Genomic DNA, 72,089 nt, shown 5'->3' on the forward strand with positions numbered 1-72,089 from the left:
ACGAGCAGCTGCGTAACGTACACGTGACTCAAGACTACGCGCAGAAGTTAGCAGTGGTCCTACCAACGGAAGAGCAGCTTAGCGCAGCTACACTTGAAGATGGCTGGAGGGACATCCGATCCGCCATAGGTAGTACCTCGGCTACAGCACTAGGCTTCGCGACTCCGAATCACAGAAACGACTTGTACGACGGCGAATGTGGACAGTTGAAAAACGAGAAGAATGCAGCATGGGCGAGAATGCTGCAACACCGTACGAGAGCGAATGAGGCACGTTACAAACAGGCGCGGAACAGGCAGAACTCAGTCTTCCGGATGAAGAAGCGCCAGCAGGAAGAACGAGATCGCGAAGCGATGGAAGAGCTGTACCGCGCTAAGGACACACGAAAGTTCTACGAGAAGCTGAACCGCTCGCGCAGAGGCTTTGTGTCGCAAGCCGACATGTGCCGAGATAATCACGGGAATATTCTCACGAGCGAGCGTGAGGTGGTCGAGAGGTGGCGGCAGCATTACGATGAGCACCTCAATGGCGACGTTGCAAGTACCGAAGGTGGCGTGGTAACAGATCTAGGAGTATGTGCACAGGACGAAAGACTTCCGGCCCCTGACCTTCAAGAGATTGAGGAGGAGGTTGGCCGATTGAAAAACAACAAAGCCGCTGGAGCAGATCAACTACCAAGCGAGCTTCTAAAATACGGTGGAGAAGCACTGGTGAGCAGGCTTGTCCGCACTGAGAGCATGAAAATTCTGCTCTTTGGATTTACACCATCAAGCACATCATAAATTAGAAATCTTTTCATCTTATCAGATAGAAGGATGTTGAAATATTGTAAATGTCATTTCTAACTGTCAAAAAACCGCACCGCAGTGCCGCACGGGCCGTTCAAAGCGAAATTCACTGGAGTGTTTTCACCAGGGTGAAAATCTCTTTGCGCGCTCCGTGTGGCTCTGCGGTGCGGTTTTTTGACAGTTCGAAATGACATTTACAATATTTCAACATCCTTCTATCTGATAAGATGAAAAGATTTCTAATTTATTATGTGCTTGATGGTGTAAATCCAAAGAGCAGAATTTTAATGCGCTCAGTGCGGACAAGCCTGCTGGTGAGAGCACTACACTGGGTCATTACCAAGATTTGGGAGGAGGAAGTATTACCGGAGGAATGGATGGAAGGTATCGTGTGTCCCATCTACAAAAAGGGCGACAAGTTGGATTGCGGAAACTACCGCGCGATCACACTACTGAGCGCTGCCTACAAGATACTCTCCCAAATTTTATGCCGCCGTCTATCACCGATTGCAAGAGAGTTCGTGGGGCAATATCAGACTGGATTCATGGGTGAACGCGCTACAACGGACCAGATGTTCGCCATCCACCAGGTGTTGCAGAAATGCCGCGAATACAACGTGCCCACACATCACTTGTTCATCGATTTCAAATCGGCGTATGATACAATCGATCGAGAACAGCTATGGCAGATTATGCACGAATACGGATTCCCGGATAAACTGATACGGTTGATCAAGGCGACGATGGATCGAGTGATGTGCGTAGTTCGAGTATCAGGGACACTCTCGAGTCCCTTCGAATCTCGCAGAGGGTTACGGCAAGGTGATGGTCTTTCGTGCTTGCTGTTCAACATTGCGTCAGAAGGTGTAATTAGGAGAGTGGGGATTAACACGAGTGGGACGATTTTCACGAAGTCCGTTCAGCTGCTTGGTTTCGCCGATGATATTGATATTATTGCTCGTAAATTTGAGACGATGGCGGAAACGTACATCCGACTAAAGAGTGAAGCCAGGCGAATCGGATTAGTCATCAATGTGTCGAAGACAAAGTACATGATGGCAAAGGGCTCCAGGGAGGAATCACCGCGCCCGCCACCCCGAATTCATATCGACGGTGATGAAATCGAGGCGGTTGAAGAATTCGCGTACTTGGGCTCACTGGTGACCGACGACAACGACACCAGCAGAGAAATTCAGAGGCGCATTGTGGCAGGAAATCGTGCCTACTTTGGACTCCGCAGAACTCTACGATCGAATAAAGTTCGCCGTAACACGAAGTTAACCATCTACAAAACGTTTATTAGTCCGGTCGTCCTCTATGGGCACGAAACATGGACCCTACGTGCAGAGGACCAACGCGCCCTTGGAGTTTTCGAACGGAAGGTGTTGCGTACCATCTACGGCGGAGTGCAGATGGAAGACGGGACTTGGAGAAGGCGAATGAATCACGAGCTGCATCAGCTGCTGGGAGAACCAACCATCGTCCATACCGCGAAAATCGGGAGGCTACGGTGGGCGGGTCACGTCATCAGGATGTCGGATAGCAACCCGACTAAAATGGTTCTCGAGAGTCATCCGACCGGTACAAGAAGACGTGGAGCGCAGCGAGCTAGGTGGGTCGACCAAGTGGAGGACGATCTGCGGACCCTACGCAGAGTGCGGAACTGGAGACAAACAGCCATGGACCGAATGGAATGGAGGCGGCTACTATGTACAGCAGAGGCCACCCCGGCCTTAGCCTGACCGGTAAGGTAAGTAATTATAAAAGGTCTTTATTACTTTATGAGGATCATCCCGTTCAGCTGATCTGCAGCCACAGCCACTCTTATAGCAGGAGACCCTTTCACGCCAACAACACATCCCTTACTTGTCCAGCTTGCTAGCTGGGGATGTAATGAATAGATCATCTCAAGGCAGCCATACAGTGTCAGTCTTTTGGAAGTTTGGCGAGTATGTGGGTGCTTCCGATGAAGTTGACGGTACACACGCTTGCTTTTCCGTCCCTGGGGTCGTCACCATTGGTGTCGATTTGTTGTCTCTAGTTGACATTCTAAGGCCCAAATAACCGAAGCGGTTCAGCGGTGGAGGGAAATGAACCAACTCCCACGCTGAGGGAAGTTAAGGATGTCATTCATCAGCTCACAACCAACAAAGAAGCTGGTAAGGATGGTATCGCAGCTGAACTCTTCAAGATGGACCCAGAAAAGTTGGCCACCTGTCTTCACCGGTTGATAGTCAGGATCTGGGAAACCAAGCAGTTACCATAGGAGTAGAGGGAAGAGGTAATCTGCAAGAAAGGTGACCATATGGAATGTGAGAACTTCAGAGCGATCACTATTTTGAATGCTGCCTTCAACGTGATATCCCAGATCATCTTCCGTCCTCTGTCACCTAAAACGAATGAGATCGTGGGAATTTATCATGTCGGCTTCATCGACAGCCGGTCGACAACGGACTAGATCATCGCCGTACGGCAAATCCTCCAGAAATGCCGTGAATACCAGGTCCCAACGCATCACCTGTTCATCGACTTCAAGGCGGCATGTGACAGTATCGACCGCACAGAGCTATGGAGAATCATGGACGAAAACGGCTTTCCTGGGAAGCTGACATGGTTTCCCAAACTGTGGGTCGCGACCCCACATGGAGGTCGCCCGCCTTCATTCGGGGGTCGCGAGGGACAGTCGAATATTTGACTGCAACAGACAACAAATGAGGGAATTTCTATGATAGGTCGCGAAAAGTACGTCTGCTGGCAAAAGGGGGTCGCGCACCTTTAAATTTGAGAACTTATGGACAAAAAAAAGGAATGATTTTCACAAAATCCGGTCAATTTGTGTTCTTTGTCGACGACATTGACATTTTCGCCAGAACATTTGGAACGGTGGCAGAGCTTTACACCCGACTGCAACGCGAAGCAGCAAAGGTCGGGCTGGTGGTGAATGCCTCAAAAACAAAGTACATGCTGGTAGGCGGAACCGAACACGACCACATGCATCTGTACAGTAATGGTACGATAGACCGGCATACCTTCGAGATGGCGGAGGAATTCGTCTGTACAAAAGGCTAATAAGCACGGTAGTCCTCTACGGACACGAGACATGGACCATGGTCGAGGAGGACCTGCAAGCACTCGGAGCATTCGAGCGACGTGCTAAGGACGATCTTCGGTTGTGTGCAGGAGAACAGTGTGTGGCGGAGAAGGATGAACCACTAACTCGCAGCATTTTACAGCAAACCCGCCGGAAGAATACGATGGGCAGGGCATGTTGCAAGAATGCCGGATAACAACCCTGCAAAGCTACTGTTTGCTTCTAATCCAGTTGGCACAAGAAGGCGTAGAGTGCAGAGAGTACGATGGGCGGACCAGGTGGAGTGCTCATAAAACTAAAATTGAGAAGCAGGCTTCGTCCTAGATGGGGCGTAATACTAATAATAAGAAGAAGTTGATTATCAATTGGTCGGTGATAAGTCAGAGAGGACCATGTGTCTTTTACTTAATTTCTAGAAAAACGACTTCAAAGTTTGCAACTCTATAAGTTTTGAGTTTTTCAACAAATGTTCTCAATTTTTTGCCATAAATCTTAATAACTATTCATCACAGCATCGCTCTGTATTGATCGCGAAAAAACGTAAAATAAAGTTTGAAACCGAGAAATTGCTAAGTAATTGATTGTACTTAGTCCACTCTGACTGAACGGTTTTTGGAAAATCTTCAACCAACTACAGTTCACACTCAAGTTTTTACATATTTGATGAAAAAATCATGCACAAATAGGGCAACAGTTAATAGGAGTAGTGTATACTGTAAGCAGGAGGTTTGGTTCTTACACTGTTCTTACACTGTTGATTACCATTTTAAATTTTTATGTTCAGTCAGAGTGGACCAAGTACAACAGTTCCATATCACACGAAGGGTAGCCAATTAATGAGCTATTTAAGAATTCTTAACTTAAACATTTAATGGCTTACAACATTTGTATGTATTTTCATAGTTCAGTACGTTTTTGAAATATTGTTACACAGTTTATTACACAGTTCATAATAGTTTATTCAGAGGACTGGCATTTTTCAAAAATTCGTTCAGTCAGAGTGAACCAAGTACACAATTCTTAAATAATTGGTAAAATCAATTTATTCATGAAACGGGTATTGGTACATTTCAATATGATGTCCAACAGCTACTAAACAAACAGATTTTGATTTGAAAAGAATTACGAAGAATAAGGTAATTTCAACTATTTTTCTTAGAGACACATAGTCCACTCTGTCTGCACGCAAAATGCCACAATATGCTTCAACACGATGATCTGTAAAATATGATATTGACCATAATAAAATGGAATTTCACGTGCTTTCTTGATCAATAATCTTCAGAAAATGTGCTAGGGAGTCAAACGATTTGGAAACGTATCACATTTTGATGATAAACTATTTTATTTATTGGATTTTAATCAAAACATATTTTTTCAACTCTCTTGAAATCAAGCATATGGTCCACTCTGACTGCATACTACTATCGATTTTTGCAGTTCAATCAAAAGAAAATTGTGTTAAAACTCTCGTTAATTGTAACATTAATAAAATTAGGTGAATGTTCCAAATAGCTTAAGTAATTCTTAATCAAATGCCCTAAAAATCTAATTTTCGTGAAATTTGTTTCTTAGTCCCCTCTGACTTAACGCCGACCAATTGCAACCTATAATAATGTAATAATTAATTAGCAGGGCCAGTAGCGATACAAATAATGCTTCATCAATCTATCGGAAATATGTTTTGTGAAATTTTATGGTATTCATTATTTTTATTTACCCACTGTCGTTTTTTTTACCGTACTGATGCAAAAATCACACTATGTCATTTTATTTACACTTACCGGTCCCATCCATTCCATCCCATTCAAGCTAAGAGAGAGAGAGAGAGTAACAATATCAATCTTTCTCGGCAAGGTATCGCTTATCTCTTACGGTGCACATTAACCGCATTTGCCAGTGCGCTTCTTTATGCCGGCCCTAGCTTGAGCAAATGCATCAACGGCGTATCACCACCAACAGACCGACCGACGGTAGAAACTGCCATCTCAACTACGAAAGCGAACACCGCACAGCTGACGACATCCAGCAACGACGACGACGACGACGACGACAGTTTTGGCAACCGATTCGACCACCACCACCACATCCTGACTAACCCCCAGAAAAACCGGAACCGGAAGGCTGCTCAAATTATCCAACCACCTCATCAGCATTTGCGGGACAAAAAGAGCGATGTACCAACCTACCTAACGACTGAACGCCGGAGCGGGAGCATAGCAACAGTGCGCGGAGTGGTCGGGCGACAGCGATGACGACGGCCAGGGAGAGGTATTAAAAATTTCATTAATTCCGTCCACATGAATAAACGGTTATGATAATGGCTTTTGTCCGGTGATAATTTTTCGTCCCGATCGGTGCGGACTTGGTTCACTGCCAGCCAGTGCCAGTGCTGAACGATGTGTGTTTGTGAATTGCATGTGGCCGGGAGAGGTGCATCTCGAAGTGCAGCAGTTCGCTGGAGATGACTTTTCGCCATTTGGGGTAATGAAGATTAGGTTGCTTTTTATTTTGTTTCGTTTTCAGTTTGCGTGTTTAATTTGTTGCATATCTGAGTAAATTTGTTGCAACAGTGAATCAATGTATTTTTTCTTGCGTTATCTTTCAATAAACAGTAGTCAATATGTCTGACTTCGATTGCTGAAAGTGCGATGACATCGAAGTTGCGCATATGTATATATTTTTTTCAATAGGGTAAATGTGCCAATAGTGGTTCTATTAGTAGCTCCTTGTAGTAAAATAATTGTATAAAATTGATAATAGGGTCTTGTACCATTTGGGCAGGTGTACCTATTTTGGGCACTTGCTGCTATAACTAAGTCATTTTCAAACAGATTGGTTTGAATTTTTGTATAGAGCTAGGCACGTACAGTATCTAACTCTGTACAAAAAATCAAATCAATCGGTTTGAAATTGACTTAGTTATAGCGGTAAGTGCCCAAAATAGGAACACCTGCCCAAATGGTACAAGACCCTACCACAAAATGAAAAGTCTGAAAACGTTAATCGGTAGTTTTTCACTTAAATTTGCTAGTAAAAACCCAGATTAATCCACCTAGTAGTGATAGTGCCTTTCTCGTTGAATATGTACTCATGATCTTTCCGTCGATATACATAAGCCGAAGTGTTCCTAAATCCTGAGAATACCTTAATTAGAACAGCAAGAATTTTATCAAACCTATCATCAAGCAGGGAAACTTCTTGATGGCTCATATTCTGATGTTATGTGCAACGTATAGGCAGAGCTGAAAAATATCAGACCTCTTAGTTGACTGCTTGATCACCTTCACTATCACTGGAGGCCGGATAATATTAAAACGGTAGTTACAAACTAAGATAATTTTCTCCACAATCACAGATCACTTTGCAATCTTCGACAAAGTTTTTTGCATGGGTTTGGTTCAATTTTACATTTAACCACTTCCGACGGGACACCCTGAACCGGTTCCGGGACAGTACCGATTGTTCCAAATATGGTATGAGACTAGTTTCTTGCTAACTGTGCATCAGGTTTCCTATAAAGCTGCGAATTGATGTGTCGCATGCATGGGTTTTGTTCATTTCAACTTGTGACCAATTCCGCCGGGACACTCGGAACCGGTTCTGGAACACAACTCTAACTAACATTAGTCTCTATTAATGTGATCTGAGGCTTTTTTTTCTTGCAAACCGTTCATCAGGTTATCGAAAAAATCACGATTTGATGTGTCACATGCATGGGTTTGGTTCAATTTTATATTTGACCACTTTCGGAGGGACTCCCGAAACCGATTCCCGAATACTACCGGTTGCCTCAAATATGGTCTGAGACTATTTTCTTGCTGACCGTTCTTCTGGTTATCGAAAAAAAACACTATTTAATGTGCCGCATGCATGAGTTTGGTTTGCTTTTATATTTGTCCACTTCCGACGGGACACACGGAACCGGTACGGGAACATTACCGGTTTAGATATGGTTCGAGACTATTTTGCTGCCAACCGTTCATAAGGTTTTCGAAAAAGCCGCTATTATGCATGAGTTTGGTTCACTTTTATATTTGGTCACTTCCGGCGGGACACCCGGAACCGGTTCCGAAACACTACCGGTTCAGATATGGTCCGAGAATATTTTCGCGCCAACCTCTCATCAGGTTTTTCGAAAAAGCCCCTATTTAATGTGTCACATGCATGGGTTTGGTTTGCTTTTATATTTGGCCACTTCCGAGGGGACACACGGAACCGGTTCGGAAACATTACCGGTTCAGATATGGTTTGAGACTATTTCCCTGCCAACCGTTCATCAGGTTTTCGAAAAAGCCGCTTTTTGATGTGTCGCATGCATGAGTTTGGTTCACTTTCATATTTGCCCTCTTCCGGCGGGACACTCGGAACCGGTTCTGGAATACCACCGGTTCAGATATAGCCTGAGACTATTTTTCTGATAACCGTTCATTAGGTTATCTAAAATGCCACGGTTTAATGTGTCGCATACATGGGTTTATCAAAAAGTGGATAGTATTTGGTAAATATAACTTGAGTTGACCTTCCGCTGTAAAAAAAAGTCACATTTTGTTGATTTTCCATTAAGAAAACGTGATGTGAATATCATGGTTAAGCGTACTGTACAAAATCGTCATTTAAAAAAAAATGCCCAGTAGAAAAAGCTGAACACCGGTCAGTAAGAGAACCCTACAAATGTGAATTACAACAACTGAGAGTATTCATATTATTTTATGGATAATATGGTGTTTGTTTTAGAAATAAATGTGAGATTCAAGCTAAATTAAAAATACACGCATATCAGTTTCTAGGTAGACGATAAGGAAATATTACTTTCGTGTTTTGAGAATGCTAGTTATATCTAAGGTTTAGCGGATGTATTGTAATGGATTGATCGTTTACAATGAATGTGGTCAAACTTTCACGTTTATTTGTCTGTGATGTTATTTTAAAGTGACTTGACACTAATAGATTGTGCGCAAGTATCTATATATTCAATAGTTTTGGTTTGCAAGCGATACGTCTCACATTGAACTATTTTGTTTGACTTTTCGTGTTTGGCTCAATGTTACCCACTAGAAGGGGTGAAATTGGGCCAATTTCAATTAAACTATATTATTGTCAAAATTAAAGTTGAAGCATTTATACTCCTGAAGCATTTATAATCCTAAACAACATAAAACTGAATGTGTTTCCTTAATTCAACATTGATTTAGAGCTAAAATATTGTTGTAACGACCTACAAAGGGATGGACTATGCAGTTTTGGCCCAATGACACCCCCACTGATGGTTAGATTTAAAGTGAAGAAATGGCCGGAGTATTCATATATGTATGAGAATAAAGCCGTGACCAAAGCAATCTCATCGAATCACACCATTTCAAATTCATGTGGTGCACAGTGGTCCAGATTTGAAATACCTGGCAGAAATTGCCAAATCATAGTAGTCTACTAGTTTTAGCCTAAATGAATAAGGTTTCAGTATTATTAAGATCTCAATTTCTTTTTTTTTCAATTTCTTCGAACGAAGTCCGAACAAAATAACTGTTTGCATACAATTTGACAATATAGATATCACAATGATGCGAAAGTTTTGGCAGTTTTTCGCACTCGTTGAAACTCGTTATCATCATTCATTATCAAAATACAATATTCTTCCATCAGCAGTATCGTAACAAGATACAAAATCAATATTTTCAAATTCTTTAAAAGTTATTCAACGATCATGACATTATAGACGAGTGCTCGATATACTGTAACCCATTTAATACATGTTCAAAAATTGAGTTTCAGCCAGCTTTTCCAAAAACTGGTCCTCTGTGCGGTGTTAATATAAAGTAGGATAAATTTTTCTCGCATCAACACAGAATCAAGTTTTCCAATCTCCTTTTGCGTCTAAAATTACTGTGCACAATTTGGGTGTGGCTGGTTGAGCCCTCGCTCTGCTCATTGCAATTTAATATTGAATGAAAAATTTACCTTTTCTGCATTTTTTTTTCATAAGGTCATATTTTACATAAATCGTATTAAGCGTATAAGCAGTGAATCAAAATTCAACCATCGCGCAACAATAATGTTTATCCTATCCTAGGCCGAATGATCTTCGCGAATTTTCCCAGCACTGGTCGCAAAGTTCCCACGCTGTTGTCGGTGGTGAATATAAAACTTATCTAGGTATGCGTACTCACCATTGACTGTGGCAATTTGCTGCATATGTGACGCTAGTGTTGTTGTTGGCGATACTCGCCTTACCGATCTTCGAAGGTCTTACTTCGCTAGTTAGTATTAGCATCGAAAATCACTTTCACTCGCGATAGTACACCCCAGGGACATAAATTTCACACAAGTCCCGTCCGGACCGTTTATCACTCGCGCGGGGTTGTTGAGCTGAGGTACGTGTCATCGACGGACCAACGAGACAGAGATCGAACAACGTAGTTCTGTCCAGTTCAATGTATATGTATAACGTTATGTAAGTGTACGGCAACCCTCTGATAAAATCGATCTATCTCTCTCTTCATGAAAAACAGTGTTCCTGAAAATTCGTCTGCATCTCTATAAAACTTAACAATGTCGAAATGCAATGAAGTCCGCCTAAACACAAGTATTGCTGCACAGTGGTAATTAATTCTGCCTCAGTTCTGGAATCTAACCAGAAATAGGCGGGAGGGGTGATCTTCAGAGATGCTTCGACCTTCTTGCAGAGCTGCGTTGCCAAAATTACGGCACAAAGTTCTAGTCTGGCGATAGTGTGGTGTGTAGACAGCGGAGAAACCTTTGATTTCGACGTCAGAAGGCGAACTTGAATGCCGTTCGCCGACTCCGTGCGAACAAAACAACACTCTCCATACGTAACGGAGGATGCATCGGCGAAAAAATGGAGCTGAATACTGTCACTGTCGGGAGAAATAACCAGACGAGGAACTCGAACTTCGGAGAGGATGGATAGCGTAGTGTGGAACAACTTTCACTCCTGCTGAAGTTTGTCGGGCAACGGAGAATCCCACTCGCAGGAGACACTGTCCTGTTCCAGCGCCCACAGACGCTGCATGAAGAGCTTCGCCTTCGCGATAACTGGACCTAGTAGGCCCAAGGGGTCGAAGATCTGAGCGATGTAGTTTGCCTGCTCATCCTGCACGTCGTGAAGCGGTTGAATGGCCAGATCTTTCGGCGGAACATCTTGCAGGCAGCACTTCCTGACCTTTCAACGCCCATTTTTTCAAGGTGAATCCAGCGGATCCAAGCATAGCGGTGACTTGCTGTCGGAGAACTACAGCAGATTCCACGTGCGGTGCGCCAGACAGAAAATTGTCGACGTAGAAATCATCGACGACGGGATACAGTTCCGCTTCATCCTTGGCAATCTGCTGAAGTGTTTTCGTTGCAAGATACGGTGCGTTTTTTTTTTCCTTCTAAACCATAGGGGGATAATCTGCACAACAGACACCCTAACAGAAGGTTAGGGTAGTGTAGGTCTGACAGGCCGTCTTCTACAACAAAAGTAAAATCCAGGACTACTCTCTCCTCGTGCCCACTAAACCATTCCTATGATCGCCAAACCCTACGTCTCTCCGGAACCACCAAGAAGGTATTGCTTCAGAGAGGGGCTAATGCACATCGCACCCACAAGGTTAGCTGCGTAGCCTGCAGCAACGAACGTCGATGACTCGCTTTGGAGAGTCACGGTAGCATGCTGGCGCTTAGCCAGTTTCCCGAGTGGTCCTCGCCACTGCCTTTGTCCTCGGAAGGCGGGCAGGGTCAACTCCGCCCGCGCCCTACTGCTGAGCGGACATCAAGAACTGATGCCCACGTGCAACCCGATCTGACCTGCCCGTAAGGAAGGGTATCACTACCCTTCAGGCCCTATCAGATGCACCCGTAGGTTGCAGACAGCAGGATCTCACCTACTCCGACCCTTGCCGGGGACCCCTTTCCAACCGCGGGCTCGGATCCAACCCAGTAGACCGACGCCACGACAGCACCGCTACCGGGACTTCCTCTCCGCGGCCACATAATCGTTGTAAGGGTCGATCTCGACCGCAGGGCACCGGTATGACCTACGAAGCCGACTCCGAACCCCTGGACCACCTCTTGTACTGCATCTGGACTAGCCATTCTCCGAGTCCACGCGCCACCTCCTCTGTAGCTCCCAGATGTGGGTAATAGCCGTTGAAACGGCGTTCCAGCCAAACTCATCCCTACACATCCTCTGGACCAAGTTGTCCAGTGTTGTGTCCTCCCCGCATGTGGCAAGCATGCGGTCACGCATTGTGCGAAAACGCGGGCACACGAACAAAACGTGTTTCGCCGATTCCTCTAAACCATTGCACACTGGGCATTCCGGAGAATCCGCATGCCCGAAACGGTGTAGATACTGTCGGAAGCAAACATGACCTGTAAGGACCTGTGTCAGGTGGAATGTGACTTCCCCATGGCGCCTATTAATCCAACTATCTACCCTCGGTATCAACCTAAAGGTCCACCTTCCTTTGGTGGAACTGTCCTACGCGCGCTGCCATTTGACCTTAGAGGCCATCCTGACAGTCCTGCGTATGCCTCTTGTGCCGCGCATTTCGAAGCACTCCATGTCCTCACTGATAAGAATGCTGATAGGCACCATACCAGTAATGACGCAGAGAGCGTCGTGTGACACGGTACGGTACGCGCTCGCAACCCTCAGGCACATAAGGGGCTGTCCATAAACCACGTGGTCATAAGCGGGGGGGGGGTTTGGTTAATGACCGTTTTGTATGGACTAATAAAAAAATTTGTATGGACAAATGACCACGCGGGGGGGGGGGGGGGTCGGGGTTTGAAAAGTCCCAAAAAAATGACCACGTGGTTTATGGACAGCCCCAAAGCCTGTAAGTACTTTCCAGCTTCCGTCGGTAGCATTTAGTACTTAGCGCGGTGCCCCACGCCGGGCCGCCATTGTAGTGGAATTTTCCACAACATCTTTTTCTGCATCGCAAATTTATTATTTCCCACGAGAAATAATGAATTATGCTTAGCTTAACGACAACGTGCCGACTTTTGGTTACCTGACCGGCCGATGTCATCTAACACCCCATGCGCGGCTCAAATTGACCACGCAGCATTAATTCGTGTGAACATGCTTTATTCTTTCCTCAGGTAATGTGTAACTTTTCTAACTAATAAAAATCATTCATTCAATGTCCAACAAGCAAAGTGTATACATCGTGTCCTGATGACAGACCCGTGCGCCTTCTCCATTAATGTTCGCGAAGTACAGTACATGGCTGACCGTTGACCCGCGCCTTCTCCGTGATTAGTGAATTAGTGAAGCATGGGTAACCAAAAATCTAGCCCTGCGATTAAACAGAGTGGAGATGGAGACCTGACCATCATTAATAATCAGGAGCTACATACGGAATTTCACATTGGACATGACGAAAAGTTGTTGATCATCATTATCCTTGTCTCAATACAGCTAGTGGTAATGCTGTATAAACTCATCTCCAAACGTGAAAGAAGACGTGCAGCTAATCGAATTGCTAAATCAATGGCAAACCTTACTGAGGTTACAGTTCAGAAAGACTAAAGTGCAAAAAGGAACTAATAAGCCCCAGCGAATTCGAAAAACGACTTTCGCGGTGAACCTAGGTGAAGATATTTAAGCAAGTGCATCGTTTTAGATTACGCCAAGTCAATTATCAACGTTAAATTCCAGTTGATAACGTGAGATGAACAGTGTGTATAAACACAACAGTTGGGTGTCGCAAATGTGTTACTGCAGCATGAACAAGTGAAACCTTGGATTCCAGATGATCAGTGATGTTTATATTTTGAGTCGCTGCTACATCGAGTACAGACACAACAATTGAGTGCAGTGGATATGTTACTACAATTTCGTGTGGATCCGATCTCAGCAGTAAAACCGAAGCAGTGTGCAGGGGGCACAAATGGCAACTTGGATGATAGTTGTTTGCAGCTCATGCACCACGGGATGCCGTTCCAGCTGACAGTAAAGCTAAGTACCATTATAAATGAAATAGTTCAAAAATTTAAAAATTGTGCGTTGTGATACCATTCAAGTTTACATTCAGGTAATGGATTTTCCTTTCTAATAATTTGAAAAGCAATCGTCAGTTTCTTATAATTTGAATAATATTATCAATGAATCAGTTCGAAAAGTTAAAAAAGCTTCATTCAAACTTGAAAAAATCCATACATAATAAAATTTCGGACAAAACCTTGCAAGCAAAACTTGACATAAGCACTGCGTTGTACAACGAAATAGAAGCATTTTTAAAAGAAAATTGTGCGATTTTGGAGGAAACAGTTTTTACTAATATATGTAAAAACTCGCGTCTCTTTAATTACGAAATACAACAAATTGTTAATCAAAAAATTGCTGAAAACAAAATACAAAATAATTTAAAATCCTCCAGTAGACACAGTTTGAAACGCGTTGCTAAGACTACGGTATTGTGTTCGCAGTTGCTGTTAGGCACAAGAAGAAAGAATCTACACAAATCCCCTCATCATCATTCTAAACATAAGAAACGTTCAAATTCTACACAGCCTTTGACCATCGCTCCAAACACAGCAATGGCCTTCAATATTGCTACTGCTGCGCAGCTAGCGCAGTTGATTCCAGAATTCGACGGTAAGCCGTCAGGATCAAAATCATTTATAGATGCGGTGGAATTAACTAAAACGATAGTGGCAGAGGCAAACCACGCGAGTGCAATACAATTGGTACTTACGAAATTGACAGGAAGAGCAAGAGATTTATTCTCTGTAGCTCCTGCAACTTTAGATGAAATTATCCAGAAAATTAAGGATAATTGTAGCGAAACCGGATCATGCGATTTAGCCGCAGCCAATTTGAAAAATTTGAAATTAAAGAAAACTGATGATATGGTAAATTTTTCAAAAGATGTCGAAAATCTTTGTGAAAACCTTGCTCAAGCGTACATTCGAGAGCAAGTTCCAGGAGATGTAGCTAAGAAATTGGCCCAAAAGCAAGCGATACAGACGCTAATTTCAAATTCACACAATTCTGAAACTAAAATAATGTTAAAAGTTGGCAAATTTACCACGGTACAAGAAGCCCTGAATGTTATGGTGGAAAATGAGCAAACAAGCCAAGGATCTACAGCATCAATTTTGCATGCTAATGTTAATGAAAGGAAAAATCACCGATACCCCAACAATGGTCGTGGTTATCAACAAAATTATGGATATAGGACACCAAACAACCGGCCAACAAATTTCTATGGAAATCGCGGAAGATTCACTTCCCGCGGTAGAGGATTTCATCGCAGAGGTGGTTTTCGTAATGGCCAAAATCAGTTTTACAGAAATTATGGTCCAAACAACTCAAATAATCAGTTAAATGGTAGCTCAAGAGTGTTTTATGCTACTGAGTTTCCTCCACAGCAACATGAACAGGTCAGGGTCATTTCAACTGGGCACGTACATCAACAGGCAGACCCTTTAGTCGCTCCACAGATTCAAGGTCACAATAATGTACAACATTTTTTAGGACAACCGTTCGGGGAGCGTACGCAATAAGTGTATCAGCTTCTAACTTTGTATGCTTGATGATTGAAGCATCTAGTAAACAGTGCTCGTTAATGGTAGATTGTGGATCTGAAATTTCAGTCATCAAAGCACATAAAATTAAACCATCCCAAATTTATTTCCCAAATAATAAATGTGAAATGATAAGACGTGATGTGAGGTGATAAGACGAATCAATGTACACAATATTGTAGACAACGTTACCATTGCAGAAGAAATACAGCCAGGTGTGTTTTGTGCAAATGGTATTATAAGTAATAAAAATGCTTATATGAAAATTATTAATACTACTAATGAAACGAAAAAAATGTGTTCTAAGTTTGTACCAAAAATGGTTCCTTTAAATGAATATAAAATAAATTCATTAGAAAAACCATGGAATAAAGTTAAAGAACGTAGTAAGCTAGTATTGAAGGAATTAAATATGGATCCGAAGATTGATCCAAAAATTAAAGAAAAACTTGAACGACTGTGTGAGGAGTTCAACGATATTTTCGCACTTAAAAATGATGTTTTATCCGTGAACAATTTCTATAAACAAGAATTATGCCTCAACGATTCACGACCAGTATATATAAAAAATTATCGGACCCCTGAGTCTCAAAAAGAAGAAATAGATAACCAAATAAACAAAATGCTAAACGATGGTATAATTCAACCTTCTACTTCGCCCTACAACAACCCTATATTATTAGTGCCCAAAAAATCAGAAACTGATAAAAAATGGCGGTTGGTTATAGATTTTCGCCAACTAAATAAAAACATTTCCCCAGATAAATTCCCATTACCTAGAATCGATGAGATTCTCGACCAGTTGGGACGAGCAAAATATTTTTCAACGCTCGACCTAATGTCAGGATTTCATCAGATTCCGCTGACAGATGCAAGCAAAAAATTTACTGCTTTTTCTTCAAGTAAAGGACACTTTGAGTTTAATAGATTACCGTTTGGATTGAATATCAGTCCAAACAGTTTTCAGAGGATGATGTCGATCGCTCTATGCGGACTTCCTCCTCAATGTGCGTTTTTATATATCGATGATATCATCGTCATCGGTTGTTCGATAAATCATCATTTATCTAATCTCCGTGAAGTATTTTTATGCTTGAGAAAATATAATCTCAAACTGAATCTGCCAAAATGTCATTTCTTCAAAAGTGATGTAACCTATTTAGGACATCATATATCTAACAAGGGGATACAACCAGATAAAGCAAAATATTCAATTATAGAAAAATATCCTGTGCCAAAAACCCCTGATGAAACACGTCGATTTGTTGCCTTCTGCAACTACTATCGTCGGTTCATTCCAAACTTTGCTAATATTTGCAATCCATTAAACAAACTTCTAAGAAAAAATGAAACATTTATTTGGAGCGCAGAGTGCCAAAACGCTTTTGAAATGTTAAAAAAAAAGTTTATTATCACCAAACGTTCTACAATTTCCAGACTTCCAAAAGCAGTTCATATTAACAACTGATGCATCAAAAGTTGCATGTGGTGCTGTTCTTGCTCAATTACACGATGGTGTAGAGAAGCCAATTGCGTTTGCCAGCAAAGCATTCACAAAAGGCGAATCACATAAATCAACGATTGAACAAGAATTAACAGCAATTCACTGGGCTGTTTCATATTTTCGCCCGTACTTATATGGACGAAAATTTGTAATTAAAACGGATCACCGTCCGTTAATTTACCTTTTTTCAATGAAGAACCCATCATCAAAGCTCATTAGGATGAGATGGGATTTAGAAGAATATGATTTTTCCATTGAATATATAGAGGGTAAATCAAACATCGTAGCAGACGCATTTTCTCGCGTCCCGCTTGACATGGATGAGTTAAAACAGATGTATGTCATTACACGATCAATGACAAGAAATATATCAAGCCAACCAATTAATGAGTCTCAGATGCAGAAGCCTGATCAACTTCATGTATATGAAGCGCTCAATAATTCAGATGCTTTCAAACTATCTAAACTATCATTCATTAAATATCCACAGTCATCAAAACTATCGATGGTGCTGTCAAAGAAGAATTATAATCCGAGACTAACTCTAGCGTTAGATCTCAAATTAACAACAGAACATGAAAAGGAAGAAGCTTTGAAGCAAATTTTTAAAATATTGGAGAATAAAATCCAGAAATCCACAAATACAAGGCTGGCCAGCCATAAAACAAATGAGAATCAAAAAGGATTTTTGAGTAAAATGATAGCAATCGCAAAGAACGATACAATATTCCAACATATTGATATAAACTCATTTAAAGACATTGGTAATAACATCCTTAGGGATGCCACCATATTGATATACGAAAGACCAAAACTAGTGACACATGAAGATGATATATTGAGAATTCTTAATCTACATCATGAAACTCCTATCGGAGGACATTTAGGTACAAATCGATTGTACAGAAAGCTTAGACCGTTATATTCATGGCCCCACATGAAAAAACGCATAGCTGAGTATGTAAAAGCATGCACACTATGTAAAACAAACAAACATTATTCTCAAGTTCAAACAAAATTTGTTCAAACTACTACCCCTACAAAATCATTTGATATACTTTCAATTGATACAGTTGGACCATTTACCTACACAAATAAAGGCAATCGCTATGCAGTAACCATGCAATGTGATCTTTCAAAATTTATTATAATAGTTCCCATTCCGGATAAATCTGCAACAACTATAGCAAAAGCAGTTATTGAAAAATGTATTTTGATATTTGGCCCAGTATCTTCGATAAAAACTGACCAAGGTACTGAATATAAAGGAGTATTCGATAAAGTTTGTGAACTTCTTAAGATAACACATACTTGTGCCAGTGCATATCACCCCCAAACCATTGGATCATTAGAAAGAAGCCACAAAACATTGAATGAGTATTTGAGGATTTTTACTAATGATACCAAAAATGATTGGGATGAATGGTTACCATTTTTTAGTTTCTGCTTCAACACAACACCATGTGTAGATCATGGATATACGCCATTTCAGTTAGTATTTGGAAAAACATGCAATTTATTTGATATAGCTTATTGTATTAAACCAGATCCTTTGTATTACTACGAAGCTTATGAGAAAGAATTGAAATTCAAACTTCAAACCACACATTTAAGAGTACGTGAAGCAATTGTACGAGCAAAAACAAAAAGAACTACACAACTCAACGCTAAAATTGAAAATACAGATTTACAAATTGGCGATACAGTTTATCTAAGAAATGAAAATAGACAAAAACTAGATGCAGTAAACTCCGGACCATTCACAATAAAAGAACTAATGGACTGTAATGCAGTAATCTTTAACCAGAATAATCAACAAAGACTTAAAGTTCATAAAACGCGCCTTACGAAATTTAAACCTTTAGAACAAAAAAGATAATGACAACAAATACATTGTTTATTACACTCAAAATATTCGTTCCTTTTAAGAAAAGGGGAAGAGAGCCCTCAAAACAAAAATGATTTGTATACTGAAAATTATTTGTAAAGGTAAGAACAAAGCATAAACGGAAAATTTATTATTGTATACCATAATTTTCTTTTAGGGGGAAGGTGTAGTGGAATTTTCCACAACATCTTTTTCTGCATCGCAAATTTATTATTTCCCACGAGAAATAATGAATTATGCTTAGCTTAACGACAACGTGCCGACTTTTGGTTACCTGACCGGCCGATGTCATCTAACACCCCATGCGCGGCTCAAATTGACCACGCAGCATTAATTCGTGTGAACATGCTTTATTCTTTCCTCAGGTAATGTGTAACTTTTCTAACTAATAAAAATCATTCATTCAATGTCCAACAAGCAAAGTGTATACATCGTGTCCTGATGACAGACCCGTGCGCCTTCTCCATTAATGTTCGCGAAGTACAGTACACCATACCTAAGTATGGATGTAGCAACACTAGCCAGAAGCTTGCGCTTACTGGCGTACACCGCAGAGCTGTTGGACATCATCCGGGACAGTGCCGCAATAGCTGTGGAGGCTCTTTTACAGGCATAATCGACGTGGCTACCGAAGGTAAGCTTATCGTCGATCATCACGCCCAAGTGTTTGACGGAGCGCTTTGACAGGATAGTACAGTCTCCTACACTGATCTCCGTCTGCTGCTCCGACTTCAGGTTGTTAACAACCGTCACCTCTGTCTTGTGGTGAGCCAGCTCCAGTTTCCTGGACCGCATCCACGCCTCCACAACCTTGATCGAGTGGTTGGTAGTCAACTTTACCTCCTCGATCGTTTCACCGTAGACTTCGAGTTGACTTCGAGCGTAATGTCGTCGGCAAATCCGACAATCACCACTCCCACTGGATACTCTAACCTCAACACCTCGTCGTACATGACATTCCATAACACCGGACCCAGGATGGAACCTTGCGGGACTCCTGAGGTTATGTGAAAGCACTTCCGACCCACCTCCGTGTCGTAGACTAGTACACGATTCTGAAAGTAACTTCCGAGAATCTTGTACAGGTACTCCGGTATCCCCAGACGCAAGAGCGCATCGGCAATAGCAGACCAGCTGGCGCTATTAAACGCATTCCTTACATCCAGAGTCACTACCGCGCAAAAGCGAATTCCCCTCCTCTTAGACTCATGTGCTTTCTCGGCGGTTTTTGTAACCGACAAGATAGCGTCTACGGTGGACCTCCCCTTCCGGAAGCCGTACTGGTTACTCGAAAGACCATTTTCGCCCTCGGTGAACCGCAACATTCTATTGAGGATGATCTTTTCGAGCACCTTCCCCGCCGTGTCAATCAAGCATATTGGTCTATATGCCGACGGGTCTCCGGGTGGTTTCCCCGCCTTTGGCAATAGTACCAGGCTCTGCCTCTTCCAAGCTTCTGGGAAAACTCCCTCGTCCAGGCATTTCTGCATAGCAGACCTGAACATCTCGGGAGATACGGTGCGCTTGCGGTACCGTATGTGACGGTTTGTAGTTCGTACGTCTCGATGGGATCGGATGAACTGGTGCGATGGCGAATTCGGAGGAATGATAGATCCTCGGGATGGTGCAACACTTGCCGGTACATCTTCTCCACATCTGCTACGACAGCGATGTTTCGCGTCCGGAACCTCAAATAGATGGAGTAGAGGTCTTGCTGGACAACCGGTCCAACCAGGAGCGTGTCGTTCAAGGAGAAGCCGGACGAGGTCTTGCATGACGCGTCGAAGACTACCCTGATCTTCGTGGTCGTGCTCGATTCCTTGAATACGACGTGGTGGGGAATGTGGCAGTGTGGAATACGATCATCAGGTTCTGACACCTTCTTCATGTGGCCAAGGTGCAGATATTCGTCCATGAACCGATCGTATGAGTCCTTGGTTGCAGGATCTCTTCCAAGACGGCGTTAAAGGCTCAGAAAGCGTCGATCGGCAATTGATCTGGATTCTCCCAGAACCTTTTCAGGATCTTCGGTCCTCGGGAAGCGAACGATGTACCTTCCTGTCGCATCGCGCGTTGTCGTTGCAGCGTACAGCTCTTCACAGCGATTCTCTTCGGACGATCGAACTGGACCCGATGGAATTGTTTCCATGTCCCAGAACTTGCGTAGAGCGGCTTCCAATCGATCATCAGCGGTAGAGAGATAGCAGAAACGTGGAATGCAGGTAGCCGAGCGCGAGGCGGGACCAGTGACCGCCCAACCAAATGGAGTTTTGACTACCCACGGAAGACCTTCACCAAGAGAAATCTTCTGTCCCGTGTGGAGTTCCCAGTAGGTTTCACTACCCGAGCAGAAGGGCATACCTTATAAATACCATGCGAAGAGCTACATGTGCTCTAATACCTAAAATTATTATTGCTGCGTTATTGTACGAAATGTTATAAGAACATCACAATAACAGTTGGAGGTATTTGAGCAGAGTTTGGTATTGATGTAGTATTTGTTAGTTTAGCAGTGAAAATAACCGAAGAACAAGATTTGCTATTACATCATGAAGTCATCGAACATATGAAACATTTAATAACAAGAAATGTTATTAGTTTGTTATTCAATAACTTTGGAATATCAAATACAGCAATTGAAATTTTAGGTATGCATTCATTATTGAAATAACAAGACTTGTTATTTTTAAGGTGTTATTTATACAAAATTTTGGTATTCGTTTTTGTTATTTTGCCTCTTCTTACCACCTAATGAAGGGCATATCAAGGTATGGTAGTATTTAAGATAAATACCTTGATATGTTATTCGCTTGTTATTTTCTTCTGCTCGGGTAAAGATGACGAGGTCAACACTTCCAGGAACACTGAACTTTGGATCCGTACGTGTGGAAATTTCCATGCCGAGATGTCAATCGTTGGTAGATCCGACGACGGCTGCTTCAGTGCCAAAAACTGCAGTTTGATCGAGATCGTTCGATCTCCCGACTCGATGGTAGCAGTAATGGCACTACTAATCTTCTGCGTGGATGATCCGATGCCTGCGACGGACACATCCGCTGTAGACCGGCGACTGTATAGATTCTTCGCCAGCGGTTTCGAAATGAAATTCGACATCGATGCCGAATCGAGGAGAGCTCGAGCCTTGTGCGTGTTGCCGTGATCTTCGACGATGTTGAGAATAACCGTTTCCAGCAACGTCAAGGTGCACGCAGTTTGGACTGCCATGCTGACTTGACAGGAACCCGAAGTTCCAACACAGCCGCTTCTGGGAAACCAGCTCATGACGCTGGCTGACACCTTTTCCAAGGAACACCGGACACGTTCGCAACGAATGACTGTCCGAACAGGAAAGTGGACACTAATAGCTTGGAGGGGATGCTGTTGCGGCGTTGGCTGACACTTTCTGCTTCAAGCTCTTCTGCGAATTGCCGGCCACCTTCGACGAGGCAGAGTGATAACTTTCTGGTCCTACGGACTGGAGAATCCGTTCATCGTACTTCACATCGTCCTTCTGGGTGGTTTTCTCCTCCCAGGCCCGAAGTATCGCTTGATCCAGCTTGTAGGAGAGCAGTTGGATGAGTGCAAGTCCCATTGGTCCACGGGTTCGCCCAGCTTGGATAGGGTGCGAACATGACGTTGATAATCGTCGACCAAGCCATGGATGCGCGTTGCTCACTCCTGCTTGACTATTGGCAGATCGTAGAGAGCCCTGAAGAGCTGCTTCTTGAGGTACTTCCGGTAGTCGTACCTTTTCAACAGCGCGTCCCATGTCGTCGCGTAATTGTCGGCCTCGATGTCCACTGATTTGAAGGGTTTCTTGGCACTGCCTTCGAGGGATTGAAGGAGATACTGGAGCTTGGTTACCGCGGGAATGTCTCCGTTCACGCGAATCATCGATGTGAACGTGTCCCGAAATGATATCCAGCGCGAGAAATCGCCGTTGAACTTCGGCATCTCGATTTTGGGTAGGCGAAGGTGGAAATGCGGCTGATGATGTTGCGGAGCTTGCATCGAATCGTTGAGCGCTGACTGGTTTGCGTCAGCCACGCGCTTCGAGAGCAGGAATCCCTTTGCCCTGCAGAACCGTTGCTCGAATTCCACCCGTTATTCGATGTGTTCGTCCAATTCCTCAGGTTCATCCAGCCTTTCGATGACACTTTGACACTCCGCGTAATCTTCATTCAGCTTGTCCAGCGATTCAATACGCACACACAATTGACAGCGTAGATGGGGGAGAATCGACTGTATTCTGTGCAACTCGGATTTTGACGGCTACGCAGTATTGTTAAATCAAAACGAGTTGTTATCTAACCCGTCGTTTCGACACTATGGATGGTGTCTTCTTCAGGGGAAAGATACGTATTTCGTTTTTGTTTGCTGTGATTTTGTCTAATTTTAACTGTCGGATGGTGTAAATGTTGGTACATATCTTCGGTTTTTGTAGCACTAGTTAATTTTTGGCGTAGACACTTTGGCGCAATTTTGCAAAAAATGGCAACTGACCGTTTCTACGCGAAACCGAACCGGCGAGGGTTGAACACAATCGAACGATTTGCTCCTTCCCGTCGCGGTGTCAAAACCCTTTCGCGACGTTAAAATTCGACGGAAGTGGATCGTTATTAATCGAATCGATCTCTCCTTCCCGTCGCGAATGAACCCACTTCTACGCGGTATCGCAAATCGAGGGCGCGAACGGCTTCCCACTCGATTCACGCGGGGTTAATCAACTTTAGGACGATGTCATCGACAGACCAGATCACCGAAACGAGAAACGTGTTTTCCACTTCAACGTATAATTTGCTACTTTGGGTGTTGCTATCGCGGACTTAGTGCATCTCGGTGCTAGCCAATTGCTAGCGAAGAAAGTCCTTCGAAACTCGGTAAGGCGAGTATCGCCATCAGTTGTCAACGCTAAAAACCTTCCGTTAGAAAACTCCAAGGGCACGTTGGTCCTCTGCACGTAGGGTCCATGTTTCGTGCCCATAGAGGACTACCGGTCAAATAAGCGTTTTGTAAATAGTAACTACAAATTCGGTGTGGCGGGTGTGGAGATATCATCAGCGAAACCAAGCAGCAGAACGGACTTCGTGAAAATTGCCCTCCTCGTATTTATCCTCGCTCTCCTTATCACACCCTCTTGAGCAATGTTGAACAGCAAGCACGAAGGACCACCACCTTGTCGTTACCCTCTGCGAGATTCGAAGGGACTCGAGAGTGTCCCTGATACTCGGACTACGCACATCACTCGATACATTGTTGCCTTGATCAATGGTATCAGTTTATCCGGGAATCCGTACTCGTGTATAATCTGCCATAGCTGGTTTCAATCAGCAAGTGATGTGTGGGCACGTTGTATTCGTGGCATTTCTGCAACACTTGGCGGATGGCGAACATCTGGTCCGTTGTAGCGCGTTCACCCATGAATCCAGCCTGATATTGACCCATGAACTCTCTTGCAATCGGTGATAGACGGCGACATACAATTTGAGAGAGTACCTTCTAGGCAGCGTGTGATCGGTAATACCTCTGCTTCCCAAATCTTGGCAATGACCCAGTGTAGTGCGCTCACCATTACCTCTCAACTTTAGAAGCTCTCTTGGTAGTTCATCTGTTCCAGTGGCTTTGTTGGCCAAGCTCCTCCTCTATCTCTTGGAGATCAGAAGCCAGAAGTATTTTATCTTCCGCACGTACTCTTAGATGTGTTACGACGCCACCTTCGGTGCTAGTAACGTAACGTCGCCACTAAGGTGCTCATCGTAATGCTGTCACCACCTCTCCACCACCTTACGTTGGCTCGTGAAAAGATTCCCTTTGATTGTATCGGCACATGACGGCTTGTGGCACAAAAACGCTTTGCGAATGTTTCAGCTTCTCGTAGAACTTATGTGCGTCTTTAGCACGATCCAATTCTTCTATCGCATCCATATTTTATTTTTAACAAAAGTTGTTAAGATTCATAAAATCTCACAAATACATAATTAGAACTAGAGCGTTTTGCATGTCACTTGAATTTGAAATGCTGACATTTGAAATGCTCATGCATTTTATGTTTTTAAATTTTAAACGTTTTGGTTTTGGAACTACAGTAAATGTATCTCTCACGAAGCATTCAATTTTCTCTATTTCAATTAAACTTTTCCCAAGAAGATCAAATGAATAATGTTCGATAACACCAAAAGCAGGACTGCTAAATCTAGTTCTGTGCTAGATTTTCGCTGCAACAGCGCACAACGGGGACGACACAACAAGGTAGGTTCTTTCTTCTTCCTTTTCTTTTAGGAAACCGCACTATTTCAGTTCACAGGTAAGTCCAACTTTTAGTTTATTTTTACTAACTCAACTAACTTTTATTTCACTAATTATCCTAACTAAGTCCTTTATTTCACTTAATTTCTAACTAAATTCACTTTAATTTCAACCACTTCTTCTCTTCTGTTGTTGTTGTGTACTACGCTGATGACGATGATGATGACAGCTACGATGTCGATGAAAAAGAGAGCCCGAGAACGATCATCCTTCGGCTTTTATCCCTCGGTTACTCCATTAATTATGGTTGCCGGAAGAGTCAAATCGCACCTTTCCGAAGGGCGCCATGATGAAAGTTAACGATGAATTGGTGCTACCGTGCATTTTGGGTACTTTCATTTTCCGTGTGCGATGAAATATTTCGCATACGCGAACATGCTGGCCCCTTCAGAAATCGTATTTCTGACAGCCAACCAGACGACGACCATGATGACAGATCTCCGCTCGGTGTTTCGCTTCGTGACGTCACTCTCGGTGTTGATTGTTATCGATGATTCGTCGGCGCAGAAAGTAAATAGACAAAAAAAGACCCGGTAGCGGGTTACGATAATTTGTAATCTATTGGACAGGTTCTTACCTTGTCCCTTTTAGCAAAGGGCCTTGAATTCTTTATTGTAGGTGCTGCAGATGTGACATTCCCGTGGCCAGATGATTCCGGCCAAAAAGTTGCTGCTTGGCGATGGAATAATTGGATCGATTCGAAGAACGTATGATGCTATCGTCGATTTCCTCAGCTTCACTTGCGTCGTTGGTTTTGTTTGTTTCCCCTGTCGAGGATTGCGGGGGCGGAATCGGCAGCAAGCAAATTTTTGAGACCGGACGAGTGTATCGACCAGTGGAAGTTTGGACGGTTACCACACGGATGATTCCATCAGACCCAGGGTGTGTTTCAACTATTCTGGCAGTAGGCCAAGTCATCGGTGGAGTATTGTCCTCCTTGAGGAGAACGAGCTGGTTTTGTTGAATGGAAATTGGTGGATTGTACCATTTAGTGCGGGGCTGAAGTTCGCTCAAATATTCAAGATGCCACCGTTTCCATATCAGCTGGAACAGTTTTTGCGTCTGTTGATACTGTCGCAAACGGTTCAAAGGGATTGCGGTCACGTCGGTGCTCGGGACAGCTTTCAGCGCTGAACCGATGAGAAAATGGCCAGGCGTGAGCAGCTCGGAATCGGACGGATCATCGCTGAGTGGGATCATAGGGCGCGAGTTGAGGCAGCATTCGATTTGCGCTAAAAGAGTTTCCATATCATCCGTTGCCAGAGTGTGATTGCCGAGTACCCGGATGAAATGTTACTGTGCGGAACGAATGGCCGCCTCCCAAAGCCCACCGAAATGTGATCCCTTCGGTGGATTAAAGTGCCAACGGATCCCGTGGTTGGCACACTCCTGAACAATAGATTGCTGATGTGCTGGGCTGCGAACTAGACTCCGTAACTCATTAGCTGCTCCAAGAAAATTACGGCCGTTGTCACTGTAAATGTCGCTGCACAGACCTCTCCGAGAGACGAACCGATGTAATGCCTGAAGGAATTTTGCCGTGCTAAGATCAACCACCAGCTCTAGGTGTACCGCGCGAGTGGAAAAGCAGACAAAAACAGCAACGTAGGCCTTTCCGGGTGATGCTCGCCTGTGAGCCGGTTTTAACAAGATGGGACCCCAGTAGTCAACGCCGGTCACGGAGAATGGTCGGGAAGCGATGACACGGGAGCTTGGAAGTTCCGCCATGAACTGCTCAAGCAGTTGTGGTTGTGCTCTGGTGCAAGTAATACAGTTACGAACGACAGATTTAGCTAGGTTTCTGGCCCCTGTAATCCAGTACCGTAGTCGTAGAATGCTGATAAGTAACTGCGGTGCTGCATGTAGGTGATTTTCATGGATCGATCGTACTATCAGCTTGGACAACGTGTGAGCAGATGACAGAATGAGCTGATGCTTGCTTTCGTAAGGCTGAAGTGAGTGCTTAAGGCGACCTCCAATGCGCATTACGTTGTCGTCGGAAAGAAATGGATGAAACCACCGTAGACGAGATTTCGAGGATATGGGTTTCGCCCTTTCTAACTGCTTCCACTCTTCCGCGAAGATTTGTCGTTGAACTTGGCGAACAAGGGTTAATTCTGCTGTCTTCCTCTCCTCGGCAGTTACAGAGATGGTTTTGTACTTCGTCTCACTGATTGCTGTGCTTTTATGGCAATTCCGAATAAAACGAAGACAGTATGCCGTTACTCTTAGAAGACGATTGTAGTTGGAGAACTTCGATGTAAGCTGGTCGATGAATGTCGGTTCTGGAGCTGCCGTGTATGTGAGTTTTGGTCGTTTTCCTGCTTCTGCAAGTGCTTGCGAATCAGGTTCTGAGTCCGGTTGCTCATTAGGCCATGAGGTTTGTGCGAGTTTCAACCATCTTGGCCCTTGCCACCATAATTCATTATCGAGAATGTTCTCTGCCGTAACGCCGCGTGATAGCAGGTCTGCTGGGTTTTCTTTTCCTGGGATATGGTGCCATGAACAGTTTTGGGTTGCATGTTGAATTTTGGACACGCGATTTGCAACGAAAGTGGTCCAAGTTGACGGTGCCGCCTTCAACCAACTAAGGACCGTCATTGAATCGACCCAGAAGAATGCAGGACCGGGGAGTTCTAGAGACTGCGAAACCTTCAAGTATAGTTCAGCTGCGAGGAGAGCTCCGCAAAGCTCCAGACGAGGAATACTCTGCTGCTTTAGGGGTGCTACTCTTGATTTGGCCGTTAGTAAGGCGACCTTGAAGGATCCAGATATGTCAGCAGATCGGATATAACAGCACACACCGTATGCTTGTTGAGATGCGTCCGAGAAAAAGTGGTATTGAACGTATGCAGGCTTCAAAGCAAGTATGCAGCGTTCAATGCGTAGCTTGTTAAGAAGCGATAGCTCTGACATGTAGGAATGCCATCGCTCTTTCATTGGCAAGGGTAGCTCTGCGTCCCAGCCCCATGGCTTTCCGTTGCTGTCCGTTAACGTCCAGAGTGCTTGCATAAATATTTTGGCAGAGATGACGACCGGACCTAGCAATCCAAGCGGATCAAAAAGTCGTGCTATTTGCGATAAGGCGCTTCGCTTTGTTACAGGTGATTCAGTGGAATCAACAGGAACTACAATCTTGTATTTTAGTAGGTCTGATGCAGGTTCCCAGTGAAGACCAAGCGATTTGATTGTTTGGTTACGATCTAGGTCGACAGATGGTTGTAAGGCTCGATTTTCTACCGACAGATCTTCCAGAACAGCTGCTTCGTTGGATGCCCACTTGCGAAGTTGGAATCCGCCCTTGGATAGAAGTGCCTCTAGTTGCTGACGGAGTTCAATGGCTTCTTCCACGCTATCTGCACCCGAGAACAGGTCATCCACATAAACATCCTTTCGAAGAACTTTTGCTGCTGCTGGATAATGTTCCTGCTCATCGTCAGCTAACTGTAAAAGCACTCGCGTGGCGAGAAATGGGGCACTTGCCGTTCCATACGTCACCGTTAGCAGTTCGTACGTGTTTAGGGGTTGATCTGGTGATTGTCGCCAAACTATTCTTTGGAGTGGCGTGTCACGCTCATCCACGAGAACTTGTCGATACATTTGTTTGGCATCTGCGATGATCATTACTCGATGCGTTCTCGAGCGCATGATTATGGAACGAATATCCTGTTGCACAGTTGGACCAACCATTAGGGCATCATTCAGCGAAGGTCCTTCTGAAGTCTTGCATGAGGCATCGAATACGACTCTTAGTTTTGTGGTGGTGCTTTCTTCGCGTATGACGGCATGGTGGGGCATGTGGTAGCAAGGCGACGGAGGAGATTGGTAATCGTACACTTGCTTCATATGACCCAAGGCAAGGTATTCGTCAATGAACGTTGAATACTGTTTTGCAAGATCCTCATTGCATCCAAGACGGCCTTCTAGCATCCGAAATCGACGGACTGCTGTGTGACGGTTGTCGCCTAGTTGGTTGAGAATGCTCTCTTTTAACGGTAAGCGAACAATGTATCGCCCTTCGGAATTACGTCTCACATTGCGACGAAAGTGTTCCTCGCAAGCGGTTTCTTCGATGGAATAGTTCGTAGAATTGTCGTCTTCTTCAAGTTTCCAGAATCGCTCGATGGCCTGATGAACGTCACTTACTGTTGCGACATTTGCCACAATCGTTGGGTTTAAAGTTTCCGCCTGTGACGCTTTTCCAGAAACTACCCAACCGAGAACAGAATTGATCAAAGTCGGTAACGATTCTCCTAGTTGGATGCGACCAGACACTTTGAAAAGATCGAAGAAGACTTCGGCGCCAATAATTATATCAACCGGGTTGGAATCATAGAAGAACGGATCGGCAAGCTGTACTCCGTGGGGTATTTTCCAAGTGGAGATGTCAAAGGAAGCGGCCGGAAGATCGATGGTGACCTTAGGAAGCACTAGAAATTCGGCAGCCGTGGAGAAGTGACCAATCCTGGAGCGAATCGAAGCAACAATTTTGTATCGTGCGTACGTTGTTGACTGTCCAATGCCAGAGATGGGTACGGAAATCTTCTTTCGTTGCGCTTTCACAAGTTGGGAGAGTGATTCGGTTATAAAGCAGCATTCACTACCGGAATCGAGAAGTGCCCTTGCAGTGTGCTCTTTACCAGAATCATCAACTAGTTTGACGACGGCGGTGGCCAAAAGTACGCTCTTTCTTGCCTGACTACTGCTGGTGTAACTTGTAGATTTCTCGACAGTAGCTGAAACTGATGCTTTCGGTTGGCCTCGGTATACAGCAGGAGGGGTAGACGACGCCTGGGAAGATTCAGTTGCTCTGGAGCTCGTGGTAGTAGGATTCTCTACGGCACAAAGTTGGGTATGATGGTGACCTCGACATTTTCGACAAGTGCTTGATGATGAACAGTCCCGAGCCTGGTGTCCTTTCCGTAGACAATTTCGGCATAGTTGGTGACGGCGGACTTCCTTTTCCTTAGCTGCAACATCGAGTTTCGAGAATGTTTGGCACAAGTACAGCGGATGATGTTCGGAACACACGACGCATTTCCGACCTGGTTGACCTTGGCTGGCACCGTGACTGGTTACAGACCGCTGGATAGGTTTCTTGCTTTGCTGATGGGGCGCTGGAGTGTCGACAGTCTTCCCTTGGAGCGTTTGAAGTACGTTCACTCTTCGCTGAATGAACGACGTGAGGTCCTTAAAGACGACTTTGGTTTTGGACGCCGAAAATTCCTCCCAATCCCTCCGCGTTACGGGGTCTAATCGGACGCTGAGCATGCGGATGAGAATAATGTCCCAGCATTCCGTCCTTTCACCAAGTTGTTTCAGCACCTTAACATTGGCTTCGAATTTCTCCACTAGCGAGTGGAGCTCGGCCGCAGATTCCCGTTTCAGTGTGCCAAACTCAAAAAGCGCATCGAGATATGTCTGCTTTAGGCGGGTTGGATTTTGGTAGTGGTTGACAAGAATGTTCCACGCAACGGTATAGTTGTTCGCACTAATTTCGATTGTTTGGATTAGTTTTAGTGCATCGCCGGCCAATGATGAACGCAGGTAATAAAACTTTTGAATCGACGACAGATCCTGCGAAGCGTGGACCAGGGAGACGAATAGATCATGGAAATTCAACCAATTATCGAGATTTCCATTGAAAACCGGCAATTTCACATCGGGCAGGCGAACATGAGACGAAGATCCAGAGCCAGGGAAATGCGAGATCGATGAAGAAGAAGCGTTCATTGTGGGTGTAGGAGGCGTTTTATTGCGGGAAAGCAGGAATCCCTTAACACGATAGTACGTGGTTTCGAAATCGGTTCGCTGTTTGAGCTGCACATCGACGGAGGCCTCGTCGAGGGTTACCAGTTCAGACTGGATGTTCTTGAAGTCCGACCAGAGTTCGTTTAGGTTCTCCAATCGTACTGGAATTTCGCAAGCATCTCTTTCTTCATCGTAGTTGTCCACAAAGTCTTGAGTGAGGGAAAACGATGCTAGAAGGCTCTTCTGCCTCGTCTTCAACGTTTTGATTCTGCGTTCCGTAGACATGGTGATTTACGGCGGATCTGAAACCGAAACACCGCGCAGATCACACGAGAAAATGGCTAGCTGTTTAGGAAATGCAATTACCTTACTCAAGGCAATTGCGTGCCTTGTACAAGTACCAAACAGCTGGATCAAACGGACTCCACAGAACTGCAACTTAGTTGCTCGATGTCCGAGGGGATGGTGATAGGAAGCGGTTGAAAGTCGTTTACAGATGAGCCGGGTCTGAAAAGCGGAAGACCGCGCAGCTCAAAAGGGTAACAGAAAACGTAATTGGAATGCTAATTACCTTGTGCAAGGCTAGCATGTGCTTTGTATAAATCCAATCAGCTATGATGGCGGAGTCCAGCACCACGGAGCGAATCGATATGGCGGTTCCCACTAGCGTCGAGTCACAGTTGTAATGGCGTGCAGCGGCGAAGGTTCCAGAAGGGACGGAGAGTCGACGTCCGATCCGGTTCGAAGGACCAGATGTTCGATAACACCAAAAGCAGGACTGCTAAATCTAGTTCTGTGCTAGATTTTCGCTGCAACAGCGCACAACGGGGACGACACAACAAGGTAGGTTCTTTCTTCTTCCTTTTCTTTTAGGAAACCGCACTATTTCAGTTCACAGGTAAGTCCAACTTTTAGTTTATTTTTACTAACTCAACTAACTTTTATTTCACTAATTATCCTAACTAAGTCCTTTATTTCACTTAATTTCTAACTAAATTCACTTTAATTTCAACCACTTCTTCTCTTCTGTTGTTGTTGTGTACTACGCTGATGACGATGATGATGACAGCTACGATGTCGATGAAAAAGAGAGCCCGAGAACGATCATCCTTCGGCTTTTATCCCTCGGTTACTCCATTAATTATGATTGCCGGAAGAGTCAAATCGCACCTTTCCGAAGGGCGCCATGATGAAAGTTAACGATGAATTGGTGCTACCGTGCATTTTGGGTACTTTCACTTTCCGTGTGCGATGAAATATTTCGCATACGCGAACAAATAAAATAATTTATATCCTTCCATGATGGATGTACGTGCAAAATCCTGCCAAAGCCAAGACTCCGAGGCAGCTAGACATAAAATCCGCCCCAAGGAACGACAGCGAAAGTTAAACACTAATCCCATCTTGCTTGTGTAACCTTTTCGTCAACAATGTTAATAAAGTTTTCCACCTGGACGTGGGAGTATTACCCACCACCATGTCTGTGACACCCCGGACCGGACCCGGCCAAAGTCAACCGTGTCGACAGTGATGGATCGCCCGTTGTCTTCCACTCTTTTCTCATTATGCATTAACGCAGATCCGCAGTTTGTTAACACGTTCTCTGCTCGTCCGACCGTCGGTCGGAACCTTATTCCGACCGTTGGAAGCCGGTGAAACTTTTATTCATTTCTGTTGTCAAACAGAATGTGAATCCGAAATGGAAAGTTTTATTCTTGCGACAGTCAGTGCCACTCCTCCCCGTGCGGCTCCTCTCAATTTGTTACCCGTCCAATAAATGCTTACAATGATATTTAAACTTCATAAATATTACTTCGTTACAGCAGCCGTCACAAATCCCCCGAAGCCACTGCGCTGGTGTGGAGAATTTATTCCAGGAAAATTATTCGATTCCTTGTGTTGAAATCTCCGCTTTTCCGTACCCCGTATATATATTTTTCTGGGAGACTGGTGCTGCCGTATGCAAAGTTTTCCTTCCGTCTTGCAGAAACTTTCTAATCATATCTGATGCTTTGCAGCCGTAGGGAGTAGCTCAGTTTGCGTGATCACAGGGGCGTCCAAAGTCAGAATGCCAAATATCATTGTTTCACATTCATTGTACAACCAAGGTAAGAAAAAGGAAGGTAATCCAATATGACAGATCGCACAGTGCGCCATATTACATATACTCGAAATGACAGCTGGTAAGTTTGTTTTGATTTGGACTCTATCAATAATAGCAACCCATGAAGCTAGTGAACTAAAATGGCAATTTCAGCCAACGAGCTCCTAGGAATTTCTCCAGGAATTCTTTCAGAAAATCCACTAGTCATTTCTCCAAAAAAATCACAAATAATTATTTTCCGGAATCTTTTTATGAATGAATGAATGAAAAAACGATAAATGAATAAAATTGAATGAATGAAAAAAAAAAACTATATTTCCATGAATTTATTTAGGAATTCATCCAGAAAACCCTCAGTAATTCTCCAGAGTTTCTTGCATTATTACTTTCAGCGATTCAGGCAGGGAGAAGAGGGTGTTTCTTCCGGAACTCGGTTGTGTGTTGCCCGTTGATATGGCTAGAGTTATGCCACCCGACCACGCACCCGACTAACAGATCTCGTATGGAAAACTTTCTAAAACGGAAAACCCAGGGAGTTACATATCGTGGTCCGCATTGTAATAAGTGCCTAACAAGTGTACTTCATACGAAGCAGCTATTTCTTTCCCGAGAATTTTCTGAAATGTGGCTATTTTCGCGTTTTCGTCGAATATTCGTTCCGTGTTACCTGTATTACGCCACCAGGTCAACGACTTCCTTGTAAATATTGCGTATTAAGTTATAACGTGTGATGTGTTGTTGAAATGTATCCTGAACTAGAACCAGAAGATTTTACGTCGAAGTGGTTGGATGGACTCTGCTAAACTAGAGGAGACCACCTGTACCATCTTCAAAACAAAATTTGGTGAGCATGTTCTATGTCTTATGTGTCATTATATTCTAATTAAATTTTGTTAACACATTGCTATAATTAATAACTATATAACTCATACAACTCGGAGCGTTTGGTACGGTATGTCCACGCGTCCTTCCTACCCTGTAGATTCGAGAAGTGATTCGATGTTAAAAAAATCTTGCATGACGTCGAAACATTTCAAAGAATCATCTTTGCGGTAAACACAACGTAGTAGGCCTGGCCGCTTTGATGCTTGCGTCATATCTCTGATATGCTACAATCATCAATACTGACAAGAAAAATAATTGGGCCTAATCTAACCCGATTATTTTCCAGGATGCTTTCTCGTACTGGCTGCGTTTGTGTTAGATTATATTAGATTACTTTCAGCGATTCAGGCAGGATTTCGGCAGAAGTTCATACAGTGATTCCTTCAGGATTTCCTCCAGATATTGCCCAGATATATCTCCGACGTTTCCTCTAAGCAGACTTCTAAGAATTTCCTCTCGGATTCTTTAAGGAATTTGAGGAAAATTCTTTATTAATATCATAATTTAGATCTTTACTGCAGGTTATCGAGGCGTTTCTCCAAATTTTTCACCAAAAAATAACTGCATCGTTCCAGGAATACTTTTAGAAATTTCTCCAAGAATTAAAAAAAAATCCTCAATAAAAATTTCATCAGGGGTTCATTGACGAGTTTCTCCAGGAAGTTCTTCAAAAATTCTTCCTTGTAATTCTTCAAGAATTTCTCAGAGATATCGTCAGATATTTTTTTAGAAACCTGTTCAAGAGTACTTTGTGAGATTTTACTGTAGATTTCATCAGAAATTATTTCAGGGATTTCTTCCCAAATATCTCTAGATACTTTCTCAGGATTTATGGGATTTCTCCATTAGTTTCAGCAAGGGATTTCTTTTTGTTTTGACAATTTGTTAGATTTATTTGAGATTTGGTAGTTTCAAAATAAAATAATGGATTGTTTTAAACGACTGTTTTTTTGCCGCTAACAAAGCCGGAATGCGATTGTGAAGCGGATGGAAAACAGAACAAATGGGAAAACATACTTTTGCATATAAAACAAACCAAATGTTCCATAAACAAATGCGAAACGATCCATAAAAAATATGCTCATGTTCCATGGAAATTTACTAGAAATCCATAAAAAAGCACTAATGATCCATAAAAATCTGGAAAATGATCCATAGTTTATGCGAAATTTAGCAACATTATTTTAATAAAAAATCCACTGAATGATTAAAACAAACATTGATAATCAACGAATGATCCATAAACTAATAATAAATGATCCATAAAGTGGTGTATTTTTCCACATAAATGAATCAATGTTGCTCCATTAAAAATGTATGATGATCCATAATACATGGTCACATATGTTCCATAGGATGAAAACAAATGAGCAATAAATTTAAAGAAAATTCTCCATAATTTCATAAAAATTGTTCGCTAAAAAAGTTGACCTGATCTATAAAATCAAAACTGGGTAGTAGCAATAACATTCAAAAACACACAAAAAATTGATACATCATATTTCACATACATTTTTGAGTATTGCAGATGCCAACAAAAAGAACTCTCTTGGATTATGAATTGAATGCGCGGTTTGTTGGGTTTCACTTTGTTGCCCTAAATAGGGTATTGGTTCCCTTATTAAGCATGTGGCTCCCATTTTCATCCTACTCAAATCAAAGGATTGAAGCGCTGTTCGTTTTGTTTCTTTTTTGTATTTTTTGTTAGAAGAGAGCACGCATGAAAACAAAAAGAACGGAATCAATCGGTGCCATGGTGCCATAACCGCTTGTTTTCGAATAGGATGAATTTGGGAGCGTGAGATTACTAAGGGCACGGCTACTCTATGTGGTTTTGCATGATTTTGAACAGTAAAGCTGAAGCCTACAGAAAACATATGGAATACTGCACGAATTTATATTGGCCTGCTTACTCTCACACGAAATTTGACGTTTGGGAGGTGTCGGCACCGCTCAATTGTCAAATTTTCTGTGAGAGTAAGCAGGCCAGCATAAATTCGTGCAGTGGACCATTGGCGTCCAAGGGCAACACCTCCCAAGCGGTCGAATCGAGGTTTTGGGAGCGAATTGCTAGATTTAATGGTAGCCCGGGTAGAGGTGAAATACTGACGATCATTAGTTTGAAGATATTAGTTTGATTGATATAGAAGATAAAAGATCTGAAAATAATATCTGAAAAATGTTCCTGGAACATCTGAACAATATCAAAATTTGATATTTTAAGATAAAATAAATAGCTTGCTGCTATTGGTTAGATCTTACAAGATCTAAATATGATCTGATGATGATGTTCCAGGAGCAAATTTCAGATATTATTTTTAGATCTTTTACTCTTATATCAATCAAACCAATATCACAACCAATATCTCAATATCAAAATATGCTATTATTGAGCTGCTTTCCTTTACCCGGGAGGGTATGTTCCCTTCGTTGTGGTTTGTACCTAATGTTCCGGTAATGGCAATTGAGCATTTTTTCGACTGAAGTGTTACCAACTAGGTATCAGATAGTTTTAATAGATGTATTATGATAATTGGCAAATTTAGGGTAAAAGCAATTTAAAATCGGTATTTTACAAATACTACTTTCATATTAGAGGTGACTTCAAACACGAGTTTTCGGAGGAACAATTTTCATGTATTCGTGAGTTAAACATATTTTTATAACGACTTATCTTATTTGATTGATTGCTCATCGTAGACTATCATTTAACTTTTTGATCAAGGGCAGTTCTTTATAGCTCTGAACTAAAACCTATATGAAAAACATGAAATGTTTAAATTTTATTAATTCTGACTGACTCGAGTTCAACTTGTTTATTCCTAGTTAAGTTCTAAGGTTCTAAAGCCATATTCTGATGTTTGATTTATTATAAGACCTAATTATCGAAAACCTAAATTTTTGCCGATACGAGTTACGAGTCTAGTATTATTTATTTGGATCATTTCAGGTTGTTTTACCAGACATCATTTCATGCGTACACAATAGTCAGAAAACATAAGCTTCCGTTTCCCACCAGTCAGTTAACTGACTTAAGCTAACCTAATACCATTATTGTGGCAACTCTTTAAGCGGCAGGGGAACTTGCCATTAGCACGCGAAGAGTTGTTAGACCACTGGCATAGGCGCTGATTCATGGGTGACAGGGCACATGGCCTTTACAGCGAGTTTGACTATTTTTGCAGCATATGCGATGACAGGAAAATCAACCAGAAATGTGATAATAGCGATTAATAAAAAAAATCTCTTGACTTGACGTTTAAATCGATTTTTAATACGGTTTTGCGATATTATGAATGATATTTACGATTAAAAAAGAGGACAAGAAAAAGAATATGTGTACTATGGTTGATTGTGGTATTTTATAGATTCCTGCATGAAAAATGTTTATTTTTGTGTGGTACGTGTTTCACACCCAGATATAGTTCCCAACAATACAATCACGGACAATTCAAAAATATTCTACGAAACATATAAATTATTTTTAATCATTTATATATGTTTAAATAACTCATGAAAACCCCTGAAGATTCTCATATATTCCCAATCATCTGTATTGTATTCTTAGATGGGCCCCATATAGCCCTATAGCGTTACTCCTAGAAGAAGGAACATAAAATATCGATCATTTAAAATGTAAATTTAGCATCAATAGCTACGAATTATAGGAACTATTATCAATCATTTATAGAAATCAGTAGCTTCACGAAAAATATGTTGATAACTCCTGAAAATCCCTAAGGATTCTCAAAAGTTCCCAGCCATCTAAGATGTATTAAAAAAATTGTAGAAAATATTCTCAATCATTTATCGAAGTCAGTTACTCAAGATATTAAAATAATTCACAAAATACGCCAACACGAGACGGAATATCTGTGATCGTGAATGTTCTTACGTAAGCACAATCAGCAAGTTGTTCCTGATAATACCCAAGTATTCTCAGAAATTCCAAATGATAAATATATTCTAAGAAGCATCACAGTAGCTCAACGGGAAAAGAATAATTTCTAAAAATCACCGAGGATTCCAAGAAAAATAATCCCTGAGAAATCCCGAGGAGAATCGATGGAGGAATTCTTTCGGGAATGCCGCGAACAATTAAAAATCTCTGAAGGAATGTCAAAAGAGAAATTACAGGACAAAGTGAAACCATTACAAGAAGGCAAGGAGAAAATACTAGAAGGAATTCAGGAATAAATCCTGGTAAAAACTCTCGTAGGAATCAATTCATTAAAAATCCCTGCAGGAAGCATTATCGGGCAGCACTTTCTTGTACAGTAGACGTTCGGTCGCTGCAAGCGCTTTAACTGCAATGCTTTTTAACTGCAAGTCCGGTAAGTGCAACAATTTTGCAGTTATCGCACCCCCATCCGTCAAAATGGTGCGCCATGTTAGCCCAAATGATCAGTTGCATGAATTTTACGTTCATTTAGTGTTAATTGACGGGTTGTTGACTATAGACACTATAGATTCCATAGACTCGCGGAGACATGGTTGAGCAATTTAATTTTAGTGTGTTTTACCGTCAATTTAGAGTGTACCGAGCGAATATGACGTCACGCAATTCATTGTCGCTATTGAAATCGTGACGTCATGCTCGTTTGGCTACACGAACTGACAGTTCGTTTGGCTACAGTTGTCTTCGTCTCCGCGAGTCTATGGAATCTATAGTGTCTATATTGTTGACGTCTGTCAGGCGTTGCAGTTATCGAATTTTGTTCGCTAAGGGAAACGTAAACATGTTGCAGCTACCGAACGTCTACTGTACCAATAAAACCTTAAAAACAGAATTTTGCTTCCCAAAAAGAAGTCATCGCCCAGCTGTACCCATAGGGAAGATTCAAAAATTACGTCCATCGTTTTTCGGGATTTCTAGACCCCCCCTCCCCCCTCTGTCACGCAATTTCCCTATACCCAATACACGTACTGTCACACTTTTCTAGACCCCCCCCCTCCCCCAAATGTTGGACGTAATTTTTGAACGTTCCCATACCATTCTTATACGTAGAATATAATACTTATCCTAAGCTGCCTTCCTACCTCTTGGCGAACGAGCGTGTGTCGACGTAATCGTGAAGCCCCCTAAGCATCGGCTCCGCTCAGCAGCTCCGTGGCAAATTTCATAAACGCGATGTCATGCCGTTTGTGCACTAGCCGGACCTCCTTAAGCCCTGGGACTGATTGGAGAACATCATCTTGTTGGTTTCCTCCGGGAGGTTGATCAGGAAGAGGTTCTGAATGGGGCGTCTGCTCGACCGTGGAAGACTTACTGGCCGCCGAACCGGCTTCGCCATTTCGATTTTTCGTCCTCCTGGTGAACCGGCGTGGGTGCCCGGGTTATCGGCCGTTCCTTGAATGCCACATTTATTCTTTTATCGCAGAACGAGAAGCCCTGCATCACCGATCGCGACACCGAACAATCGACGCACAAACAAACAACTCAATGAAAATATTTTGTTCACTCGCGGCGTCACAGCAAAATAAAAATGGCTGATTTTATCCGAGCCGGCGACGACGCGACGCCACGACGGCAGACCCGGCAGACAGACAGTGACATGACGACGAACTGACAAACCCAAGATATTTATACATTCAGGTGAATATATACAAATCTTGGTCAAACCTACACGAAACGGAGAAAAAAACTGGCGTTCGATTTGAATAGGTCCTATCAGCATAGGAATCACAGCAAACATAATATTAGGGGGACTCAAACAGCGTAAACCGATTAAGAGCCGATGCACACGGGCGCGTCCACGCAGCGTGTACGCAAGTGCATCCTGAGCATTGGTGTAGCTAGCTTTTTCTTTTTTCTCGCTCACTCTCCTAAACAAACACGAGAAAGAGAAGGATGAAAGAGGGGGCACAGGCCCCCTCTCTCATCCCGCTCTTTCTCGCGTTTGTTTAGCAAAGTCCGCAAGAAAAAAGAAAAAGCTAGCTACGCCAATGGTCCTGAGTAACACGTAATCAAATGGGAGAATGCACACGACACTGCAACGCTACCGCACCGCAACCGCGCCACACCGTGTGCAGCACGCAATGCCAACGCAAACCCCACAAGGACGCTGCGGCGACGCGCGTTAATTAACGCTGCGTGCACGCGCCGCCCGTGTGCATCGGCTCAAAACTGATTGAACGTCGCGATCACAAACACGTTAAGCTCAGTAAATTTTACCAATAATCGCCGAAAAGTGCACATTCTCATTTTATAAGTAATGCCCCAAGTAACCAAGGCATTAAAGCCTTATTGCATGCAGATATACGGTGTATTTAGAGCAATCATTACTTTGCATGAACACTTAAGGTTGATTTAAAGTGGAAATGGCAATTATGCGACTGATTTAAGATTATACCAGTATAATCGTAATTTGATCCTAAAATTGGGTTGTTTAGTGAATAAAATATTGCTATTTTCTGTAGCCTAATCGAAAGAGCTCATTTTTCTTACGGGGACTGACTGACTTTTTCTGTTGACTGTTAGCCGAAAAAACATAATTTTTCTTAGTATAACATGATTTTATTGCGTTTCAATTCCTTTGTTTTGATGGTTAAATAAACAAAACAGTTTTAATTTCCGTGGACAGAATGACAGTTCGCCCAGAACAAAAAATTTTCCCCATACATACAAACTTTAAATGCATTTTAAAAATTGTTCCCGGGCACTGAAAATCATGAAATTTCTTCGATCTGACTTTCCAGCAGGAGGAATGCGATTTCGGTACAATCGGTGACGGCATGGAATACACAAAAGTTGGACAGAACTTCCACGCAGACAGTGTTCCTTGGAAGAAATTCGTTGTTATTCCCTAGGTGCTGCGAATAGAAATGGTTTTATCGCAGACAGACGTTCAAGTTTGACTCAGCAGCATGTGTAAAAAACATGGCCGCCACAAATTGCCAAGTAGCAATCGGCGAACAGATGGCGTTAGCTGCGTTCCCATTCAATCACTTTCGTTCGACAAACAACTGTCACCGCGATCATCTCCGAGCTGGATGGCGGAGCAAGAGTGCACGTGCTTCACGCTTAAAATATTTACACATTGTTTGTGCCATTACTGAATGTCCAATATTTTTTGCATAAATTAGCTTTAGGTTCTTCTGTTATTCTGTTATTCTGTTATAATCAACGCACCCCCTGGCCGTGGCCAATCTGCGTTGTTTCGCTGGGCGATACGTCTACCAGTAGACTTGTATCTGCCCTATGCTAAACCGATTAGCATATCAAGTCCTTTCCACTGATGAGTAGGCTCGAATGTCCCGCCCCTCCCTATAACCCATAGGGGGAAATAAGGAGTTTCCAGTTTCAAGTATTGTATTGATTATGACACCAACTCTTTCTATTCCTTGGGAAAAAAATCACTAGACTTGGGTTATCAGACTACAATTAATAATGAACACAATTAAGATACAAGTTTACATACACAATTGTAAAAGCAGTGTCAGATACTTTAAAGTGAATTGAAAAATGTGAATAAGATAAATTGTAAACTATTTCGCGGCGACACGAATGCTTCAATAGTGTCATAAATAAAGGCGCAAACAAACAAATAATTGATATTGAAGTATGCATATTGAAGTATTTATCTATTAGCAAAGTAGTAGAAAGAGTTGGGTGCCTGATTATAAAATTGTTGTACTTATCTTGTGTGTTTCGGACAAGTCCCGTTTGTGTTGGCCATTAGGACACTTCTTGCTTCAAAACGGTCGTTTCTGGAATGTAAAGAGAATAATTGGCCGCACAACTCCGCAAATGGGCGGCCCGCACATATTAGTATAATGTTGCAATGATTGAAAATAATAGAGTATAATTGTTAATCTATATGAATACTGCTACTAGTTCAGGTTTCTCACCCTCCACGATTCTGTAGATACTGTTATAGCGTGTTTGTTGTAAATTTGTTAATAAGTGAAGCCTCCAAAACAGTTACGTGAAGTTGTATAAAAAATTCTACAGAGTGTTGGGGAAGGGGAGGGGAAATAAACATACTTCTTCCTACACCTAGCAGTTCGGATCTTCTGTTCACACTGTCATTCCAACCTTCTTTCAGTGTGAAACGTTTCTGGATCTGGAACGGGTGGTATCACTTTACGCTACTCTTCTATCATGAACATAGATAACTACTTTTAAAAATAAAAGTTTTGTCCTACTACCTATTTTATACCTGAAAGATGTTAATTGGTCAAATGTTTCGTTCAGCAAGTCTATGTCCATATTGATGATACAAACTTTTATTAATGAGTAATAATGTTGCTCACAGTTGTGAGGCAATATAACATTCAACTCGTTGAGGGCAAGTTATGAACCTGCAGAAAATTTCTTATTAGGCTGTTACCTCTAAAACTACTAAACACATATTGAAACGTGAAACGTGTATTGTAATAATTGATCCTTATCTTAACCCTATCACTGGAACGCGTTTGAAGCAAATTGATATTGCTAATGATTTGGTTGGGCATTAAAAGTTTTTTTGGTTTCGACAATAGTCACATACTATGCCCTACGACATTGACGATTCTATTGTCTATTGCTCACCTATTTCGTGCCACCCAGCAGGGACTTGGTCTGGTACCCAATTCAGTATATCCGCTCCACGTAATATACCGCACCTCTTTTGATTTGTGATATATTACGCGGAACATTACTCTCTTCATTCGGATAGCGGCTATGTAACCCATTGGATTAAAAGCCTCCATCAAACATGAAGCGATTAATCGGAGACTGAAGACTCTATACCAAATTTGGCTCAGAGACAGGTAATCAGTGAGGTCAGTTTTTCTCGTTTGTCAGAGACGATTGATACGTATTAAGACAAACTTTCCACTGCATCTGCCAGCAATAATCGGTGATCGATCAACATTCCGAGTACCCCAATTTACACAAGAATGCCAAGGATCACCGCTCATGCCTTACAATACAGTTGGAAAAACTAGAACAACACCTGGCCACAATGATGCATAAAGCACTAAAGCGGACCGGAAGTGTTGGTGAGCCAGCCCCCACCAATTAGCTTTAGGTTCTTGTAAACAATTTACCAAATGATTAAAACTATTTTGTTTAGATTAAAAAGAATACAACGACATTTGCGTTAATTTCACTCGTTTCGTAAAATATTTGTGGAAGTAACAAAAATGTGAGAATAATTTTAACGGTGATTGTTTTGTTTTTATTTCTCAGTGGGTGGTGAACTGGGTGGTGAGTGAGTGGCCGAAAGCACATGGGTTTGCAATCTGTCAACTGTACCATAGCAATCGATTGCCTAGGTGTCGCTAGTGAAAATTTATATAGAAAATTTGAATAAATTTGTTCGAGCTCGAACGTCTGTCTGTGGTTTTATTTTCAAGCTAGCTAACACACACCAACACACTCCCGGCACACAGCTTGTAAACACGCACGAGCGTTCAATTTTCTTGCAATCACCTCTCTGAATTGCAAAACCTCTCTCAGGCTAATTTGATTGACAAATTGCAGATGCGAGGAATACCTCCAGGAATTCATCCAAGTATTCCAAGAAATTTAGCTGGGGATAACTCACGGGATAACTAAAGCAAATTCCCTCGAGGATTTCTCAAGAAATGCTCCTAGAACTCTTATAGGAATTGCACAGGGGATCCACCAGGCATTCCCACCGGGGATTCCCCCAGGAATTCCCTCAAATGATTCCTCCAGATATTCTTCCGGGGATTCCATCAGGTTTTTCCGACGAGAATTTCTCCAGGAATTCCCACTGGTGATTCCTCCAGCAATTCCCACCGAAAGTTTTCCAGAAATTCCTCCTGGTATTCCTCCAGGAAACCCTTCAGGAATTCCTCCATGGATTCCTTCGGGGATTCGTCCTGGAATTCCCCCGGGAACTCCTAATGGAATTCCTTCGCGATTTTCTCCTGGAGTTCCTCCGCGAATTTCTTCAGAAATTCCTATTATAGATTTTCCGGGGATTCCTTCAAGTACTCATCCAGCATTTTTTTTTGATTCTCCCAGAAAATCCTCTGGGGATAACTCCAGGAATTCCTCCGGGAATTTCTCCGGAACATACTCCGGGAAGTCCTTCAGAAATTCCACCGGATATTTCTCCTGCATTTTTTTTTTTGAGGATTCTCCCGGGAATTCCACTGTGGATAACTCCAGCAATTCCTCCGGGAATTTATCCTGGAATTTGTCCTGAAATTTCTCCGGGAATTTCTCCTGGAACTCCTCGAAGAACTCCTCCTTGGATTTCTCCAGAAATTCTCCCAGGGATTCAATCAGGAATTCCCAACGAGAATTCCTCCAGGAATTGTATTGGAATTCCCATTGAGGATTCCTCCAAGAATACTCGACGGGGATTCTCCCACGAATTCTCACCAGGGAATCCCCCAGGAATTCCCACCGGGGACACCTCCAAGAATTCCCACCGGGGATTTGTCCAGGAATTTCTCCAGGGGCTTTTTCCAGGAAATCCTTCAGGAATTCCTCCATAGATTCCTTTGGGGATTCCTCCAGGAATTTCTTCGGGAACTCCTCCTGGAATACCTCCGGGAACTCCTCCTGGAATACCTCCGGGAACTCCTCCAGCAATTCTTCCGGGGACTTCTCCTGGATTTCCTCCGGGAATTCCTATTATAAATTCCTCCAGCATTTTTTCGGAGATTCATGGATCCCTTTGGCGATTCCTCCAGGAACTCCTCCAGGAACTCCTCCTGGAATACCTCCGGGAACTCCTCCAGGAATTCTTTCGGGGACTTCTCCTGGATTTCCTCCGGGAATTCCTACTATAAATTCCTCCAGCATTTTTTTCGGGGATTTTCCCAGAAATTTCCTCAAATGATTCCTCCAGATATTCTTCCAGGAATTCCATCAGGTTTTTCCAACGAGAATTTCTCCAGGAATTCCCACAGGTGATTCCTCCAGGAATTCCCACCGATTTTTTTTTCCAGAAATTCCTCTTGGTATTCCTCCAGGAAATCCTTCAGGAATTTCCCCATGGATCCTCCTAATCTATTTCTCGAAATGTTAATAAAATTCAACGCGTCCAGTGGTTAGGATTTTGTATAACAGCGCGATGGTGCGGTGGCAATTTTGGTTATACCGTGAGGTGCCCAACCCATTTTTGGCTTCCAAAATACGCGCCTAGTTAGATGCACGGGGCCCCAAAATGGTACACTGCACGACTGGTACCTCCAGGAATTCCCACAGGGGATTCCTCCAACCCAAGTAACAAGCCTAATTCTATTTGGTTTTATTTGTTTTTATGATAGTTTTATCGGAACATTGCATATTCTAGTTGATCTTATCGGAGTTTCAGCTGAGCATAACTATTCTTCATCAATATGTGGTTTTAAAAACACCTCTAAGAATACTTGAGGTTCAGTTCATAAAACCATAAACACAACAAGAACTGTTGAACTTATTTTCAGTTTTGGTTCTTGTAGTTATCTTCAATCATCCATTCTTGAACAAGAGCAACTGTTCTCGCATGAGAACAGATTGGTACATGAAAAATACAAGAAAAAACTCAAGCATCAGATTTTGATTCTCATCGTTCCATTATTGCTGCCAATGGACTACCCGCTTTGCGCGCAGCCACAGTTGATCAGCAGGAGTAAATCAATTTAATTTTGTATGGCGAAATGCATCTTAACTTGAATTACTTGAAATACAAAGCTTAGATTTTCCCGAAAAAATATTTGGTAGGTCACCATTGTGCACAACCACTACCAAATATTTTTTCGAATAATGTGTTCCAGTTTGAAGAATTTGCCTTTAGATGGTATTCGCCTTTAGATGGGTAAGTTGTTTTGTCATATAGGTACCATTAAAGTAGGTTTAAAGTCGAAAGTGGCGCTACTATTGTTGATTTAAAGCAAGCTTTACTGTGGCGATTGCTAAAGCATATAAAATGCTTGTACCATATAGCTAATGCAATGAAATAGTATGGAATGCATACTTAAGGCATCATGTCAACAAAAGAAAAAAAGTATTTTTTTCATTTTTCTGTATATTTTTATCTTCTCATACATGTTCCGATACTCACACACTGATGTTTTTTATTCTATTTCGGGAATTGAACCTAGACTGCTGAAACTGGACCGCGATGAAACTCGGACGCGCTACCCGGATAAAAAATTACCATTCATTACATAGTAAATATTATTAACATATGACTGGTTTTTTTTGTTCACAATAAAACACATAGTAGATATATTGTTACTTTTTACAATAGAAATCAAGTCCATATAGTTCGTACAATAAGTGAACATTAGCTTTATTAGTGGCTAATTAATTCGATTGTTTTTCAATAGTTCTATAATAATTTAAAATTACTATAAGTAAAAATTGATTTAAGTTGTTTTTAAATAGTTGCAAAAGTGCCTGCAAAGTTCTCATGGACTTTTTATTAAAAAAGTGTTTATTTCTCAATTACACTTGAAATATATAAATAACAATAAATATTATTGTTGCTTGGATCATGTTTGTATAATCAAACACAAAATCACTTGACATATTTTTTTTGTTTTCGTTTTAAATTTGAGTACAGTAAATGTTTCGGTTATTGAATATTATTCGCTAAAACTTCAACGACTGACAGACGTCAAGCCGTGTTGGCAGAGGAAGCTCTCAATGAATAACTGAGGAAGTACTTATAGAAAACTAGCTGAAAAGCAGGTTTAGCCAAGTGAGGATGTTACGACAAGAAAAAGATGAACAATGATTTTTCTAATGTTTTCCAATAAATTAAAGGAATCTAGTAAATAGTAAACTTCCATTGATAACAATACAAATACAATTAGTTTAATGGGGTCAATTGAACCGATGTTAAAATAAACATGCAATAATATTTGTTGTTATGTAAACAGATTTCGCCTTTGAAAAACCAAAGAATTCATATTTCTCGGTAACATTTTTCTCCAGCATTCATGGCCACATGAATTGTGAACGATTTATGGTATGGATCATACGACCTGAGGTCTGATTTGTGATATTTGGCAGTTATTTGAAAAGATCTTATCAACAGCTGCCAAGCAATACTTACCAGACAGACATCAGAGTGTTTGATTCTTATCATAAAATGTGCATATCATTCTGGGGGCCGTTAGTGCTCGTAAATGCTGGATATAAATGTTAGCGAGAAATATAAATTCTATGGATTTTCAAAAGCGAAAACTGCTTACAAATAACAACAAATATTATTGTATTTTTATTTTAACAAGGATTCATTTGACGCCATTCAATTAATTGTATTTGTATTGTAAGAACAATGAAAAAACATTAAGATATATTGTTTTCTTTTGAAAATTGCCCTAAAAATGTCTCATAAAAACACAATACATTCTATTGTTTTTCGCGAAAAAGTGTATGAAAATTTTCTCAAAATTTTATGGTTAAGATACATAACGACCACCATTTTTTATTGTAAAAGTGCCATTTACCATTCGCCGAATGGTATAGAACAATAAGGGTGATGGTGAGTGTGCTGTGTAAATTACAATACGTATAATGGTGAATATTTTTCGAAAAAATTGTGTTGTAACAATAAAATTTATTGTGTTTTTATGATATTTTTTATCAGGGTAACGCTGTGCTACGACTACCATGTATTTTGTACCTGGAAAAATGTAGTAACGTATACTCAGCTCGTGCTTTATTGAGTTGTGTTTTCAGCAGCTCTAAAAAGTTGTGCTAGGGTCTGAATGCCATCAGTTATCTTACTCTCCCTAATCCTTTCGAAAACAAGCGATTACAGCACCGATTGATTCAACAAACGAAGATAATATAAAGATATAAATTAGTCTGTGTTGATTCTGTTCTTATTGTTTTCATGTTTTCTTTCATGAAATTGGGGCGCTATGTTAAATAAGGAAACCAATATCTCAACCCCACATAATTTTTGTTCCCTCAGCATCTGATTGTCTTCAAGTCCCAAACGGAAACCAAAGAAACCATACGCAATATAAATTTTCAAACAGCAACATCTGAGCATAATAATCCAAGTTCTACGCAGCAATCCATGAAAATTTGGGTTTGTTTTTCTTTTCTTTTGAATGGTTGTGTTTCTAAAAATGTTTTACAGATTTTTTTTTCGAACTGAGTTTTTTTTCTGTTTATTGCTATAAAGCTTTTAACATGGTAATGCAATGAAGCATTAAACAACGTCGCTATAGAACTATACCGAACTGTCAAAATCCTATAATGCTTCAATGCTTTCATAATGTAGAGTAAACGCTTTATTACCTGACAGGTGTAGAATAAAAGTTATCTCGCATTAGCTAAACTATAATACGATTGAATTAATGTAATGATATAATGCTTGTGGTTACTTGGGTAGTTAATTCATTGCCCGGAAACCCAACCGCGACGCGGTGCAGTGCCAAGTTCCTCCGGTTGCAGCATCCGAAATGAGGTGGGTATGGTCATCCAGGACGTCGATTCCCGTGCAATCGGGGTTCCAATCATCGATCTTCAAAATGAACAACTACTTACCTGTTGGAAGAGCTGACCGGAGGAATGAGGCACTGCAAAGCACTTACATCAAGAACGTTATAAACCTGAGTACTCTTGAGTAATACTTCTTACCCTTGCATAAGATGAAATAAATTTAAGACGTTCTTGATGGAGGCCAACCAGGCTGCATTGAGAACGTTATAAATCCTGGAAGATATTTTGGAGGATTTCGTGGAAGAATCTCTCAAGAAATCTCCGTTGGGAGTTTCTGGAAAAATCCCCGGTGGAAATTCCTCGTGGGAATCCCTATAGAAATCCCCGTCAGGCATTGTGGAAGGAATCTCCTGTAGGAATTCCTGGAGGAATCTCCTGGGAGAATTCCTGGAGTAAACCTCTGTAATAAATCCTGGAGGAATTCTTGTTGGGAAGTCCTGATGGAATCCCCGAAAGAATTTCTCGAGGAATCTAAGGAGGAGTTCCTGAAGGGATTCCCGCATAAATTCTGGAGCAGTTTCAGGAGTAATTCCCAAAAGAATTCCAGAAGAAATTCCCAAAGGGATTCCAGAAGAAATTCTTGGAGAAAATCCTTGAAAAATTCATGGTGGGAATTCCTGGAGGTATCCTTGGTGGGAATTTGAGAAGGTTTTCCCGGTGGAAATTCCTGAGGGATAACCTGGTGGGATTGACTGGAGGAATCTCCGTCGGGTATTCTTGGAGAAATTCTCGGAGGAATACCTGGTAGAATGCCAGAGGAATTCCCGGAGAAATTGCTGGAGGACTTCCCGGAGAAGTTCCTGGAGTTATCTCTAGAGGAATTTCTGAAAAATATAAACCCAAAAAAAATGCTGGAGGAACTCCTAGATGAATCTATGGAAGGATTTCCTGGAGAAGTTCCCGGAGGTATTCCAGGAGAAGTCCCCGGGGGAATTCCTGAAGGAGTCCCCGGAGGAATTCCTGGAAAAATCTTCGGAGGAATTCCTGAAGGATTTCTTGGAGGATTTTATTGAATAAACCCTGGAGAATTCCTAGAAAAATTTCCGGTGGGTATTCCTGGAGATTTCCCCGCTACAAATTACTGGTGGAATTGTCGTCGGCCATTTTTTGGAGAAATCCCCTGTGGGAATTCCTGGAGGAATCCACTGCAGAAACTTCTGGAGGAATTTTCGATGGTAATTCCAGATGGAATCTCCGAAAGAATTTCTGGAAATATCCAAGTCACAGCTCCTGGAGGAACTTCCGGAGACATTACTGGAGAAATTTCAGGAGAAATTCTCGGAGGAATTCCTGGATAAATATCGGAGCAATGCCTGAAGAAGTTCCCAGAGGAAGTCCGAGATACTCACATACTTGCACGTCACGAAATACTCACATACAGTAGACGTTCGCTCGGTGCAAACGCTTTAACTGCAATGCTTTTTAACTGCAAGTCCTTTAAGTGCAACAATTTTGCAGTTATCGCACCGCTATCCGTCAAATTTCTGTCACAGCAGACGACAGCTGCATAGCGATGCACTTTCGAATGCATTTTAGATCACTTTCAGACCAACTGACAAGTCGTTGCAGTTAACAAATTTCATTCGGAAGGTGAAACGTAAACATGTTGCAGTTATCGAACGTCTACTGTACTTGCACAAATGTTCTGTATACAGGAGCTGCGGTGCGACGTCGGTCAGACGTCAAACTCGTTTTGACATCGATTTTGACATTGACAGTGCTTTTTAGTTTAGAACGGGCCCATATAGCCGAGGCGGTAAACGCACGGGTATTCAGCATGACCATGCTGAGGGTGACGGGTTCGATTCCCGGTCGGTCCAGGATCTTTTCGTAAAGGAAATTTCCTTGACTTCCTTGGGCATAGAGTATCTTCGTGCCTGCCACACGATATACGCATGCAAAATGGTCATTGGCAGAGGAAGCTCTCAGTTAATAACTGTGGAAGTGCTCATAGAACACTAAGCTGAGAAAGCAGGCTTTGTCCCAGTGAGGACGTTACGCCAAGAAGAGAGAGAGAGAGAGAGAGTGCTTTTTAGTTGGGTTCCCAACTAACAATCACTCATTTAACAGGCACCATTATGACGAATTAATTCAACATCATGTTGAATAACATTTGAATTATTTTCACGTACAACCTATGTTCGGGTTTTGTTCACACAAATTTGGAGAAGTTATTAAGCATCATGTTGTGCACCAACTTAAATTTTTGTTGTTCAAAGCGTTTTACAAATGCACATAAAAGCTGTTATTCGGCTTTGGCAAAAATGTCTGAAAATAAATAAAATGCAAAAATGTTGAACTCTCACGAGAGTAGTTATTTGCTCTTATATTGAGAACACCTATTATGAAATAAGAATTACATATTAAATTACCTAAATCCGGATTAGAACTCGAGACCTGTCGATTGCCAGCCGCATACCTTCCTATCTGCGCCATCCTAGAGATGGTAAGATGCAGCACCCAAAGCAAAACATAATCTTCCCATGACTCAATAATGATCACTCCTGAACTTGTGTTCAGCAGTGGTGAATAAGCACAGCACGTGGTAATCAACTGAACAACGCCTTATACTTCAACAGCTGTTCAGCCCAAAACACGTGTTTTCCATTCTGATTTCGCTGTCAGTATTTTTATCGCACGGTGAGAAAACTTGTATCGAATGCGGTCAAAAAGTGTTGGTCCTTATTGAAGATATTGTTTCCAGACGTACTAATTGCGATATGAATGTTTTTATTTGTATTATTAATTATCGATCTTTAAAAATGTATGACAATTTGTGGTGCGGTATGGTCTTCGATATGGACATGGTGCATTCACAGCATCTGTTCAGGTAATCTATATATTTATGCTTTTGTCATGGAATCTTGATACTATGTTCAATAAATTGTGCATAAGGATGTTTAGGGATACTTGAAATGTGTCATTTTTTGAATGCTGTTTGGTTATCTTGGTGACTGTGGGAACAATATTCAGTAAACACTACAGCACTGAAATGTTAAATGCATCGATCCAAGCGTCTCGTACAATCGAACTGCTGCAAAAGATAAAAAAATATAATAATCAAGGTACAAGATATCTTGTTACAGACATATAATAATAAATGAATGCCTCATTTTTACGTTGATTACGTCTCTTGGCACTCAATGTTAAGCTACATAATTATATTTTGTTTTATTTTATGTGATTCGTTTAAAATATTGGTTATCTAAGAACTTGGTTGTCTAAACAGTTTTAGCCATGATTTATCCCATAATCCGAACAAAGTTCCGAGTCAAACTGTGACGGGCTGAAGGCGTTTATTTGACAAGTGAAAAGCACATTGTTCAGGAGCATATGCTTATCGATACATCAGCTTAATAAGATGCAGACAAATGTTTTGTTAAACTCTTTTGTTAAGGAATCAATGCTTGTCGAATAAATTCCTTGTTAAACTTTTGAAAAGTGTTTTAATTTATCATTGTTGATACCGATGAGGAAAGTCGAACATTGACTACTTTTTCAATTGTAAAATCATTTAAACAGTAATGTGTAGAGCATAATTTTAGTTCAGCTATCATTATCATTATTAAGCAACAATTCAGCAAACTTGCTTGTTTGTGACTTGCAATTGTTAGTTGGGTTTTGCCCCAACCAGCTGTAGTGTCTACCTAATGGTTGTGCGCATAGGATATCTACCTACATGAAATACTATTCATTTCAGTATTATGTATGATTCATTATGTCTACCTAAGGTAGTATAAATACGGGTGGTTATTGGACCACACAGCAGATACTGCAGATACTTGGACTTGTTAACATCTTTAATATTCTTCTTTTGAAGTATATAAAACCAGCGAACATCCAACCATCGAGACAACCCATCTAACGAGCCACCAACGAACGAATCGGCACTGTACAACTTTCCGGAGGAATTCCTGGGAAAATCTCCGGAGAAAATCCTGGAGGAATTTCTCAAGAAATTCCCGTAGGAATTCCTGCAGTTATCCCCAATGGACTTCCTGAGAGAATCCCCGATAAAAATGCTGGAGGAATACTCGAAGGAATACCTGGAGGAATCTTTAGTGGGAATTCTATAGAAATTTTCGGAGGAAGGCCTGGAGAAATTCCCAGAGGAGTTCCTGGAGCTATCCCCAGAGGAACTGGGAGAACCTAAAAAAAAAAAAAAACGCTGGAGGAATACCCGGAGGAATTCCTGGAGCTATCCACAGCGGAATTCTTGGGAGAATCATCGAAAAACAATGCTGGGGAAATTCCCGGCTGAACTCCTGATGAAATTTCTGGAGAAATTCCACGAAGAACTTCTGGAGGAATTCCTGGAATTATCCACAGCGGAATTCTAGGGAGGATCCCTGAAAAATGCTACAGGAATACCCGGACAAATTCCTAGAGGAAATTATAGTAGGAATTCCTGGAGAATTTTCCAGCTGGAGAAATTTCCTGAGGATTTTCCGGAGAAATTCCAGGAGGAATTCCTGAGGATTTTCCGGAGAAATTCCAGGAGGAATTCCTGGAGAAATTCTCGTAGGAATTCCTGGGGTTATCCCAGGAGGAATTTATGAGAGAATCGCCGAAAAATTGCTGGAGGAATTTATAGTAGCAATTCCCGGAGGAAATCCAGGAGAAGTCCCCGAAAGAATTCCTGGAGGAGTTCCCGGAGGTATTCCAGGAGGAGTTACCGGAGAAATTCCTGGAGGAATCCCCAAAGGATTTCCTGGAAAAAGCCCCTGGAGAAATTCCTGGACAAATCCCCGGTGGGAATTCTTGGAGGTTTCCCCGGTGGGAATTCCTGGGGGATTCACTGGTGAGAATTCGTGGAGCAATCCCCGTCGGGTAGTCTTGGAGGAATCCCCAATGGGAATTCCAATACAATTCCTGGAGGAATTCTCGTTGGGAATTCCTGATTGAATCCCCGGGAGAATTTCTGGAGAAATCCAAGGAAGAGTTCCTGGAGTTCCAGGAGGAATTCCCGGAGAAATTTCAGAACAAATTCCAGGAGAAATTCCCGGAGGATTTGCTAGAGTTATCCACAGTGGAATTCCTGGGAGAATCCTCAAAGAATGAAGGAGAAATATCCGGTGGAATTTCTGAAGAACTTCCCGGAGTATGTTCCGTAGAAATTCCCGGAGGAATTTCTGGAGTTATCCCCAGAGGATTTTCTGGGAGAATCCCCTAAAAAATGCTGGATGAGTACTTGGAGCAATTCCTGGAAAAATCTATAGTAGGAATTTCTGTGGAAATTCGCGGAGGAATTCCATTAGGAGTCCCCGGAGGAATTCCAGGAAGAATCCCCGAAGGAATCCATGGAGAAATTCCAGAAAGGTTTCCTGGAGGAATACCAGGAGGAATTTCTGGAAAAAAAAAATCGGTGGGAATTCCTAAAGGAATCACCTGTGGGAATTCCTGGAGAAATTATCGTTGGAAAAACCTGATGGAATCCCTGGAAGAATATCTGGAGGAATCATTTGAGGGAATTTCTAGTAGGAATTTCCGGAGGAAATCCAGGAGAAGTCCCCGAAAGAATTCCTGGAGGAGTTCCCGGAGGTATTCTAGGAGGAGTTCCTGGAGGAATCGCCAAAGGGATCCATGAATCTCCGAAAAAATGCTGGAGGAATTTATAATAGGAATTCCGGGAGGAAATCCAGGAGAAGTCCCCGGAAGAATTGCTGGAGGAGTTCCCGGAGGTATTCCAGGAGGAGTTCTCGGAGGTATTCCAGGAGGAGTTCCCGGAGAAATTCCTGGAGGGATCCCCAAAGGAATCTATGGAGGAATTCCTGAAGGATTTCCTGGAAAACGCCCCTGGAGAAATTCCTTGACCAATTCCCTGGTGGGAATTCTTGGAGGTTTCCCGGTGGGAATTCCTGGGGGATTCCCTGGTGAGAATTCGTGGGAGAATCCCCGTCGAGTATTCTTGGAGGAATCCCCAATGGGAATTCCAATACAATTCCTGGAGGAATTCTCGTTGGGAATTCCTGATTGAATCCCTGGGAGAATTTCTGGAGAAATCTTCGAGGAGTTCCAGGAGAAATTCCCGGAGAAATTTCAGGACAACTTCCAGGATAAATTCCCGGAGGAATTGCTGGAGTTATCCACAGTGGAATTCCCGGGAGAATCCTCAAAAAAAAAATGCAGGAGAAATATCCGGTGGAATTTCTGAAGGACTTCCCGGAGTATGTTCCGGAGAAATTCCCGGAGGAATTCCTGGAGTTATCCCCAGAGGATTTTCTGGGAGAATCAAAAAAAAAAATGCTGGATGTGTACTTGAAGGAATCCCCGGAAAATCTATAATAGGAATTTCTGAAGAAATTCGCGGAGAAACTCCAGGAGAAAATCGCGAAAGAATTCCATTAGGAGTTCCCGGAGGAATTCCAGGACGAATCCCCGAAGGAATCCATGGAGGAATTCCTGAAGGGTTTCCTGGAGGAATACCAGGAGGAATTTCTGGAAAACTTTCGGTGGGAATTGCTGGAGGAATCACCAGTGGGAATTCCTGGAGAAATTCTCGTCGGAAAAACCTGATGGAATCCCCGGAAGAATATCTGGAGGAATCATTTGAGGGAATTCCTGGGGGAATCCCCGGTGGGAATTCCTGGTGGATCCCCTGTGCAATTCCTATAAGAGTTCTAGGAGCATTTCTTGAGAAATCCTCGAGGGAATTTGCTTTAGTTATCCCGTGAGTTATCCCCAGCTAAATTTCTTGGAATACTTGGATGAATTCCTGGAGGTATCCCTCGCATCTGCAATTTGTCAATCAAATTAGCCTGAGAGAGGTTTTGCAATTCAGAGAGGTGATTGCAAGAAAATTGAACGCTCGTGCGTGTTTACAAGCTGTGTGCCGGGAGTGTGTTGGTGTGTGTTAGCTAGCTTGAAAATAAAACCATTTCTATTCGCAGCACCTAGGGAATAACAACGAATTTCTTCCAAGGAACACTGTCTGCGTGGAAGTTCTGTCCAACTTTTGTGTATTCCATGCCGTCACCGATTGTACCGAAATCGCATTCCTCCTGCTGGAAAGTCAGATCGAAGAAATTTCATGATTTTCAGTGCCCGGGAACAATTTTTAAAATGCATTTAAAGTTTGTATGTATGGGGAAAATTTTTTGTTCTGGGCGAACTGTCATTCTGTCCACGGAAATTAAAACTGTTTTGTTTATTTAACCATCAAAACAAAGGAATTGAAACGCAATAAAATCATGTTATACTAAGAAAAATTATGTTTTTTCGGCTAACAGTCAACAGAAAAAGTCAGTCAGTCCCCGTAAGAAAAATGAGCTCTTTCGATTAGGCTACAGAAAATAGCAATATTTTATTCACTAAACAACCCAATTTTAGGATCAAATTACGATTATACTGGTATAATCTTAAATCAGTCGCATAATTGCCATTTCCACTTTAAATCAACCTTAAGTGTTCATGCAAAGTAATGATTGCTCTAAATACACCGTATATCTGCATGCAATAAGGCTTTAATGCCTTGGTTACTTGGGGCATTACTTATAAAATGAGAATGTGCACTTTTCGGCGATTATTGGTAAAATTTACTGAGCTTAACGTGTTTGTGATCGCGACGTTCAATCAGTTTTGAGCCGATGCACACGGGCGGCGCGTGCACGCAGCGTTAATTAACGCGCGTCGCCGCAGCGTCCTTGTGGGGTTTGCGTTGGCATTGCGTGCTGCACACGGTGTGGCGCGGTTGCGGTGCGGTAGCGTTGCAGTGTCGTGTGCATTCTCCCATTTGATTACGTGTTACTCAGGACCATTGGCGTAGCTAGCTTTTTCTTTTTTCTTGCGGACTTTGCTAAACAAACGCGAGAAAGAGCGGGATGAGAGAGGGGGCCTGTGCCCCCTCTTTCATCCTTCTCTTTCTCGTGTTTGTTTAGGAGAGTGAGCGAGAAAAAAGAAAAAGCTAGCTACACCAATGCTCAGGATGCACTTGCGTACACGCTGCGTGGACGCGCCCGTGTGCATCGGCTCTTAATCGGTTTACGCTGTTTGAGTCCCCCTAATATTATGTTTGCTGTGATTCCTATGCTGATAGGACCTATTCAAATCGAACGCCAGTTTTTTTCTCCGTTTCGTGTAGGTTTGACCAAGATTTGTATATATTCACCTGAATGTATAAATATCTTGGGTTTGTCAGTTCGTCGTCATGTCACTGTCTGTCTGCCGGGTCTGCCGTCGTGGCGTCGCGTCGTCGCCGGCTCGGATAAAATCAGCCATTTTTATTTTGCTGTGACGCCGCGAGTGAACAAAATATTTTCATTGAGTTGTTTGTTTGTGCGTCGATTGTTCGGTGTCGCGATCGGTGATGCAGGGCTTCTCGTTCTGCGATAAAAGAATAAATGTGGCATTCAAGGAACGGCCGATAACCCGGGCACCCACGCCGGTTCACCAGGAGGACGAAAAATCGAAATGGCGAAGCCGGTTCGGCGGCCAGTAAGTCTTCCACGGTCGAGCAGACGCCCCATTCAGAACCTCTTCCTGATCAACCTCCCGGAGGAAACCAACAAGATGATGTTCTCCAATCAGTCCCAGGGCTTAAGGAGGTCCGGCTAGTGCACAAACGGCATGACATCGCGTTTATGAAATTTGCCACGGAGCTGCTGAGCGGAGCCGATGCTTAGGGGGCTTCACGATTACGTCGACACACGCTCGTTCGCCAAGAGGTAGGAAGGCAGCTTAGGATAAGTATTATATTCTACGTATAAGAATGGTATGGGAACGTTCAAAAATTACGTCCAACATTTGGGGGAGGGGGGGGGTCTAGAAAAGTGTGACAGTACGTGTATTGGGTATAGGGAAATTGCGTGACAGAGGGGGGAGGGGGGGTCTAGAAATCCCGAAAAACGATGGACGTAATTTTTGAATCTTCCCTATGGGTACAGCTGGGCGATGACTTCTTTTTGGGAAGCAAAATTCTGTTTTTAAGGTTTTATTGGTACAGTAGACGTTCGGTAGCTGCAACATGTTTACGTTTCCCTTAGCGAACAAAATTCGATAACTGCAACGCCTGACAGACGTCAACAATATAGACACTATAGATTCCATAGACTCGCGGAGACGAAGACAACTGTAGCCAAACGAACTGTCAGTTCGTGTAGCCAAACGAGCATGACGTCACGATTTCAATAGCGACAATGAATTGCGTGACGTCATATTCGCTCGGTACACTCTAAATTGACGGTAAAACACACTAAAATTAAATTGCTCAACCATGTCTCCGCGAGTCTATGGAATCTATAGTGTCTATAGTCAACAACCCGTCAATTAACACTAAATGAACGTAAAATTCATGCAACTGATCATTTGGGCTAACATGGCGCACCATTTTGACGGATGGGGGTGCGATAACTGCAAAATTGTTGCACTTACCGGACTTGCAGTTAAAAAGCATTGCAGTTAAAGCGCTTGCAGCGACCGAACGTCTACTGTACAAGAAAGTGCTGCCCGATAATGCTTCCTGCAGGGATTTTTAATGAATTGATTCCTACGAGAGTTTTTACCAGGATTTATTCCTGAATTCCTTCTAGTATTTTCTCCTTGCCTTCTTGTAATGGTTTCACTTTGTCCTGTAATTTCTCTTTTGACATTCCTTCAGAGATTTTTAATTGTTCGCGGCATTCCCGAAAGAATTCCTCCATCGATTCTCCTCGGGATTTCTCAGGGATTATTTTTCTTGGAATCCTCGGTGATTTTTAGAAATTATTCTTTTCCCGTTGAGCTACTGTGATGCTTCTTAGAATATATTTATCATTTGGAATTTCTGAGAATACTTGGGTATTATCAGGAACAACTTGCTGATTGTGCTTACGTAAGAACATTCACGATCACAGATATTCCGTCTCGTGTTGGCGTATTTTGTGAATTATTTTAATATCTTGAGTAACTGACTTCGATAAATGATTGAGAATATTTTCTACAATTTTTTTAATACATCTTAGATGGCTGGGAACTTTTGAGAATCCTTAGGGATTTTCAGGAGTTATCAACATATTTTTCGTGAAGCTACTGATTTCTATAAATGATTGATAATAGTTCCTATAATTCGTAGCTATTGATGCTAAATTTACATTTTAAATGATCGATATTTTATGTTCCTTCTTCTAGGAGTAACGCTATAGGGCTATATGGGGCCCATCTAAGAATACAATACAGATGATTGGGAATATATGAGAATCTTCAGGGGTTTTCATGAGTTATTTAAACATATATAAATGATTAAAAATAATTTATATGTTTCGTAGAATATTTTTGAATTGTCCGTGATTGTATTGTTGGGAACTATATCTGGGTGTGAAACACGTACCACACAAAAATAAACATTTTTCATGCAGGAATCTATAAAATACCACAATCAACCATAGTACACATATTCTTTTTCTTGTCCTCTTTTTTAATCGTAAATATCATTCATAATATCGCAAAACCGTATTAAAAATCGATTTAAACGTCAAGTCAAGAGATTTTTTTTATTAATCGCTATTATCACATTTCTGGTTGATTTTCCTGTCATCGCATATGCTGCAAAAATAGTCAAACTCGCTGTAAAGGCCATGTGCCCTGTCACCCATGAATCAGCGCCTATGCCAGTGGTCTAACAACTCTTCGCGTGCTAATGGCAAGTTCCCCTGCCGCTTAAAGAGTTGCCACAATAATGGTATTAGGTTAGCTTAAGTCAGTTAACTGACTGGTGGGAAACGGAAGCTTATGTTTTCTGACTATTGTGTACGCATGAAATGATGTCTGGTAAAACAACCTGAAATGATCCAAATAAATAATACTAGACTCGTAACTCGTATCGGCAAAAATTTAGGTTTTCGATAATTAGGTCTTATAATAAATCAAACATCAGAATATGGCTTTAGAACCTTAGAACTTAACTAGGAATAAACAAGTTGAACTCGAGTCAGTCAGAATTAATAAAATTTAAACATTTCATGTTTTTCATATAGGTTTTAGTTCAGAGCTATAAAGAACTGCCCTTGATCAAAAAGTTAAATGATAGTCTACGATGAGCAATCAATCAAATAAGATAAGTCGTTATAAAAATATGTTTAACTCACGAATACATGAAAATTGTTCCCCCGAAAACTCGTGTTTGAAGTCACCTCTAATATGAAAGTAGTATTTGTAAAATACCGATTTTAAATTGCTTTTACCCTAAATTTGCCAATTATCAGTTGCATGTTTTATGGATCATTGCAACTTTTTTAGCGCACTATTTCTCAAGAGCTGTGGAACATTTTCATTATTTTTAGTGCTGATTTTGTGTTAAACTTTGGTGCAAATTGGCGAATATTATGGATTGTACCACAATTTTTATGGAGCGTACTATTTTTTTTAAGGATTAAAATCAGACGATTTGTGTGGTAAAATGTGACATTTTATGGATCATCTCTTTTAGATTTATGGATCATCTGGTGAATTTAAACGCTATTAAATAATCATTTCATGGGGTGTTGTTAGTAATTTTATTGCTTAATTTCGCATACACTGTGGATCGTTTTGCAGTTTTGTATGGATCATTACTGCTTCTTTATGGATTTTCAGTTCAATTCTGTGGAACATGCAAATATTTGTTATGGATCGTTTCGCATTTGTTTAAGGATCATTTTTGTGGTTTTATTGGTAAAAAAAAGTGCTGCCAGAACAAATAAAAAAAAGACAAAGCGGTGAAACCGACCACCGTTTTATGGATGCTGTTTCGAGTTCCTGTGCTTTATCTATCACGGCCAAAACTACACTTGGAAGTTGCCGTGATGGATTTGCTACACCTTCCTCATTGTAGTGAAGTTGGGGTAAGAATTTTAAAGATGTGGAGTGCTTCCGCCACGGAGAAGATTTTTGGCAAATTAAAATAATATTTCTGATAGTTATGTTTTGCCATTTTGAGCATACTTCTACCGTCTCATGAACAATATTTTATTACACTAGTTTACAAAATAAAACGAAAGCCGTGAACTTCTGTCAACGACCAACATTTTTGAAGCATAATTTAGCGCTCATTTTAACACCGCTAGCCATGATGGTCTCCAATAGCGGAAGGTCCGAAAGAGCTTGAAACTATTGAGAAATCATCATGTCTACAGGTCGTAAGCCCTGATAAAGTGTGGAACGTTTTGATGGCTGTGATCCCTGACCATCATGTCAAAACCCAGGGATACCCAAGTGACCATACTGTTAGGGTGTAGGGGTTGCATGTGTGAGGCGCATATATTGACAGGCATTGCTATGGACCGTTGGGGCTGAGTAGGGTCGAGGAATGGATCTACGATTGCTGAATTATACTGAAAAAGTCGTGATTCAGCAGTGGTGGCACCGCTTTCCGATTTTGTTCGGCCTTGGTGGTTTGTGTGGGGTGGTGCGTGTCGGTGTGTGTGTGCTTTGTGCGTGCGGTGCTTACGGCTTCAGCAGGGTGGTTACTTGGGTAGTGTGGGATAATTGGGTTTGGGACTGAGGGGGTCGTCGTTGATAAGGCCGACATCATTGAGTGATCAGTGTTGGCGGTTGTATTGGTGACGATTTCTTCAGCCTTAAGATCTCATTTATACCACACACAGATTTTTGGGAAGATTGAGTACTTTGTAATGCAAGAGAGGGATTTAAACTCTGCGTTACGGGTTGGGCGAGGTCATGCAGATAGACTCAACCCAGGTGACCGTGCGGCTCGGACAGTGATGCATGAATGAGTGCGGTGTGGGTGAGATGCGCTGCCCTGTGGGTGCAGTTGAGTCCGGGTTGGAGTGGAAAGAGACCCTTCTCTACTCTAGGTCGGTTTCGGTTGTACGGGCGTGGTAGTGTTTGTCTTGTTTGTGCCGTGTTGTGCGTGATTTGCGGCTCGAGCTGCGTGGTTACTTGGGAAGTATTGTGCTCTGTAATCTAGATTTTGGTTTTAAGGTGAAGCTAAGGCTGGGCTGTGCCTCGGATTTGTTGGGCGCAGGTCGGGAGAGCTGGTGGCAGTTTGTGCTGGGGGGTTTACTCGATTGGTTATTCCAGGCCCTTGACACGGCCTATATCAATGCATTGGAATCATGGTAGACAGGATGTCCTGGGCGCTAATAAATAGCGCCCACTGTCAAATGCGAAAACATCAACAATTTTTTGTTTGAGTATAAGGCAGTTAGATGTTGGCTACGATAAATTTCATTCGTGCCAGGGGCCTGGGTTATTCACTGATGGTGGCCAGTCGATCGACTTATCGGCGCTGCCTGTCATTTGGTTCTTGGGGTTTGTGCTCTCGAGGTTCGGGGCGTTGCTTCGTTGTATCTTCGCTTTAATACTAATATTCCTTGTTTGATTTAACTGACTGTTTTTTTACAGGAGTTTAACTCATTCTATTTCATAGATTGCCAAATTTAAGGGTAATGGTTCAATAGGGTGTTAGCTATCAGAGTGGATTAGAACGAGTTGGCGCCTACAATACACCAACACTGACACACACACTCCAATACTTACACGCACACATGCACCTACAACTAGCTGTAAAAGACCAGTGGGCGGGACAATGGAGCCTACCCAACAGTTGTAGGTGGGGTGTTTGGCTTAGCTACATGACTTGGTCCGGCAAGCCCATAAACATCAATTGGTAGACGTATTGCCTAGTGAAAAGACAACGCAGATGGGCGAAAGCCAGGGGATGCGTTGATAATAGCAGAATAGCAGAATAGCAGAATAATTTAGCGCTCATTTTGAAACCGTGCTTCAAAAAATTTAGAGTAGAACAGTTTTTGAGTTTTAGCTCAATATTGAGTTTTACAACTTTTTAAAATATAAAATTTAATAAAATTCAAATATCTTCCTTTTTGTTCAACCAATTTTAAGTCATTTGCCATAAATTAAAAGCTGAATATAATACCTTCCGATCATCCGAATGTAGGTTTTGCGTCAGATTGATGAAATTCAAGATATTGGTGAGTTTTGGAGACGATCTTCTAAAATTTTAGCAAAATTTTCTAAAATATTTGAAAAAATGTATTTTTTTATAAGAAAAAAACAATCTAAAAATTCTTTCTCAACTTTTATTTGACATATCATACGTAAGCGAGTTGCAGTAAAAAAAATCAGCTCAATCGGAGCATTGATTACGGAGAATGAGATGTGTGAAGTGAGCGACATTGCTTAAAAATAGAACAAAAATCGATTTCAAATCATCAACCTTGTATGGAAAGTCGAAAAAATTTCCGCTCTACTGTAATTTTTTTCCTTCGCGTTTTCGAACTCAGGGCATGATTCTACACCAAAAACGATCATCAGCTTATCGAGTTCAAAAATGCTGTAAACTAGTGTTATTGAATCAACAAAATATATATTATAACTATGAAAAGACAAATACAACTATATGAATATTCAATTTGATGAACCGTCTGTCAATATAAATGATGTACCGTCAAACGGGGTGACTTGCAACGGCGGGGTGACTTGCAACACTTGATGTCTTCTGTCTATATCTATCAACAAAACATAAAAAACGGACGTTTACATACCAAAACACAGTTGAACTATAAACTGCACATACTATCTGAGTAGTAGCCATGATTTTTACTTTTATGAAAATAGTTCCAACAAAATATTCATAAATTTAACATTAGTCTGAAAAAGTAACAAAAATGTGAGCCTCAAATCGTTGCCAGCAAAAGAATGAAAACAAAATTTCCCAAAAATAATATTCTATATGCGGATTCTATACATAATGAGCTATATGAATTTCCATTTTACTTTATAAAAATATTACAATATCTTTGTTATATTCATATGTTTTGAAATATTGTACCTAGACGGGGTGACTTGCAACACTCATTTTCTTAGCAATTCAAAATCCAGAAAAACAAAATATTGTTGTTTAACTAATAATTCACCAGCAAAAGTCTAAAGGATCATCATATGAATTGAAAAATACATTAAAACTTATGTTATATTAACAATTAGTAACTTGGTGTTTTTGAGCTCAATATTTCAATATACAAATTCACAATTCAATTTCCTATGTAAAAACAAATGCAAAAATAAGTATGTCAGCCCAAACGATATCACAATAGTAGCAAGAATACTTATCAAATATGCATGAAACTAAAAATTAATATCTACGTGTTTGAAAAGGGATTTACATTGGGTGTTGCAAGTCACCCCGCACGACGCCTTGTATCAAAAACGACCTTATTTGGCTTTTTCAACATGAAAAAATAAATCAATCTATAACTTGTTCACTCTATAATATAGAGGGGCTGACTATTAAAACTATTACAAATAGTTTGAATTTTAAAATTGAGTTTAACAAACATGTTTTATCAGTTGAAGCTGAAAAGTGTTGCAAGTCACCCCGTTTGACGGTATAGTTGAATCAATCATCTGAATGCCGACACCGATTCCAAGCGCATTTTCTTGCTCTTTTTTAACATGGCATCTATTAGTAAAAATATCATAAGAGAGAGTTCATCGCAAGATAAGTTTAATTTTTTTAAATAGTTTAATCTTGCAAATGAGATTATCATACAATTCCTCTGTAAGTATTAACAGAATTATTAGTCAGAGTATGAAAATTAATGTACTTGTTCTGCATTTCAGCAAACGGCTACAATATCAGCTTTTTCTGGATAGTTTGGATAACTAGATAACGCCATCGTTGTCGGCGGACCACAGGTGAATTCCTCTGGTAATTTTATCGTTGACTCAAGTTCTTAAATACATTATAATGTACTATAGTTTTGATCCTTTAAATCCATTTAGGGTCGACTACCGGTTCCTCAACCATTGAAGGAATTGAAAAAGTATCTACATAAAAAAAAAACATCCAGTGAATTGCGGCCAATCCAATGGAACTCAGTACCAGTATCCGACTCCAGTATTTTTGTGAAATAATAAAATAAACAAAACTTCATGATAGAAAAACAATTTGAAGCAACTATTTATTTGTTCAAATGTACTAAATGGATATTAAAAATCACGTTTAGAAATAGTTGATATCATTAAATAATACAATAAGCTGTCAAAATCTTCAACAAAAATATAGTTCTTTTAAAAATTAATATATTTGGACCAATAATACTATTATTCAAATCAATAAAAAAGTATTGTTATCACAACTATACGGTATAGTTGTTACAACTATAAGATAGTTGAATTGAATGTTTATTTTTGTTATCTCTAAATTAATAGGAAATTTTAGTTGATTTAACAGTAAATTTAATTGAGTTAACCGAGATTTCTTCTCCGTGATATCTAAATGAATACATGGGAGAGGCCCTGCACATAATAGTTGAAGGAACTTTTGGAGAAATTCCAACAATAATTTCTGAAACGGTTCCAGAAACAAATCTGAATTTCTAAAGGAAAGCTTTAATGGCATTGCCGAAAAAAAATCTGAATCTCTATAAAAAAAACTCTATAACAAAAAACTTTTAAAGGAATTTTGAAGAAAGCCTTGGATAAATTCCTGGAAAAACTTCTCGAGAAATTTCTAGAATCTAGAAGTTCCAGAGAAAAACTCCTGGAAGAATTGCTTCAGATGTATTTGAACAAAAACATAAAGAAATACATGCACGAGCTTCTGTAGTAATCCTTGAAAGAATTGGTTTTTTAAGAATCCCTGAAGGAATCCAAGGATGTAGTTTTTGAACAATTTATGAAAAAAAAGACAGACAGATTTCAAGATATATTTTTAAATAAATTTCCCGAGAAATTCCTGAACAAGACTCAAGGAAAATTACTGGAGGAATTCCTCAAAAGGAATCTATGTAGGAATCCCTGGAAAAATTAAGAAATATGTATATGGACAAGGTTGCATTCTAAAGGCACGATTGGAGAAAATTTTTGAGGAATTCTTGCTAAAATCCTATCTAGGAAATCCTGCTACAGGGGAAAGACAAAATGGTCGAGACAGGAAATATTTTTACTTTTCAAAAAAATGGTCTAGTTGTAACTTTTCTAAAAGTGCATCAAAACCCTCAAATATTAACTGTAAGTTGATTTGTCTGAACCAAATTTGAGAAAGATCGGGCTATTTTTCATGAAGTTGAGAATATTCAAGAAAAAAAGCTTAATTATCCGAGAGCCGAAGTTGAACTGTTTTTTTACAGCTCTTTTGTCCACTACGGTACTACGTGAGTGATTCCAATGACAGCTGCACTCACCCTTTGTACAGTGCCTCAATGTATTATATTCTAATTCTACTATATCGAACTGGTGATTCGAGTTACAAAAAAAAATAACCAGATAATTGAAGATAGCGGTTTGAGATCCAAGATGGCGGATGGCAGATTTCAAGATGGTGTTTGTCAGGTCCTTACAGGTCATGGTTGCTTCCGACAGTATCTACACCGTTTCGGGCATGCGGATTCTCCCGAATGCCCAGTGTGCAATGGTTTAGAGGAAACGGCGGAACACGTTTTGTTCGTGTGCCCGCGTTTTCGCACAATGCGTGACCGCATGCTTGCCACATGCGGGGAGGACACAACTCCGGACAACTTGGTCCAGAGGATGTGTAGGGATGAGTTTGGCTGGAACGCCGTTTCAACGGCTATTACCCACATCGTCTGGGAGCTACAGAGGAGGTGGCGCGTGGACTCGGAGAATGGCTAGTCCAGATGCAGTACAAGAGGTGGTCCAGGGGTTCGGAGTCGGCTTCGTAGGTCATACCGGTACCCTGCGGTCGAGATCGACCCTTACAGCGATTATGTGGCCGCGGAGAGGAAGTCCCGGTAGCGGTGCTGTCCTGGCGTCAGTCTACTGGGTTGGATCTGAGCCCGCGGTTGGAAAAGGGTCCCCGGCAAGGGTCGGGGTAGGTGAAACCCTGCTGTCTGCAACCTACGGATGCATCTGATAGGGCCTGAAGGGTAGTGATACCCTTCCTTTGCGGGCAGGTCAGATCGGGTTGCATGTGGGCATCAGTTCTTGATGTCCGCTCAGCAGTAGGGCGCGGGCGGGGTTGACCCTGCCCGCTTTCCGAGGACAAAGGGAGTGGCGAGGACCACTCGGGAAACTGGCTAAGCGCCAGCATGCTACCGTGATGGACTCTCCAAAGCGAGTCATCGATGTTCGTTGCTGCAGGCTACGCAGCTAACCTTGTGGGTGCGATGTGCACTAGCCCCTCTCTGAAGCAGTACCTTCTTGGTGGTTCCGGAGAGACGTAGAGTTTGGCGACCATCGGAATGGTTTAGTGGGTACGAGGAGTCCTGGCTTTTACTTTTGTTGTAGAAGACGGCCTCAGACCTACACTACCCTAACCTTCTGTTAGGGTGTCTGTTGAGCAGATTATCCCCCTATGGTTTAGAAGGAAAAAAAAAAAGATGGTGTTTGTTTTGGTGATCCAAATTCCAAGATGGCAGACAAAAAATAAAGATCGCGGCTGTTTTATGTAGTTTCGAGCTCAAAACTATTCAACATGAGTATATTTGATATAGGAGAGAAGTTTTCAGTTCATAATTACTGACCAGTGAATCCAAGATGGAGAACCAAAATTCAATATGGCTAAGCTGTTCGGTCTAGATCAGCATGTTGTAAGTGTAAATTGTAATGGTCTTTTTAGTATGAAAATAGTGAAAATGTTCATTAAAATCTTATTTTAGGCGTCTGGTAATGGCTAGAGGTTCTATTTTCCGTCCAATTTGCTTGTCCCGGGATTCAGGATAAAAGTTGTTGCTTGTCCCGGGAAATCCCGGAATCCCGGTAAATTTGTCAATGTGCTTAAAAACGCAATTTTGTGGTTAAGAATATGTTTTGTTCTTCAATAGAAAACAAAGGTTCAAATCAAGTAACTGGTCTTATCAATTTGAATTCTGAAAATACGACTTCGAGAAGCAAATGTTACGACATTACGAAGGCGTTACATGGCGTTTCAGGGGTTTCGGAGAGTCACATGTGCGTTACATGGGGTCCGAGGGGGTTTAAGGGGGATTTCAGAGGCAATCCAAGAAGCTTCAGAGCATTTTCAGCAGATTTCAGAAACGTTACGGAGGGGTTACATGGCATTTTTTTGGGGGTTTCGGAGCGTATCCAGCAATTTACGAGCGGTAATGGCCGCCACAATCATGCTCACTTTCTGGTTGGGATAAGCCGATCTGACGTATGGCTTGTGTCGTTTGGCAGCTGGTCGATAAGATCGATCATAAAACTTATCGATCAGCTGTCAGACGACACAAGCCAAACGTCAGATTGTCTTATCCCTACCAGAAAGTGAGCATGATTGTGGCGGCCATTACCGCTCGTAAATTGCTGGATTGGGGTTTTTGGGGGCTTAGGGGGATTTTGGAGGCTTTCCAAAGAGCTTCAGAGCATTTTCGACGGATTTCTGAAATGTTACGGAGGCGTTACATGGCATTTTAGGGGGTTTTGGAGGGTCTGAGATGCGTTACATGGGGTTTTGGGGGTTTTAGGGGGTTTATGGAAGCATTCTAAAGAGCTTCAGAGCATTTTCAGCGGGTTTCAAAAACGTTACGGAGGCGTTACATGGCGTTTTCGGGGGTTTTTGAGGATCTAAGGGTTAAGGTAGATTTCGGAGGCATTCCAAGAAGCTTCAGAGCATTTTCGGCGGATTTGATTTCAAAGTCGTTACAGAGGCGTTTTTGAGGATGGCGGAAACCCTCAGTAGTGTCCCTATATTGTTCCCGAAACCCCAAACGCCATATTTAATTCCAAAATGTCCTAGGATATCGGGTTTCAACATCAACTCAATTAGCCAGGTCCGAAAATATCCGTATGGCATTAGAATTTTTGATTTTTTAGATGTGGGCAGTAACTATTCAGTTAGGAGCCACTGACTTTTGTTCCCCTGCTCCATTGGTGGTTATGACCCTCGGAACGCAGAATCCGAAAATCTTTGTTTCCGCTTCTTCACGCTTCCGGTTCCTAAGTTATACGCATGTCCCGTTCGCAGTTTTCGGAACCACTGGGATTTCATTAGTTCACTCAATTTGCCATAATCCACTACATTTTTCGCCGTGATTAAAAAAATTTCACAGTCACCCATGATCTGGTCATCTGGTCATACGTGAATGTTTTTGTTGCATGATAGTCAAGACCATACACCCACGATTATCATGCAAACTACAGTTTTTGACAGTACATTTTGGATCACTGCGTATGACCAACGATCAATTCGCTCAGATATATGGGGCCGTCCAATAATTACGTAAGGGTTCATGGGGGGAGGTTTACGTAAGGGTTTTGGGGGGGGGGGGGTTTGAGAAATCTTACGTGCCATACAAAAATTTTTGGGTTCTCATACAAAAAATCTTACAAGGGGAGGAGGGGGTGTCCCAAAATCGCAAAAAAATCCCTTACGTAATTAATGGACAGCCCCTACACTGTTAGAAAAAATCACCGATTTCGGCAATGTTTTACCGAAATCTCAACCGTTAAGTTTGTTTTACAGGAAAAAATCGGTAAAGGTAGTAACTTTTACCGAAGTTCGTTAGAGTTTGAAAGATAAACGAAAACATTAGACGGACATTTGTTAATTTTTTACAGAATTTCGTTAAAACTCCATTACCAAACGCTTAGCGGTTGAGATTTCGGTAAAAATTACAGAACGCAATCAGCTGTGTATGCTGTTTTTCTCATAATATGCGATCAAACACTCGGCTGTAATATTTTAGAAGGCCTCAAACCTTCTATGGAGATGATGAGTACTAGCCGCCTTTTTCTCGAATACGTCACTGCATTTCCGACCAGTTCCATCAAAGTCGGTGATTTTTCTCGCAAAGCTCACAAGACGATGCAACCAACGCAACGCAACAAAGGAAAAGAAACTCTTCACTAGGGCACGAATGCATAGCCTCGACTAGCCGCCCTCTAGCTAATGTGTTTTCGAGTGGATAAAAACTTAATCCAACTTGAGCGAAGCATGGATGGGGGTGACACGAGGGCAAAAGGATCTCCACCCAGCAGGGCATAGCATGTCAACATATCCAACATAGCGTAGTGGGGAACGTGTCTTGTGTGCGTTGCGTATCAGAATGTGTTGTTGGATGGGTTTATACCTCTGACACGAGGCGGCGGCGATGGCAGACTGGCGTTGCTGGTGTGCTCAGTTTGCCACCCACCGGGCTTGACTCGATGCCCGGTTTGGCGAAGAGCATATGTTCGGAAAGCCAAACTTGTTATTTATGGTTTCGGCGAGGGTTGAAATTTTTTTGAATTATGTGCATCTCGCTGTAATCCAATTTGTACACATATTTTGTTGTTTTACCCGGGCGCGGCGCTGAGAAACGACAATCCCACCGACGACGGCGACGATGAGGGAACTTTTTCAACAATATTACTGAAAAGGACAAAGCTGTCAAAGCGTTGACAGCCAATATGATGTGTGTTCGGTTGGTGGATCGTTCGGTGATGAATGTATGTCGTAAGTGGCTTAACTGTGAAGGAACTTGTTCGCCATCGATGTTGAACAATGTGATTTGTTTCTGACGACTCAGATGGGACCCCGGCAACTGATGTGGATTGTGAAGTGTGTTCGAAGCGTGAAACATGGATTGTCTTCATAAATGCGAGAGACTATTGAAATAGTCACATTTCAATATTAAATATTCTATGCCTAAGGACTTGGAGATATTACGATGAGATTCTGGATTGAACAGGGAGTCAAACTAAAACACCACAGGCATGGTTTTGCAAACAAAGTGCACGTTTATTTGCTTAGCTTAATGGTACTATATACATATATAACCAACCAAACCAGTTGAATCCAGAAAATGCACATTGCGAAATGACTTCCATACTCCGAATATGTCTTAATCACATCACAACTCAACCGCAAAAACCTACAGCGTCCCCATCAATTAAACGACATGCGGGTGTCATGGCATCCGACGCCACTTCGTCCCACAATAACACAATCGCAAAAATTGGACTTGAAATCTGTGCACTTCTGGCTTCGGACAGCTTCCAGAACCGCGCAAAGCCTTTGGAAATTGGACGTGCAAAGCCATCGCGCGACAGTGAAGTTTTTCTGCTGAAAACGGACCATCAGCGGCTGGAAATAGCAAGCGGTGCAGGCCACTGAAAATGGCCTGATTAATTCACCTTTACTGAACTTACCGGCCAGACTAAGGCCTGAGCTAGAGCCTGTGTGTGTTCTGCTGTACGTAGGAGTTGTCTCCATTCAACTTTTTTACCCAAAACAAGCACTACGCAAGCGAGCTGTTCTCAACATGATGCATAAGGGAGGTTAAAATCAATAAACAAGTGATGTGTGGGCACATTGTATTCGCGGCATTTCTGCAACACCTGGCGGATGGTGAACATGTGATCCGTTGTAGCACGCTCACCCATGAATCCCGTCTGATATTACCCAACAAACTCTCTTGTAATCGATGTTAGACGGAGGCATTAGATTTGGGAGAGTATCTTGTAAGCAGCGCTCAGTAGTGTGATCGCGCAATAGTTCCCGCAATCCAATTTGTCGCCCTTTTTGTAGATGGGACACACGATACCTTCCATCCATTCCTCCGGTAATATTTCCTCCTCGCATATCTTGGTAATGACCCAGTGTAGTGCTCTCACCAGCAGTGCTTCTCGACCATGTTTTAGAAGCGTGCTTGATAGTTGGTTTGCTTCAACGGCTTTGCTGTTTTTCAACCTCAATCTCTTGGAAGTTAGGGGCCGGAAGTCATTCGTCCTGCGCACGTACTCCTAGATCTGTTACCACGCCACCTTCAGTGCCTTCAACGTGACCATTGAGATGCTCATCGTAATGCTGTCGCCACTTCTCGACCACCTCACGCTTGTGAGAAGATTCTCGTGATTATTTTGGCATATGTCGGCTTGTGACACGAAGCCTCTGCGCGAACGGTTCAGCTTCTCGTAGAACTTCCGGATGTTCTTAGCACGGTACAGCTCTTCCATCGCCTCGTGATCTCGTTTTTCCTGCTGGGGCTACTTCCTCCCGAAGACTAAGTTCTATCTGTTCCGCGCCTATCTATAACGTACCTCATTCGCCCTCGTATGGTGTTGCAACATTCTCCCCCATGCTGCATTTTTCACGTTTTTCAACTGTTCACATTCGCTGTCGTACCAGTCGTTTTTGTGATTCGGAGTCGCGAAGCCTAGTGTCGCAGCCGAGGTACTACCTATGGCGGATCGGATAACCCTCCAGCCATCTTCAAGTGTAGCTGCACCAAACTGCTCTTCCGTTGGTAGAACCACTTCTAGCTGCTGCGCGTAGTCTTGAGTCACGTCTACGTTACGCAGCTGCTCGTTGATAAGACGCGGCGTTCGCATGCATACAGCGACTAAGTAGTGATCCGAATCATTGATCATTAAATCATTGAGTACAGGTAATGATTCTGCGGAATAGAAACCCAAACTGACTCCGAAGCAAGCCAGACCGTGAACACTTACTTTTCGCAAACCCATCTCTGTTTCGACTTAGATGCCAATCCACAACACACTTCCGTTTGTGCCCACTGAGAGCAGCGTTTGTGCACACAAGTGAGGGGCTGTCCATAAACCACGTGGTCATTAGGGGGGGGGGGGGGGTTCGGCCAATGACCATTTTGTATGGACAAATAAAAATTTTTGTATGGACTAATGACCACGCGGGGGGGGGGGGGGGGTTGAAAAGTCCCAAAAAATGAAATGACCACGTGGCTTATGGACAGCCCCTGACAGCGAATTGTTTTTTATGAAGCCGAGACTTACACTCGCATTCCGCATACCTACCCACCAAGCAGTTTGTTTTGCTGGTGTATAATTATTATACGTCGAGCGCACGGAACGGTCGCTGGGTTTGCGAAAAAGGAGTGTTCACGGAGTGGCTTCGGAGTCATTTGGCTTTCTATTCCGCAGAATCATTACATGTTCTGTGGCTGAGTTGGTTAAAGCGCCG

General features: G+C 41.9%; 2 protein-coding genes across 2 annotated transcripts; both read right to left on the reverse strand.

The window, feature by feature from the left end:
- Nucleotides 1-13,811: 13,811 nt before the first annotated feature.
- Nucleotides 13,812-22,037, reverse strand: LOC134290369 (uncharacterized). Its single transcript, XM_062857495.1, has 4 exons — nucleotides 21,714-22,037; nucleotides 20,867-21,120; nucleotides 20,346-20,761; nucleotides 13,812-13,849 (listed from the first exon to the last, which is right to left on the reverse strand). Exons 1-4 carry the CDS (start codon nucleotides 22,035-22,037, stop codon nucleotides 13,812-13,814), a joined length of 1,032 nt encoding a protein of 343 aa, XP_062713479.1.
- Nucleotides 22,038-25,727: 3,690 nt separating this feature from the next.
- LOC134290370 (uncharacterized) lies at nucleotides 25,728-31,154 on the reverse strand. The gene is made up of 2 exons (XM_062857496.1): nucleotides 27,707-31,154; nucleotides 25,728-26,350 (listed from the first exon to the last, which is right to left on the reverse strand). The coding sequence occupies exons 1-2, from the start codon at nucleotides 31,152-31,154 to the stop codon at nucleotides 25,728-25,730; spliced, it is 4,071 nt and encodes a 1,356-aa protein (XP_062713480.1).
- Nucleotides 31,155-72,089: the final 40,935 nt, after the last annotated feature.

Source organism: Aedes albopictus, chromosome 3 (assembly GCF_035046485.1).
Source record: "Aedes albopictus strain Foshan chromosome 3, AalbF5, whole genome shotgun sequence".
In the NCBI taxonomy this organism is placed as follows: Eukaryota; Metazoa; Arthropoda; class Insecta; order Diptera; family Culicidae; genus Aedes; species Aedes albopictus.

Coding starts and splice junctions, on each gene's coding strand:
- LOC134290369 (XM_062857495.1), bottom strand. CDS start 22,037: ATGGCAGTCCAAACTGCGTGCACCTTGACGTTGCTGGAAACGGTTATT. Junction 21,121..21,713: donor TACCAACGATTGACATCTCG/GCATGGAAATTT, acceptor CACACGGGACAG/AAGATTTCTCTTGGTGAAGG. Junction 20,762..20,866: donor ACGCGCGATGCGACAGGAAG/GTACATCGTTCG, acceptor CCGTCTTGGAAG/AGATCCTGCAACCAAGGACT.
- LOC134290370 (XM_062857496.1), bottom strand. CDS start 31,154: ATGTCTACGGAACGCAGAATCAAAACGTTGAAGACGAGGCAGAAGAGC. Junction 26,351..27,706: donor CGATTCAATGACGGTCCTTA/GTTGGTTGAAGG, acceptor AAACTCTTTTAG/CGCAAATCGAATGCTGCCTC.